The sequence below is a fragment of the Amia ocellicauda genome, chromosome 9 (assembly GCF_036373705.1).
Source record: "Amia ocellicauda isolate fAmiCal2 chromosome 9, fAmiCal2.hap1, whole genome shotgun sequence".
Classification (NCBI taxonomy): domain Eukaryota; kingdom Metazoa; phylum Chordata; class Actinopteri; order Amiiformes; family Amiidae; genus Amia; species Amia ocellicauda.
In genome coordinates this window covers 11,308,370-11,380,458 of record NC_089858.1, presented here as the reverse complement: position 1 = coordinate 11,380,458, position 72,089 = coordinate 11,308,370, and the positions used below count along the sequence as shown (strand labels likewise).

At 39.8% G+C, this 72,089-nt stretch overlaps 2 protein-coding genes across 3 annotated transcripts; one reads left to right on the top strand and one right to left on the bottom strand.

The window, feature by feature from the left end:
• Positions 1–23,416: 23,416 nt before the first annotated feature.
• Positions 23,417–47,702, bottom strand: LOC136758608 (rab-like protein 6). Its single transcript, XM_066713138.1, has 16 exons — positions 47,229–47,702; positions 45,913–46,540; positions 43,345–43,479; positions 41,865–41,912; positions 40,173–40,225; positions 39,711–39,802; positions 37,960–38,100; positions 37,354–37,459; positions 35,865–35,968; positions 34,950–35,362; positions 31,580–31,736; positions 30,506–30,709; positions 27,817–28,120; positions 27,449–27,632; positions 27,116–27,174; positions 23,417–26,869 (listed from the first exon to the last, which is right to left on the bottom strand). Exons 2-16 carry the CDS (start codon positions 46,040–46,042, stop codon positions 26,678–26,680), a joined length of 2,322 nt encoding a protein of 773 aa, XP_066569235.1. The 5' UTR covers positions 46,043–46,540; positions 47,229–47,702; the 3' UTR covers positions 23,417–26,677.
• Positions 47,703–49,291: 1,589 nt separating this feature from the next.
• On the top strand, positions 49,292–62,674 carry LOC136758606 (TNF receptor-associated factor 2). Of its 2 annotated transcripts, none has more exons than XM_066713137.1 (11): positions 49,292–49,341; positions 50,391–50,601; positions 50,975–51,053; positions 52,528–52,626; positions 53,583–53,744; positions 53,836–53,910; positions 55,653–55,727; positions 56,346–56,825; positions 56,940–57,117; positions 57,420–57,568; positions 57,789–62,674. In XM_066713137.1, exons 2-11 carry the CDS (start codon positions 50,414–50,416, stop codon positions 58,005–58,007), a joined length of 1,704 nt encoding a protein of 567 aa, XP_066569234.1. In that variant the 5' UTR covers positions 49,292–49,341; positions 50,391–50,413; the 3' UTR covers positions 58,008–62,674. The 2 variants fall into 2 exon arrangements, with proteins under 2 accessions (XP_066569234.1, XP_066569233.1); XM_066713136.1 differs by lacking the exon at positions 49,292–49,341 and adding an exon at positions 49,357–49,632.
• The last annotated feature ends 9,415 nt before the right edge of the window (positions 62,675–72,089 follow it).

Below are 72,089 nucleotides of genomic sequence, written 5' to 3'. Positions count from 1 at the left end.
TATTTGATATGCTTCTGCCTGCTCATTTAAATAACAGTTATTAAATTACAACTCCCACCTACAGACCCAGAGAGAAAGGCATCCGTGCAATTTGCCTAATTCAGCCTTCAGACAAATTATATTTTGGCACTTGATGTGAAATACAAATATATATTATGGCAAAGGAAGTCCGCTGCAGAAGGACAGGACATTACAGTAACACTCGAGATCAACAGGGTGATTTTGAAGCTTTTACAGCAAAATACGCTGCTCCTCATTTTCTGAAACTAATCAGAAATGATTCAAGGAATATATCCAAATAGAGACATCATACATGTGGATTTGAGACATTCAGTGCTTGCTGTTGTTTTGGAAGCTTGACTGGACAAAAAGGTGCGCAGACTAAAAGGGATAATTTGTACTAGCGTGAAAAGATTGTCCTGTTAATGTTCTGCTGCACTGCTGAGCTGCTAATGTTCAGATGTTGGTATTCTGTTCCTACCATTGCTAACATAGTGAGAATTATTTTTATATCGCATTTAGTATCCCAGATGCCTCTCTTTTGGTCTTGTTCAGCAGAAAGGCTGTCTTTTGCCGCACCCAGGTCAGCTATTAGTCTGCAAGTCTGCAAATTGGGCAGCCCTGCACATTCTCACAGATGACAAACCAGGCAGGGTCAGGCTGCTCCACAGCTTGAAACAGACCACTAATGGCAGGAAAGGTTGTACACGAAATGAGATCAGCTGGCCTGGCAGCCTCTCGCAGGCCGAGGCCACAGCACGGCACACGCAGCAGTGCCATGGCGTGCTACTTTGTATTCTTCGCTTTGTGACTGAAGGAAACAGACATCTGTAGTTTGCTAGCACCAGCTAGGCTTTCATAAGCTGCAGTGCATGCATAATGGCAGCTCAAGCATGGACTCCACACATATAATCTAATTTGAAAGAAAGGTAACATTTGAGCTGAAAGACAGGGGCGGGAGGGGTTGGGGTGTCTGATGCAATTTATCAGATCGTTAGGTTCTAGTACAGTGGTATTCTGCAGAACCTTTTCTGTCACCTGTGATATACGTATTTAATAATAGATGCAAAATCCCAACCTAAAGAGGCTGACAGAATTTAAAGAGACACCACTTTTCCCCCCCATTCCTTCAGAGAACAATGCAGAGGGACAGGAATGGTATACACATCCTAAGATGATACTTACCTCAGAGTAAGGCATCTGCCAAATTAATACATAAGAAATACTCAAGCTAATTTGACTAAAGTTATCTGCATTGTGCCACAGTTCTTCACATGCATATATATATATATATATATAATGAATGTGTTTGGCTAACCACTTCCTACAACAGGACTATCCAACAACCTTGAACCCTCAGCCCAGAGAGATGTGTGTCCTCTACTCCTTGATTAATTGCTAAATGGAAATACTCAACTTTGCAAGATGCTTGAGCTCAATTTAGTTATTTAATTTATGTAATGAAAGTCAGGGTGTCAGCACTCTCCTCAAATATTGCCTTAACATTTATTAAAGCAAGGTCAGTTTACAAAAAGGAAACTCAGAGCAGCACGTAGGCTGAACCATATAAACATTTAAAACATAAAGGACCAATACAGTTGTGCTTCATTATCTTAATACAATCAGAGATCAATACTGCTTTAAATAACACATTACTACTGACTTTAATGACCAACATCTGACAATTGGCCTGGGATGTGCAGACCTCTTATTCAAAGCAGCAGGGGCAGGTTCACTGATAACTCCTGGAAAGCTGTTTTTGTGTGAAGAAAGCAGCCGATTGAAGTGATAATCACAGACCAGCCGCTTCACCCCAGCTGGGTTAGTGGAGGATGAGGCGTCTCAGGCTCCACAAACACCCTCTGTGCTAAGAATTTTTGGCACAAGCAGTGTTCAGCATTTCTAAATTGATAATCAAACTAAACAAGGCCTGTCTGACACATCCAAGTCGCACTACACATTTTTCTTAGGGACAAACCTAGTGAAGACCTAGTAGAGTGTTTCATTAAGTCTCTCTCTCTCTTTCCCTCTCCCTCTCTTTCTCAGACACATATACAAAACTATGGTTAAGGGAGAAAAGTGCTGAAAACATTTAATTGTCTGCCCCTAGACCTGATCTCATCCAGTAGAGCAAAACCCTGGGATGAACTAGTGCAGCAAATAATAAAGACTCTGTAGAGAGTGACTTTACTCACTGTGCTAAATATCACACAGTGGGAAAGAAAGGCACAATTTTGATTTGGCCATCTATCAAAACAACTGAAGTAGTCATTTAGACCAAAGGTGGGTCTACCTGGCCTATATATGCACCATATCCTGTAAATACACAGTTGGATGTAAATGTGTTTGCAAATAATATGTATCTCTATCTGCTCGTCTTTGTGTCTGTGGAAACTATCACCAGTCCCAGTAGCAATATAAATCGGTCTTAATGTAATACCCAAGTAGAACATCTTCTAGTTTCTTGGAATTCAGACAGGAATTAATACCTGTCAGTTGCATATTAGCAGGTGTCTAAGGCTCTTCAGTGGGGAATGGAGAACAGAAAATCAATTCCTGCCTGCGCATTGTGGTCAGGTTGATAAGAGGCAGAAACGCAGTGTAAGAGGTTCAATCGATCTTATACAGGACTTCCCCAGACCTGGACAACTGAGCACGGCTTATCTGAGCTCTCTGTTGCCTTAGAATGGCTCATTGTGGCATTGTGCATTACCCATTGATGTAGAAATACACAAATCTCTGGTTTGTTGTTACTTACTAAATCTTGAACAAACATTGTAAAGTCATACATATATATTGTACTTAGAATGCAGTAAGAAAACTAAGAAAATATGCTAAAGATGTGTTCTTCACTGTAAAAATATGATTTGTTGTTTAGTTGAAGTTTTATGCATATCGCGGTATTTAAAGAGGAAAACAGTATTTGAAGAACAATATTTTCAAACTTCTTCATTACCTGTTGTATGACCTGTTGGACAGCTTGAATGGCTTTGCTGGCAAGTTTTAAGTCACAGTACTGCCATCACTCATTCTGGAGAACTGGCTTGCAAGTGCCTTGAAAGGCCTCTTTTGAATGAGAGCACTCCATACATAGAGTATGCTAGAGGCCCCCTCAAGCTATGGGTCCTCTTAAATAGCCTTGACGTGTAATCAAATGCAGCCTTCCTGATCTATAATTTACAAGATGCAGTGCTGCTTAGAGATGATTCACACTGAAGCAGTCTGGGAGAAGGAGAACTTAATGATGATACAAGATTTGATGGGTTTGATGTCAGGTTGAAACAATATCCTCACCCCCAGGTATTAGTACAGTATGGTCCTGGAAATAAAACACAACAAACTGCAGATAGGAACAGCAGACAAGAATGTGTGAGCTGTGTGAGCTGGAAGTAATCCAAATTAATCTGAATGGTCTAGTTCAAAATATTTAAAGATGTTATTGTCAATAATTCTAATATCTGTCATAAATACCAGTCTCAGTGGGATGATACAACCCTTCTCTCTTCATTTGACTCTCTGTGTTTTTCAGGCCCATAAAATGAAGTTCATCCTGAAGGCTGCTTTAGTTTGAACACAATGAGGGTAGTTTATATTTGAAAGCTAACAACCAAAGGAGACACTGTTTAAATGTGCTTTTGCTTGCTTTGTTGGTATGTCTGTTTTCCTAATCATATCTCTTGTCCTTTGCTGAAGTCATGCTGTTTTAAGTTCTAAATTACTCGATTGCCCAGAGATGGGGAACTTGTCACCTCTGCTGTGTGTGTAGGACATATTGACAGACAGATGCGTGTGACTGTGAACATTTCAGGCACTGTGGTGGAGGTAATAATTACAGAACCTCCTGTCAGTGACAGACACTGCAAGTCAAGTCCATCTCCAGCAGAGAATCAGCCTCCACACACTCAATCACGCTGTACCTACACAACAAGTGACTGTACCAAGATGTGTTGTGCTACACCCATGGACAAGTTCAGAAATGATTCAGCTGCCCAGCAACAGTGTGCCTTCAGCTGCGTCTGGAATTTTTCAAGATTAAGAGCTAAATGCATATGCTTTTTCAGATTAAATGTGAGCATGTGTCTATTGGTTTTTCTTTTTTAAATCCTTGCTTCAGCAATGATGCTGCTCTTTCTGCTGCTGTTTACTGAAGTCTGTACTGTCCTCAGCGGGTGAGCTGGCATTAACATGACTTACAATTCCTTACAGCCTGTGGAAGGATTTCTATTATTTGGCAGTATCAACATATATAATATTAAATACCAGGAAAACCATACTTCCAGGAAGAGCAAGTTTTGATAATCTCCAAGATCACAGGTATTTGGATACACTTATAAAAACTGCCCTTCAGAATGCACGTTTGGAAAACCATCCAATCACATTCAATAATATGGGGAACTGGACAGGCAAAAGTATTTCTTATGATATTGATAAGTTTTAAACTGGCCAAGGTAAACAGGTGTCTATTTTCATCCCTCAAAGGCCAACAATAAGAATAAAAGTTCAACGACAAGATCCCAGGCCAGTCTGTGGACATCCTGGGGAGCAAAAGGGGAGGGAGGCCTGTCAGACATCTTTATGACTCACTTAAATTATAATTTACATATCCTGCTCTGAGGAGCTCACAGGCATAACAGAGCACAGAGCATAATTAAGTTAAAAAGAAAAGAACCTCGTCAGAAAGCAGGATATACAGTACTGAATCAGCCTGAAGCAATGAATTAAAAATGATAGAGAGAGAGAAAAACTAAATACCTTATGGGTTCTTTAGGCCTGTATTACTTTTTTGGACTATATACTGAAAAGTCAGGTCACCGGTTATCTGTGTTAATCCTTCTCCGTGTGGAAGGAGTGGTTTCCATGTCCAGGGGATGGGTGAAATTGGGAGTCTCAGGCTCAGACCATGATAGCAGTTCCCCAGGTGGCATCTACTGCACATTCTAGTTCTGCTCAGTAGGTCATTGTATTAATGCTGAAATAAAGAGATAGACAATATGGAGAAAATGGCCCTGGTTCTACAAATCTGTTCTGGAGGTATGGGAGCAGCGCAGGAGGGCTGAGATTGATCGATCGCTGTGATTGAGAGTGGACCCACAGTGGAGTGAGGCACGGTGTGTCCACAGCCTGCAGGCCCATCTCTCCGCTGTTTCGGCTCTTCATAAAACAGCCAGAGAGGATTGATAAAAGGCCTTGTGTCTCCATAAAAATAATACCCCCCCAAGGCCTCATCAGCCCCGTCTCGGTCCATCAACTTGTGCAACGATCTTCTTTCTTTCTCTCTCACTAAGACAAGGAATATGCGTGTAAAACAGAAGCTGCAAGGTGCTCTGTTCATCATATCCCTCGAAGCCCAACTTTTGCCAGAACAAGGAGGGAGGGAGATATAATGACAAGGCTGCCTGGCACCATCTCAAAGGGACAGAACGAATCTGGCATGGATGGCGGCATGTGGTGCCAGCACGGTGTCTGGCCGGCAGACAGGAAAGGGATTTTCAGCTCTTCTTAACTCTGTCTTCAAATGAGCTACAGAAAAAATAGTCTCCTATTCAGAGATCCTTGAGGGTTTTGCAACTGGTAAAGAGTCTGCAGCCTCACCTGCCCGGTATATCTTACATGGGTAATGGCAACTGCCAGTGCTGAACACTGTTGAAAGTCTTCAGGGTGGTATTCCTAGTTTTACAGCAATATAGTTTGGTTTAATGCTATCAAGCTGTGCAGAAACAAGAACTAAACTTAAAAAGGCTTGAATACTAATGTTTAATGGGAATTATGTTTTTGATCTTCAGAAATGCATATTCCCCCTCTGTAATGTATTTCTCTTGCGTTATCCTTGTCATGCCAATTAAATTATACCTGTATATTACAGTAATCAATCTTACACTTGAAAATACCTACAGAATGTATAGTAAATATAGGAGGTACAGGTAACAAAGATATAAAATGCCTCAATATCATATTTTCTTTCAGATGTACACAAGAATAAAAATAATATTATTGATGTTCTATTTGATGCAGCCAATAAGGACATCCATGTAGAAAATGAATTTATGTTTTGGTTGTCAGAATCAGACTGTGCTGTGGGTAAACTTTAAACCTATTTCACATTACAATTATCTGCCTTTGCCTTGTATTCACTTGAAATAATTAAGAACCTGAAATTAATCACCATGGTAACAAAGCAATTGCCAGAAAAGCAGAATATGCTTTGAAGGCAAGAGCAAGAGGATGTTGACAGAGAAAACCTTGGACCCCAACAGAGATCAAATGAGCATTAAATAATAAATTAATCAGCAATGTGATGATTAGTTAAATATTAGTTTATAATGTGTAGTTTATAAAATATAAAACAGTTTGTTGGGTGACGCCAATACATTATTCAAGGAGTAAAAAAGTACTGTTGCAGCTGCTCACAGACCTGTGTAGGTGGCGGAGTCTTTTGTTTTGTAATAATACATGTATTTTAATATGCTTTGTTCCCTAAACTCCCACTGTGTGTGGAACTAGAAAAGCTGCCATAGATTTAGCAGATCTAGATATAGTGGGGTTTTCTTGTGCAGTTTCAGAGAGACTAAGTGTGTTGGAAGTCAACATACACAGTCACACAAATGGTGCATTGCAGGTATGTTGCAGCTAAAAAGCTTCAGGTACCACAAAAAATAAAAATGGAAAGAAATGTATATAATTGGCTCAATCTGTCTGCTTTGGAAAGAATCTTCTGAAGACAAAAGAAAAGAGAACAAGAAACTTTCAAATGGAAAAGCATTGCAAATGTTGGAGACTGGCTTGCTGGCTATAGCAACAGACGGCCAACCCCACTTCTCGTCTCAGGACATGCCAGTTTACGGAGGGACGGCCTGGGGAGATCCTTAATTAAAAAAATAATAAAACATGCTGGATTTTTGTTATTAATCTGACAATCATGTTTTTTGGTTTTGTGTTTTTACCCCAGATCTCATCTCATCCTAAACTTAATTTTGTGCTCAAGGACTTGTTTGTGAGTCATCTGTTTTAATGCATTGCATTCTACAGCGTCAGATGAGTGACATTTACTCTCTGTGAAGAAGAGAACTGGTCTATGTTCATGTTGTTTAAAAGAAGCGGAGCAATCAGGCAGTTGTGGCACACACACATTGTGCATCAGCTGCATGATGCCAGGATTGTGAAAGTCAGTTCCGTAGCCCAGGCAGTTGCATCCAAAAAGGGGAATTCTAATGGTATTGGCCTTTACTGTCTTGCCCAGATGCTTAGGAAACCACATTCCAGCGTCTATCACCCTCTCTGTTAATAAAGAGCACGGGTCATTGAAATGCACAACACAGCCAGTAATACCAGGGAGGCCGGCGATGAAGGTCACATGGGATTTCTGTTCCACCACGATTTGATTTCTCATTGCAGATAAAAGTGTCAAGATATTCCTGGGATGCTGTGCCGTAAATCATCCCAGCCGCTCTTCAGCCGGGAACTTAATACAATCAGATTCTTGCTCAGTCCTGTTTCCCACTGATGACATCTGACATTGCACACACTTAGTAGCATAATTGGTTTATGTAAATCACAGCAACAGGAAACACATTCTGTCTGTGGGTAGCTGTTCGTGGCAAAACTCTGTAGAGAATGTGCTGGTTATACAATTATATGATTAGTGTGTCTTCTTCTGCAAACACATCTACTGTGTCTAATGTACTTTGAACATGTTTACATTGACTCTGTGGAGTCTATGACTTTTATTATCTAGTATTCTGAACCTAACCCTAAACTTCACCCTATTCCTAATTCTTAACATAACTAATCATAGCCCTTCCTCTAATCTTCATTCCTAATCACAACGCTAACCCTAAACCTGACCTTCAATTTAACCCTAACCATAATATTAAGCTTAACGCAAACCTAACTCTTAAGTCACCTTAAACTTAACCCCACTTCTATATAAAACAATATGTTTTGCTATAAGTGACCTCTTCACTTTCCCGTTTTCAGCAACAGCCTGGAAAAGACATCTGATTTGCAGCTGCAAATATTATATCTAAAAAAAAGAACCTGCAATCCTGAAAGCAGCAAGATGTGAAACCAGCCACAGGAGAAACACAGACATGGTCTGACAAGAACAGGATAAAGTCCCTTACAAATTTTCTCTGATTGTGCTCCATTTCTGTTTCATTTCCCTGTGGAAAGGCAACAAGAGTGAAGTGTCCCCTAGCCCCCCTCCCCCCATCCATCCAATCCAATTGAAATAGACCTTTCTGTTTGTTCGCCCTTATCAATGTGCCTTTGCTTTCTAGGTGACCCAGTAATTAAATCTGGCACTGGTTCAAAGAGCCATTGCAAGTGCTCTTATATGAGTGCTGATAAGGCATATTCTCCAAAGCCAGAGGCTCTGTACCCATCAGTGCCAGGCCAGGCAACTCCCACCACGGCGCTCCGTCCACCGTTTGATTCCTGCCACAGACACGATAACACTGACACAGCTCAACTGACACACGGGGCCATTTACACATCAAAGGACCATGTTTCTTTCCAGCGTCTTCAAAGAGGAATATAAACCTCTCTTGTCTCTCTGTCTCTTTCTTTTGTAGATGCAACGGGACCAAGTACAAACAGGCAGAGATGGCAATGTATCTGTTCAGCCACACTGGGTTAGTGCCTAGTAGACTTCGAATACCATCTCTAATTAGAGGAAGAAAAGATCAAAGGCTTGCCTCTCCATGTTATTTCCATAGACTGGTGTAGTCCTGAGTGAGGTTAGGCCAAGACAGAGTGGGGACTTTTGCTGTGCAGTAACGGGGCCTTGTAGCCACAATACAGTGAATTAAGGAACCACTTCTACATTTAAAGCTTTAGATATTAAATTAATAAAGACATTACATAATTTTACAATTAATTCTGGGGCCATAGAGATGTATGTCCTGTATCTGTTTCTCCTGCCATAGCTCCCCTCGCTCCGGTGCCCCTTATTTCCTCCTTCTTTCCTATCATCTTGTCTGTCCTGCTTCAGCATTTTATCTCATAGTTTCTCTTCTGCGTTTGAGCAATTTTTCTCTGTCTACCCCTTTTTTTTCAGAAATCGATCGCTTTGGCAGTGAGCGAGCCCTGTGGTTTTATTCTATGTGTCAATCTCCAGTGGCTCATGAGGGGTTTCTCTGCCATTTATTTGTTCCTGTATAGAAATAAATGAATGAATAGCCTCTTAAACCCTGACGGATTAACCTATCAGATCATCGCTACATGATCCCACTGAGGGACGGTAGCCCTGCAGAGAGCTGACCGTACTGAGACAACGAGAGGATGGGAACAGGCTATAAAAAGAATAAGTGGGAATACAACAGGGAGTTGATTACACCATAAAACACACCCTGTATCACATTTCTAATGAAGTAAACAGTACAGGTTGGCATAATGGCTTTTTGCAATGGTCTTTAATGAACAGTCTATTCATAACATTATCATATTTGACTATCACTCCGTAGGATTTGTGTTAGTGAAGAAAGACCGTGAAGAATCCGATCCAATTGAGATTGCCTTAATTAATTTCCACGAGGTGTGTGTTTTCGGTTGCTGTTGATAACGGAAAGGACTCTTTTGGAGTTGTTACGTAACAGATTAATTGCAGATGCGAGTGCTGTCTTTGCTGGTAATTATCAAATTGAGCGAGAACAGGCAGGTTACATAACTGCTACCTTTCCTGCTTAGTGAATTGTAGATTCCCTCCAAAACATTTATTTGATTCCTAAGCACTGAGGTGAAAGAGATTTCCTCATAGGAACACAACAACCATAGGTCAATAAAATCAATAAAAACAAAATGGTTCCTTAAGTATACTCAAAGGTATAATCTGAATATTTACCATTGACTGTGTTCAATTTTCACCTAAGGAGGTATTCCAGAAGATTATCACTGTTATAATTTATCTAGTTCTTTGGCAGATGCCTTTATCCAAGCCTTTGCAAGGTTTGCATGCATAAGATACAATCAATAAACCATACTAGATTTATTATACTAATAACACAAGTGCTTATGCAAGGAGTAATGAGGATTACAAAGAATGAAGTGCAAAGCAATACAGAAACCAATGCACATGCAAAACATTTCAAAAGAGAGGGAGACAAGTGACTTTTCCAGGGTCTCTAATGAACTCCCAGGCCCCTTTCCCCACACTCATACTCTTACTCTTTTCTCTGCCTCTCCAAGGTAATTGAGCTTCACTTACACTCAAACACGTTAACCTCACATTCTTACACTCAGGAGAACTCCCTAAGGAGGACTGTGTGTAGAAGTTGATTGGAGATGACAGGAAACCCTCCTGCTTCAAAACAAAAAAGAGAAAGACTTTTTTAACTATTATTAATTTCTGCAGTTCACCCGAACTCAGTTGTTACCATGGCAATAGAGAGGGCAGTACCCAGGTGACTGACAGCTCAGTGGTCTCACTACTGGATGGTGACACAAAATAAAAGAAAGAATTATGTCAGACTTTTTTGCATAACCTACTGCGGAGGCTTAGTCAATCCACCATTTTCAATGTTAACCCCACCAATTTATACAATACTAATAATGAGTTGCTGGGAAATAGCATGTATAAAAAGCAAGATTGTAGATCTTACAGTTTAATGAAGGTCTGATCTCATTCTGAATAAGATTGTACTAGGTTATGCAATGACATTGAAAAATCTCAGTTGGGATATAGGGAAGGAATGCAATAATCTTCCATTTATTTACATTCTACTTATGGCCACTTTTCCAACCAATTTTAAAACCCCACAAGCTGTCAATGCACTCACCCATCCCTAATATCCATCCCTTTACTCAACACCTGGTTTCCTTTGTATCCATCTTCACTTTTCCTCTGTGTTCTAAGGGCAGCTGGTCTGGGCTGCAATCAAAGATTTTAAAATCAGAAGTAGGTTTATTGAACGCTTGCTGAACTTCCTACAACACCACACAGCTTCAACAAACTGAACAATTACAGACGTCTTTTTGCAGGCAAAGCACTACACATGTTTTTAAACTAAGTTGGGGAGGAGGAAAACCCCAATCTCATGCCTGACTTCCACCTTACCAAGCATGCATAGCCAACAACAAAGCACTTTCCCAGCATTCATTGCTCTGCATCCCTCCTCCACCCAAACCAGCGCATTTGTAGCAGCTTATTCCACCTACTGGGAGGGATTCAATGGCTTCATCTTCATGGTTAGGTCACTGTTCTCCTAGTCAAGTGAGTTTTGGCCAAAATAAACTCTAGTTACCTTCCACATACGAATATGCTGAAATTAGTATAGTGAAAATGTTTTTGGTGTGAAACATTATTGCAGGTACTCTATCAAACTGCGGCGTGTTTAGAAAATGTTTTCTCATATTTGCTCTCAGAGCATCATTTGAAGTTATAGATTACATCTTTCTAGTCTACAGAAAGGAAGCAATACGGCTTCTGTTATTTTATTGCATCAGGTCCTTGAGTTTTCTTACTGTAAAAAGAGCCTGCTATGAAATGAATGAATGATGGGTTTAATATAAAACTATGAAACGTGCCATAAAATAAACGCTTGCCTAAAACACACTCAGCATCGTCTTCACGTCTGCAGACTCGAAATTACTGGCAGCTTGTTTCTGATTACCATTGAAGCCCCACAGAGCTGGGCAGAAAGGCAAAGAGAAGAGCTGACAAGACATGTTCATCATAGCAGTTTGTATTTGTCTTTCTTTTATAAATAATATTTAAAGAGAATGTAACACATTTTTCAGCTATATTCAAATAAGTTATATCATAGCAAGTAATATTACTATTCTTCAATCAGTTCAGAAGCATATCCCTCAGATATGTTTGAGAGTAAAAACAGTGAGGGTATGTGGGTTGTAGTAACAATATTAAAGGCTTCTCTAGCTGTGTGTCTGTAAGACAGATCTCCAATTAATTTGGATCTTACTGGTCCCAGTGGGGCTCTCATCATAGCTGGATAACAGCAGCCAATCAGTCTCTTTGCTGGCAGCCTTCATTATGTCATACTGCGTGACCAATGTGGAGCCATAAATATTGTGATGAAAATCAATTCCTTTTTCTCTTTTCACCTTGTGTTCTGGTCACACTATATTAGTTCTCTCTAATATAATACATTCAGAATATTTTACAGTCTCCAATTTAAATGATTATAATTTTTTATTTTAATAGTTATATGTTATAATACCTGTTATAAAGTATGTTATTTGATATATTATAACATGTTATAGCAAAAACAAATTGTATAATACTTGTATAATTGTATAATGTCTAATGTCATATAACCAGTAATAACATATATTATTAATACAATACTAATTGTTTATAGTAATTTATAATGGATACCACTTTCTTTTTAATTATGGTGACAATAACTAAAAACCTTTAAATATTCTATTCCCTAAACTGTAGTTCTATAGTGATTCTGAAACTGGTAAGGACTTCTGGGATTTCCTAAGCTGGCTGTATAGCTTATGTCAGTCTGCTGCCAAAGATTCAGTCCAATGGCAATTCTCCCTTCATTAGGACATACTATATTATACATTCCAGTAAATGAATTAGCTTGGCTCCCTGCCACATGTGTTGTTCAGAATTTAGGGCCAGACAGTTGGAGGAGTTGGGGGTGGGAGTGAGTGGGGATGCACTTGTTTGGGAGTCTGATTGTGTAATGAGATAACCATTTTTTTAATTATGCATTTCTTGCACTTGACTTGCTGTGTGGAAGATACGGCACATTCACAGTTATTGCCTTTGATATCAAACATTTCGGGAGTTGACAATTCTGATTCAGCTCTCACTTCCCTATAAAGTGATTCACGTCCCACCATTGTGTTAAAATGTTAAATGTTAAATGTTAAAATCCTGTTAACACATCTTAATACTTGTCTTTTTTATTGACGCAGAAAAGCAGAGTTAAATATAACAAATCTATAGCAAATACATTCCAACTACATTCCAATATGATTTATTTTGTCCCATGTATTTTGTAATCGGCAGGCATTATATAATATCCACCACAAAATTATTAAACATAATTAATAATGGTAATTCGATTATTAATTATTATTAGAATTGTTAGCAAATGCAGCATTCACAGGTAAAGACTGTCTAGTTAAGCATGTGGAAGGTTTATCTGCTCCAGCACTCCATAATCTCTGGTAATTCATTCTCTCGTCTCTTTAGGGACCTGTATAATATATGGGCCATGTGTGTCTGTTCTGTAAAAATCCACTCAATTACTGTTCTAAATAAAATGTGTACAAGACATCCCCCTTACCCCAGCTCATCGAAGACAACCTGTATACAAAACATGCCTTCTGCTTCCCACAAGGATTTATTTAAATTCACTTAAGGATATAAAACAGATTCATGTTTTGCTTTATTTTTATTGTATTTTATTTATTTTAATTTAAAAAAATGGCTGTGTTTCAGGCTTATTGTACAGTAGTGGAAAGTACATTACAATTGCTGCACAGTAATGCGGACGTCTGTGGGAGCGTGGGCCGGGCTGCCTCCTGCACACCCACCATCTTTAGTACAATAGAAGAGTTTACCATTCCCATGAGAAAATATTATCTCAAAATTCAAGTCAGAAATCCTCATAACAGCAGCAGCACAGGCAGTCTTCCTGATCTGCCCCCCCCCCACCCAGCCTTCTTCCTCCGCGATCAGGGCGGCTAGCCGTTCTAATTGTGGCCAACTGTGATGGCTGGAATGACTAACAATTTTCAATTCCAAATGGGAGAAGAGAGCAGAAGAGAAGACAGGAAACATAACAGACCCTTCTAAATATGAATATCTCAATTAAACACCCTACAATTCTTCTGTCAATGTTTTTTCAAATTATTCTTCTCATCCTCCGCACACGTCACTGATCATCTGGAGACGCTGCTTGCCCCGGCGTGTCTAATCACGCACTCCCCCTGCTTGTCCGTCCTTGATAGGCAAGTGCCACAGCCATCTGCTGCCCTTCTGAACGGGCACTGCACTACTTCTTTGAAAGCACAGTCATCACATCAGTGTGAACAAACTCGGGCGCTTTGAAGGAGACATAAACAGAATGCATTTGGGGGGGAAAGCTCAATCAGAAGCAATGCCACTGTTCTTCCCCCCGGTATTTGTTTTCTAAATGATGCTCTTTAAGTGAGCTTTTAAGCCATCAAGCTAGTCGAGCTGTGTTTAAAATTCCAATTTCTATGAAACACATTGCTCATTTTATTCTTGAGATCTTACTCCCTCAAAGCAGTCAAGAACGCATCCTCATCAAGTGAGAGATAGTGACCCCTGGAGAAATTTAGCATTTCAGTGCTTTTAGTTTTTTTGACGTCAAACACACAAATGTAAATTTTGTAGCAAACTAAACTAAGCTTATGAAGTCTGCACATCTCTCTCAGCACTCTGTAGAGCTCTGAATTCGAAGCACTGCAGGACCACTCTTCAGCAGCACCGAGAAAATGAAGGGATGGGATCATCAATTTGCATAGCTCACTTTTCAGTCAGAATAGCACCAAAGACAAAGGTCAACAACCTACAGTTATCAAGAGAAATGTTTAGTTAAATCCAAGATTCTCTCGGGTTAGTACACCATCTGATTTCAAGACAGACAATTTACGAAAACATTACCATTGCATTTCTGTTGGATACCACAGATCATGCATGACTTCCAACTCATAACATTGCTAGATTGTGCACTATACTCCCATACAGCGCAACCCTTTCGGCCTAATTACTGAGGCCGGTAATGCTTACTGAAGCATCTCTGAGCATTTAAAAACAAATTGAACTAAAAAGCAAATGTGAATTTGTGCAAACACTGTGCAATATCACATTATGGAGGGAAAATAAATCTGAACATGGGCTAGGATCCGAACACAGAAGATAACGAGACTGATGCTTTGGAATATGAGGAAATAAAGAAATGCCCTCAGTGCAAAGGCTCAGTGAGCTCTGCCAGCTGTTTGAAATCACAGAGAGGAATTATGCAACTCAGGACACACTTGTAACAAGCTGAGAGATGACTGTACCGCAAGGGATATTAAAATTGTATATGCTTGTATAAGCCTGTTAATATTTCATCTAAAAAAACAATCTTTCCATTTTAACATTGCCTCCAAATGAAGGTCACTGTATGTGAGATACATTCTAGATAGAAAAGATGAATCAAGTACAGTGAGGGAAAAAAGTATTTGATCCCCTGCTGATTTTGTACGTTTGCCCACTGACAAAGAAATGATCAGTCTATCATTTTAATGGTAGGTGTATTTTAACAGTGAGAGACAGAATTTCAAAACGCATTTAAAAAAAGTTATAAATTGATTTGCATGTTAATGAGGGAAATAAGTATTTGATCCTCTATCAATCAACAAGATTTCTGGCTCCCAGGTGTCTTTTATACAGGTAACGAGCTGAGATTAGGAGCACTCTCTTAAAGGGACTGCTCCTAATCTCAGCTCGTTACCTGTATAAAAGACACCTGTCCACAGAAGCAATCAATCAATCAATCAGATTCCAAACTCTCCACAATGGCCAAGACCAAAGAGCTGTCCAAGGATCTTGTTAATGATCTCTAGGCAGCTGGGACCATAGTCACCAAGAAAACAATTGGTAACACACTACGCCGTGAAGGACTGAAATCCTGCAGCGTCCGCAAGGTCCCCCTGCTTAAGAAAGCACATGTACAGGCCCGTCTGAAGTTTGCCAATGAACATCTGAATGATACAGAGGAGAACTGGGTGAAAGTGTTGTGGTCAGATGAGACCAAAATCGAGCTCTTTGGCATCAACTCAACTCGCCGTGTTTGGAGGAGGAGGAATGACCCTAAGAACACCATCCCCACCGTCAAACATGAAGGTGGAAACATTATGCTTTGGGGGTGTTTTTCTGCTAAGGGGACAGGACAACTGCACCGCATCAAAGGGACGATGGACGGGACCATGTACCATGAAATCTTGGGTGAGAACCTCCTTCCCTCAGCCAGGGCATTGAAAATGGGTCGTGGATGGGTATTCCAGCATGACAATGACCCAAAACACACAGCCAAGGCAACAAAGGAGTGGCTCAAGAAGAAGCACATTAAGGTCCTGGAGTGGCCTAGCCAGTCTCCAGACCTTAATCCCATAGAAAATCTGTGGAGGGAGCTGAAGGTTCGAGTTGCCAAACGTCAGCCTCAAAACCTTAATGACTTGGAGAGGATCTGCAAAGAGGAGTGGGACAAAATCCCTCCTGAGATGTGTGTAAACTACAAGAAACATCTGACCTCTGTGATTGCCAACAAGGGTTTTGCCACCAAGTACTAAGTCGAAGGGGTCAAATACTTATTTCACTCATTAACATGCAAATCAATTTATAACTGTTTTGAGATGCGTTTTTCTGGATTTTTTTGTTGTTATTCTGTCTCTCACTGTTAAAATACATCTACCATTAAAATTATAGACTGATAATTTCTTTGTCAGTGGGTAAACGTACAAAATCAGCAGGGGATCAAATACTTTTTTCCCTCACTGTACACACAAAAAAATAAAACAAAAATATTGATGTCATGTTGCTGTGGTTGAATGTAATCATTGTATAATAATGCAATCAAAAACGTCATTCTGCTGGGGGTGTTGTCTAAGAGACTAACGTGTCTAGTAGGTACCAAGTGCATGTACTGACTTTTATGTTTATTGGCACATGTAGTGCACCCATTAGAGTCACCATTCGGGAATCTTTCGGGGTTCAGCCAAATACTATTTGGAAGCAGTGCTACAGTAATGGCTGATGTATTTCTTGGTAACAACAACGATCACTGGCTAATGCTCAATCATGGTTTGCGATGCTTGCTGGGATTTGTTGATTCATAATTGGTATTGATACGAGCTACAATTGTCTGTTGAAAATCGTAACAGCAAAATAGTCTGATTGACCAATTTTTGATCAAATCATGGTACTGATATACACTAGGATTGGACAAGTCTACCCAGACTGAAGCACTCTCAGATTGCTTCGCCAACCATTATGACACTCTGTGAAGAACATCGACATAATACTACACACCGCTGCATTTTAACACTGCGTCTGAATACTACAACCAGTACACACAGATCCAGTACTGGAGATTCCTGCTGTACTGTATTGCAGTTTTCCGGGCCACTGTTGGGAGATGAGAGTGAGAGATGCAGTTACATTTGCGATTTATTCAAGAAGTAAATATTCCATTCATAGACATTCATTTATTTATATCTGTCATATAATTATTTCAGTTTCAGTTTCAAAAAAGCATTGCCGATTGAAGTTGTGGTTTGAAGCACAGATATTTTGGATAACAGTCTGGAGAGCTAGCTCTGGAGCTCACCAGGGTATTCCGACTTTTTCAAACATGAATTCTGGCAGGGCAAGATCTAGCTTTGATGGTGAAGTAAAACAGCTTCCAAAACATTTGTTAGATTGTATATACCTACATGTTGCTCCAACTGCTTGTGTAACGTGGTCATTTTAATTTTCACTGTCAACCTGCTGAAGAGTATTTAAAGTTATGAGGTATCGGGCCACTGCACTTGCAAGATGAGTGCGTTCATGCAGATGGCGAGTCCTGAGGCTACTGTCTGTTTGAAGACTGTTGGAGCTGCGGGAGTAGCTTTTCTCCAGCAGCTTCCAGTGACGTCAACTAGACTGCAACCATAATGGAACCTGACACCTTGAGAGTGACTGCTACAGACACAACTTCAAAAACACAAAATGCCAGTTTGCTCTCTGTGAAAAACAAAATTTGGATTACTTAAGGTAAACCTATGTGATATTGTATAATTATATGTATTTACAAAAACCTTGGTGGTTGCTGTTTAATTTGTATTGTTATTTGGTTACAGACTGTCCTATGCTGTGACAATCGGGCCTATATTCCTTGTGATGCAATGTCAGCATTTTATACACTGACCAGCCATAACATTATGACCACTGAGAGGTGAAGTGAATAACACTGATAATCTCGTTATCATGGCTCCTGTCAGTGGGTGGTACAGTGAGGGAAAAAAGTATTTGATCCCCTGCTGATTTTGTACGTTTGCCCACTGACAAAGAAATGATCAGTCTATAATTTTAATGGTAGGTGTATTTTAACAGTGAGAGACAGAATAACAACAAAAAAATCCAGAAAAACGCATTTCAAAAAAGTTATAAATTGATTTGCATGTTAATGAGGGAAATAAGTATTTGACCCCTTCGACTTAGTACTTGGTGGCAAAACCTTTGTTGGCAATCACAGAGGTCAGATGTTTCTTGTAGTTGGCCACCAGGTTTGCACACATCTCAGGAGGGATTTTGTCCCACTCCTCTTTGCAGATCCTCTCCAAGTCATTAAGGTTTCGAGGCTGACATTTGGCAGCTCGAACCTTCAGCTCCCTCCACAGATTTTCTATGGGATTAAGGTCTGGAGACTGGCTAGGCCACTCCAGGACCTTAATGTGCTTCTTCTTGAGCCACTCCTTTGTTGCCTTGGCTTTGTGTTTTGGGTCATTGTCATGCTGGAATATCCATCCACGACCCATTTTCAATGCCCTGGCTGAGGGAAGGAGGTTCTCACCCAAGATTTCATGGTACATGGCCCCGTCCATCGTCCCTTTGATGCGGTGCAGTTGTCCTGTCCCCTTAGCAGAAAAACACCCCCAAAGCATAATGTTTCCACCTTCATGTTTGACGGTGGGGATGGTGTTCTTAGGGTCATTCCTCCTCCTCCTCCAAACACGGCAAGTTGAGTTGATGCCAAAGAGCTCGATTTTGGTCTCATCTGACAACACTTTCACTTTCTCCTCTGAATCATTCGGATGTTCATTGGCAAACTTCAGACGGGCCTGTACATGTGCTTTCTTGAGCAGGGGGACCTTGCGGGCGCTGCAGGATTTCAGTCCTTCACGGTGTAGTGTGTTACCAATTGTTTTCTTGGTGACTATGGTCCCAGCTGCCTTGAGATCATTAACAAGATACTCCCATGTAGTTCTGGCTGATTCCTCACCGTTCTCATGATCATTGAAACTCCACGAGGTGAGATCTTGCATGGAGTCCCAGACCGAGGGAGACTGACAGTTATTTTGTGTTTCTTCCAACTGTTGTCATCTTCTCAACAAGCTGCTTGGCGATGGTCTTGTAGCCCATTCCAGCCTTGTGTAGGTCTACAATCTTGTCCCTGACATCCTTGGACAGCTCTTTGGTCTTGGCCATGGTGGAGAGTTTGGAATCTGATTGATTGATTGCTTCTGTGGACAGGTGTCTTTTATACAGGTAACGAGCTGAGATTAGGAGCACTCCCTTTCAGAGAGTTATCTGTATAAAAGACACCTGGGAGCCAGAAATCTTGCTGATTGATAGGGGATCAAATACTTATTTCCCTCATTAACATGCAAATCAATTTATAACTTTTTTGAAATGCATTTTTCTGGATATTTTTGTTGTTATTCTGTCTCTCACTGTTAAAATACACCTACCATTAAAATTATAGACTGATCATTTCTTTGTCAGTGGGCAAACGTACAAAATCAGCAGGGGATCAAATACTTTTTTCCCCTCACTGTATATATTAGGCAGCAAATGAACATTTTGTCCACAAAGTTGATGTGTTATAAACAGGAAAAATGGGCAAGCGTAAGGATCTGAGCGACTCTGACAAGGGCCAAATTGTGATGGCTAGACAACTGGGTCAGAGCATCTCCAAAACTGCAGCTCTTGTGGGGTGTTCCCGGTCTGCAGTGGTCAGTACCTATCAAAAGTGATCCAAGGAAGGAAAAGCGGTGAACAGGCGACAGGGTCATGGGCGGTCAAGGCTCATTGATGCACGTGGGGAGCAAAGGCTGGCCCGTGTGGTCCGATCCAACAGAGGAGCTACTGAAGCTCAAATTGCTGAAAAAGTGAATGCTGGTTCTGATAGAAAGGTGTCAGAACACACAGTGGATCCCAGTTTGTTGCGTATGGGGCTGCGTAGCCGCAGACCAGTCAGGGTGCCCATGCTGACCCCTGTCCACTGCCGAAAGCACCTACAACTGGACCACGGAGCAATGGAGGAAGGTGGCCTGGTCTGATGAATCACGAGTTCAAGGTGTTGACTTGGCCTCCATATTCCCCTGATCTCAATCCAATCGAGCATCTGTGGGATGTGCTGGACAAACAAGTCCGATCCATGGAGGCCCCACCTCGCAACTTACAGGACTTAAAGGATCTGCTGCTAACATCTTGGTGCCAGATACCACAGCACACCTTCAGAGGTCTAGTGGAGTCCATGCCTCGACGGGTCAGGGTTTTTTGGCGGCAAGATGGGGACCTACACAATACTATGCACAATACTAATATACATTGGTGTATATGTAATTGAAGCCCTGGCCTCTGAACTCTTTTACCACAACAGGATACATATCTGTAGTGTTTCATACTTTCTTAATTTAAATGAAATTCTGTGATGTTTTTGTGGATGTACAATAGACAAACCAGTGCAGCTTTGGTAAGGAACAGTTTATAAGTGATGCATTTACACAAAAAAAACTAAAAAATATAATTATTTTAACTTAGCTGCCAGTGATAAGTACTCACCTTATACTTTACATATACATTACAACAACAAGAAAAATATCTCTATCACATACCTCTTGTGACCTACAAACCTTAAGAATATTCAGGTCACAGAGATAAATGGCACTGCCAGGAGCTTTTTACTGTATTAGTTTCTCTTGTAACTACACGTCACATTGAATACCTGTGTGAACTATGATGCACGGCAAGGCTACCAGCCTGATACTGCCTCCTGCTGCACTGGGACATTGGGAGATGTCACCGAGACTTCACCTTTGACCGGTAGAAACTTGAGCTTATTGGGACATCAACCCACAGCTCAACATTCCTCCTGGGATCCAGCACAGTGATTCCATTGCAGCGGTCTTTTCGTGTTAGCTCAGGAAAATACAATGTCAGTACAGGGTTCAAAACTATCTAGAAACTAGTGTAAATGTTTGCATTGGAATTTTAAAATAGTCTTGATGAAGGCTGTAAATCAATATTTTTCCTTTGTACAGTCTAATCCAAGGAAGGTAGCTGGAGGGCAATTGTGCCATTAATTAGTGGTGGGGCAAAGGGATTCATTGCAATTAAATATTGGTAGCAATTAGGAAGAGTTCGTCGGAACGTCTCCACAGACCATAGCTGATAATGAACATTACAATATGTCACAGGGTTTAAGTTAGGAGATGTGAATATTAGGAATATTACACAAACCGCTTTTTCTTTTAAAGAAACCTGACCACGCTAAGGCATGACTGCAAATCTTAAAACAATACAATTAAAATATGTAGAATAACCAGCTGAGTGCAGAACTATGATTTGTTAATCTGGTATTGTAGTCTAATCTGTGACCTTGCTTACAACAATAGTACCCTGGATTGTGCAGTCTTGGATTAAGGAATTATCTGCTTCAGACTTCCATGCTGCTTGAAATTTAATGATGTAGCCGATTCCCTTTTTTGCCATAGTGGTTTTCGTCCCTAACTCTAACCCACACATCTCAGATGCTTTGCCCCTGAGTGCAGTTTGACTAGTCTGGTACATTTAAACCTGGATTGACATGGATTGTGATCTCAGCTACAATTAAACTACTACTGAAGTATAATGCTCGATTAACTTGGGTTAGTGGCTCATCCAGGCGGAGATGAATATAGAAAACTGTGAGTGCATTTGGGTTAATATGTATATATGTGTGTGTCTATATATATACAGCTCTGGAAAAAATTAAGAGACTACTGCAACCGGTTTCTCTGGTTTTACTAATTATAGGTATGTGTTGAACACATGAACATTGAACATTTTTGTTTTATTCTATAAACTACTGACAACATTTCTCCCAAATTCCAAATAAAAATATGAATGGAATGGCTGCCATACATGTAGAGATGCTGATTTAAGAAAAATTTGCAGTGGTCTCAATTTTTTCCAGAGCTGTATATATATAATTTTGTATTTCATATTTCGTTCAATAATGAACTTTGGTGCCTGTGGCGTATCTTGAGAGAGGTAACGAGTGAGAGGGAGTGAATAGAGGTGGACTGTTACATAGAAATGGGCACAATGTTAAAAGTAATCTGGGAAGCACTACAGTGTAATCAAACTGGTTTCATCCAAGATGAAATTAGGCCATTTCCTCAGGCTGCATTATTGTAATTACTCACATTTACCGACTTAAAAAAGCACACCTGATTCCAACAATGTAGGCTGGTTTGTAATGAGTATTTTGTTGGAGTAACACAGACCGGACAGTATGCCCGGTAAGGATTGCAAAAAGGGTGTTACGACAGTTGGAAAAGTGTCCCAAGGATAAACAGGATCTTCTGTACAGAAATCAAATGGAGAAACATGACCGGTCACTTGTGTGCTGTGATACACTGGTATCCCTGCTGACAGGATGCCACTCTGAATTACTCTATGTGCGTAAAATAAAATGATAGTGCTTTTTGTTTTGTTTCTCAAGGTGAATTTTAGTGAACCAGGGCAGGAAAGGACAGCATAAAAATGCATCTATCTTCAATATAGTTGTTATTACTTAGATATTGCTGTACAATTCAAAGTTGGTGAAACATTCAACTTCCACTGAGATCTAGCTGTGCATTTTCTAACGCTGTTGGGATGAAAGGCAGAAATAATCCCAGACAACCATGATGAGGGCAAACAAAAAAGGGACTCCTTTCACAGAGCCTTATTTATCTTCCCACATATGCTTCACTTATAATGAAACCGTGCACTTCCATTTTGAGGAACTGCCATATCCATGCAGTCTGCTCCGGCACGCGGCCAGAAATGGTTTTGGGTGAGACAAACCTCTTGAGAGTTATTGCTGCAGAACTACAGTTAATGGGGCTGAATGGACAAGATTACAAGATGACAAGATTTTTTTTTTTTTTTAATGTAGGGTGCATCATATCTAAAAATGCTGTGCTTTAAGCATTTTCCTCTATAAAGAAACACTATTTGCCCATGCTAATTTCATATATACAAAAGCAGACTGCTTTACCCTTTAACTAAAACAACTGAAAGCATCCCAAATCCAGTTAATCAATATTCTTATGCCCTCTGGCGGCAGAATTGAGCAATGATTATTTTTTTCTTCTCCTTTTTGCTTACACTCATTACTCCGAAATACGTTTCTGTGCAAACATTTTAGAAAGTTTGCATGTTCAAAATTTTACATCCATCTTCTACAGGCGAAGCTGAAGTCCCTTTTAGTTCTTGTTGTCTCAAGACATCTCAGAAAGTAGAATTTCACAGACAGTGTTATAGTAATTGTTAAATTGAGAATATTCAGCTCAGACTTCAAATCTTCTCCGGCTGAGACATTAGCACTCACGCACTATGAGTCAAGTAAAAAGCAAAGTAATAACGATTTCTTGACAGGCGTATGTGTCAGGGATCACCTGAGACAAGAGCTAAGAAGAAAATATTTTTGCATTTATTAGACAATTTGAACACAAGTTCACATACAGTGTGCAGATGGAAGCATTTCATGAGAAAACAAAAGTAACAGTTCAATACCTTTTCCTCTTTCCTAACCTCATTCTGTACAAAGATTCTGCTTGCATCATTTTTTAAAGGAGTTACATGAAATTGATTATTATCCCATAATTATTCAGTCAATACAAGTGTATAAAGTAGCACATATGAATGCATAGCCCAAGAGTGCTGGGAAAAATGTGATGGTTTTCAAAAAAGGAAATGAATGGTGTACATGGAATACCTACGGATCTTCAACACAGTGCAAAATTGCATCGACTGCATCACTAAAAATCTAATTTAAAATATCAATATGAAATTGATCAAATCAAAAACAAAACAAAAAAACATGAAAATCAAAGTTTAGCACAGGGGAGTAAGATGATCATTACATATGATATTAGACACGGCATACTACGAATCCTGAGCCGCAGCACCAGGTAGTGGCTGCAACACTTCCTGAAGGCCATGCACATTGGTCTTATGGCTAGTTTAAATATATGCTGCTCCTAACCAGAGTTCACATAGTCCACAGTCATCCCCTAACGTGCATCAGTATACATTTTCATCTTTCAATCTGCTAAAGATTTGTCAAGAAGCACACTCGATCACTGAAGATTAAACCAACACATGATCCACAATAGAGCCGGATATTAGTCACGGCCCTCCCACCGCTCCCTCTCTATTCACTTCATGCTTCGCTTCTCTCTCTGCTGCTGGTGCGAAGAGCAGAGCTGAAAACTGGGGGATTCCAAAATTAAAACCACCAAAGAAACCAAAAACAATGGAATTGCCCTAGGCTTCTGCACCTCGGACAAAAAAGGGATACCAGGGCTATTGAGTTCCCATTGTACTTTTTTTTTTTTACGGTGTCTAGAAACATTTGGCTTGAAGCAGGTGACAGCAATCAAACGGCACTGGACCAACTGCCATTACCATTACAGACTGACAGGACAGATTTCCTTCTATGCGTCTCCAGTGCAACGAAGCAAACAGCCCGTTAGGATACGGAGAACATTGCAGCATCACAGGTGCACGCTGGGAAATTCCTCAGCAGTTATGGGCACTGTGGCTCAGCACTCAGGCACTGGAGAGAAATGCTTTTGGTCTCCTTTGCCTTAACGCAGATGTGCACTACTCTTGACCTGGAGAGCAGAAGCCCATCAGGTTTTATGGTTTAAAATGATTACAATCAACTGCTTGAGTTAGGTAGTGACGATCTCTTGTGGACTGAAAATCTGACGAAGCTGGTCTCCACGATCCAGCTTTCCTTCAGAGCAGGCAGCCAAACTGCTCATTGAGTACTAATAAATGCAGATTTTTCAGCAAATCCTCATTTTGTTCAGTGAATGCCAATAGCCTTAGAGGTAAGCAGTAATTTAGGCATGGCAAATAAAGGAAAACAGTTTGATTTCAATGTAAACAAGCCCTGAATCCCTAACTTGCTGGCAAGACCACGAGGAGAGCAAATACAGGAATCTGTCAGCCCTTGCGTTTGACCCAAAATACTCAATCTACATTTTCAAAGTGAAATAGCATGAAAACTCCACAAGAGAAACCAAAAAATACAAACACATTCATGTAGAAAAAATGATTAAAAAAGACGAAAGGAAAAAACAGTCACAATGCAAGGAAAAGTACATAATAATGAGGTACCTATTGTTTCAGGAGTGCCTTTAGATAAACAATCCAACATGTCTTGGTCTCTGGAATAAATGGGTGAATACATTTTTAAGCAAATGCATTTCATGGGAAGGTTCTGTAGATTAGGTATACTCCATAACATTAAATAAAAGTGCTTGACATTTCAGCAGCTCTGAACAAGATGTATACCTTAAAGGAAAAGCATGCCTTGCAAGTATTTTATAATTAGGTCATAAAAAAAAAAAGTCCCATTCAATAAACCCATTTAATTAAAATTAAAGAAAAAAGAAAAAATGCTGCCCCCCACTGGAAGTCATACTGATAATTTAATCCTGTAGTTTGACTGTAGATGTGAAGACTATCATTCTGGATTATTTGTGATAGGAGCCAAATCAAGGCTGGTGTTTCTCTTTAAAAGTCTAACACAAGACATTGTCCCACCCTGCCAGTACAATGATCCCATGAGTCTGAACATCAGCTCGTTGAAGTTGGACAGAAGGCACAATTACCAGCAAATATCTTACTCGTAATTCAGCCCCCTATGCTTCTTAATTAGTGTTAATTACACATAGAGTCTAGACTAATGCTCAGTTTCTACTGCTTTACAGTAAGAACACTTGAAATGCAATGGGAGAGGTTGGTCTGCAGTGGTATTTCCTCACCAGTTTTGAGTAGCAGTTGTGGAACATTTTAGCATCAGACTTCCCTTAAGGCATTCGTTAAAAATTAAATGTGCATCTATTTATCAAAAAACAACAAAAAGTCAGGCCTAAGCAACCTTCTCCCACAAAATCACCTCATTTTTTGAAATCACGTTTGTTTAGTCAGTATTTTTATGTGTTTTGTACCAGTAAGTACTGTTTACTGAACGTGTTACTCAATGTTCTCTTAAAAGCATCTCTTTGACAGAAAACTAAAAAAAAGAAATGCTTGTGAATTTTCAAAAACATTATTTTACACTTTACAGCAATTGAACATCCCCCCCACCCGACCCGAATGCAGTACATTTTAAAAATGGGAAAACATCATCAACTCGTCTGAAATCCAGTTGATTATCTACATTGACAGATGAATAAGTCCACCACCAACTCACAGGGGCATGCTTTCGAGCAATTTCTAATACATCAGAAACCGAGGGGGGAAAAAAAAGGTTTAGGAGGAGGACAAGTTAAAAAACAAACAAAAATTCACTATGGAAATAATGCGTAATGTCAGAAACCTGTGGAGAATGGTGTGCAGAGCCAGACAGGTATTGTGAAGAAGATTGCAGCTTGGTCCTCCTGTAGCACCCACATCGGGACACCGACTGCGTTAAAATGACGAGCATCCATTTGTTTGTCCCCCCTCATCATTCTCAGGGGAGGGGAGGACAGTACACCATTGTGTGTGGTGAAATGGAAATAAAACGGGGCATTCAGAGTCACAATATAAAACCCAGACAGGTGTAGTGGAGCCGGCATCTCCACCGCGCTGTTCACGAGACACTCAGACTGCCCGTCCGGTGAGCCTGCCTCAGCTGGAAACCCACACCCACCTCCACATTGACTGGCCCGCCTACAGTTCCTCATAGTCTCCTCCCCCGCTCTTTGCGGACCCCCCGCCTCCCGCCAGGAATGCCTCCAGGTCGTCCATGTCCTCAGCTTTCTTGTTCCGGGTTTTCTTCTTCTTCTTGTCATCTCCTGTCGCTGCCTCCTCTCTCTCCTTTTTCTTGTGTTTGTGCCGCTTCTTGCTGCTTTTCTCTTCCTCCTGTAAGTGGGGAAATAAAAATTATATATATACACACACAATTACTGCCTTTTCTTGACCCCTCCTCTGCACTGCCTCAGTCAGCAAAACATTTTATTGGTCCATAGGTGTGATTCTGTCTAAACATGTATGGTTTCCCCCTTGTTCACTCACATCACTTGTCTGTCTGGTACATAAATAATATTGGGGATTCTTCACCTCCTTAAATGAGTATCAGCTTTCTACAGCACCTCGGACAAAGCTTACCTCTTTGGTTTTCTTCTTCTTTTTCTTCTTGTCCTTTGAGGAATGTTTGCTTTCTTTATCTGCGGGAGCCAAACAGATATTAAAGCCACACAAAAAGGAGCAATTTAGAGGAACAGAGTTTGTGAAAATGCAAACATAAATTGAGGGCGAGTCACGATTTGCACATCCAAGAAAAGACGCCTCAGTTAATGCTGAACTCGTGTGGGTGGAATGTATTCATCTTATTTTAGACATCCTTACAATTTTGTGAACTTTGAAGCTGTCATATACATTTCAAAAACATAAAATGGGAGGCCTCCACGAGCTGTGCAGCTGTGGGATTGTCAAGCTTGCCTTCTGCATCCTCGCTGCTGTCCTTGCTCTTGGGCGTACTCTCCTCGATCCCCAGGCCAAACAGGTCCGTGTCGTTCTTGGGTTTGAAGGTGAGGACAGTTGGCTTGAGCGGCTCAGAGACCTTCGAGGGGGTGAACTCGTCTTCAGACAGGTCTGAGACATCCTCCCGGACTGGAAAGATGTCCTGCAGGGAGACGCAGAGTGTAAGAGTTCAATAAGATCCACTAATTTACAGAAATTATTTGGTGCACAGGACGGTTAATATCCCTATGGAAAGCCTCACTGATTTCCAAACGACAAGTTAAACATTTGTACTTGTCTCTACATATATGCAAAACAACTGCCACACCTACTCCCCAAATTCCTACCTTCTTAATCTGGTTGTCTGACTCCTCGCTATCGAAGTCGGGGTCATCCATGATGAAAGAGAGCATCTGCTTGGCGACCGGTCCCTCAGGGTCTGTGTCTGAGGACTCGGCCTCCATGGCACCACCCTTTTTTTTGTGGGGGTGCCGTGCAGGCTGCGCAGGAGACAGAGATGGAGCAGAAGTGGCTGGTGCAAGTGATGCAGAATCTGTCTTCAGACTGCTGGCTGTCTCGGGGGCCTGGGAGGCAGCTCTCTTATCCATTGCTTTGGTCTTAGCTGGCAATTTGGAAGAATTTGCAGAAGACCTAAATCACAAAGACACACGTGTGCAAAACCAAAAGGTTGCAGTACATGCATACTAATGTAACCACTTGTCATTTGAGAAAGAAAATCAAATCACTGAATTAGAATTAGAATGTGTGCACCATTGATGAATTGTTGAATATTTTATTTAAGTTTAGTTGAAACAAATGGATTATAGTACAAAAATCCTAACTTGATACAAAGTTTCAAGGGATGAAGGTGTTATTTGCAAGAGGTGTGACTATTTAATATGGCACTTCAGGGACTAGGGTGATTCTCATGAAACCAACCTTGAAAAATGTGCGTGATGATTTGAATATAAAAAACATTAAACTAAATGGTAAAACCTTAATCCAAGAGATATACATGTATTCTGTCTTGCACACAAAGATATTACAACTTTTAAATGGCCTCCTCATCACCGCAATGTATTCTCATTACCGATATATTGCGGTAATGATAAAAAGCATATCTCAGTATTTTAACTTGAACTGGTTGTTTTATCTGTAATATTAATGGATAATATTATTCATATTAATGTATTACGTTGTTGCCCAGGTTGACAGGTAATGAGAAAATATTACAGATTAACAATTACATTGTTATGATACTCAGGGGTGGATCCAATCATTTCAAAAGTTATGCCTTTTCTAAGCCGTTTACAGCGTAGCGTTGCAGTGATAGGAAAATGTATAGTGTTCCTTGAAATGATAAACCATGTTTTTTTTTTTAATGGGTGAGGATGCACAATTTTCAACTGATGCCCCTCCTAGAAATATGCGTTTTCATTGGAAATAAATTGTTTCTGCTGCTGATGTAGGAGTTTCTAGGTGAATTCAAGTCTTTCATTTTGACGGCTAAATTAATCAAGAACATTTCCATAAATTAGTTTGAGGTCCTTATTTATGTACAGGTGAGCAAGCCCATTAAGTCTATTCACTGTGGAGCGCAAAGATGTTTTGAGTAGATTTAGCGCACTGAATGATGGCTCCCCTGTTGCTGTCGTAACTGGCATAGTTGCAAAAATCCGTTAAAGAGTACTCAGAACTGGGTAGGTACTGGGACCGACAGCATCTAGGACCCGCTTTGGTCACATATCAACTGGCTGCCGTGCCCAATACCTCCAATTTGAAATTCCTGACCCGTGAATCTCAGGGTCTCAATCTGATGTATTACAGAGGAAAGTTTGAAAAAAAATCATAGATTCTGCTCCAGTTTATCAGTCAAATTGAAGTAAAGACATTAATGGAGATGGTTTAGCCACTCCGGCCTCAGAACTTAGGGATAGTCATTTTAAAAGTCATTTTATCACCTATGGATATTATGTTTCCTTTGATATGAAACACAGAATACAGTTTCTTTCACTTTCCTATACAATGGTCTTTTCGGTTTCTTTTTTGGTCATTATAGTAGTACTATTAATTTCAGGGCTGACTTTAATAGTACTCTAGTCAAGATTTTGGATTGGCAACCCCAAATACCAGATTTAAGTAAAGCCGTGGAATGTGATTTATTATTAGAGTAAATGGTACTGAGGAGGGTCTAGGGGTCTTCAGCTACACATACATCAATTATCATGTTTATATTAATTTAAAAGTAGACAATATTAGGCATAAAATAAAGTAATATTGTTTTATCTCAAACCCCTGGATGGATGTCGGCATAGGTGACAGCCTGTATCTTCTATGCCTGGAGCCAACTCTGATTAACTTAAATTCAAGAAACATTTCTAGTGCTTTATGCTTTGATATTGATGCTGCAACACATCTATAACATTAAACATGATATCAAATACTTTTGCTCTTTACACACTCGGTTACAACTACTCAGTTAATCTCATTACCGAAATATTCACTCATTATTGCAACCTGCTTATCATTACCAAAATATTAAGTAATTTAATTATTACCTTAACTGCACCTTCAATTATGCTTTCCATAATATAGACCAACACTATGAGTTAAACTGTTGTAGGAACTTAATTTAATGTGGTAAGGTAAGTAATTAAACATGAATTATCCCAAATGTTATGATTGCATTCTTGAGGTATATTTCGGTAATCAGAAAATCTTGAAAATAAAATATATTAATAAAGTATTTTATTTTGTCCATTACTATAGCTACTTTTTATCACAGCATTAAAAAAAAAAAAAGTAAAAAAAAAATGTCCCACTCTTGTGCTTGTGCTTACAAAATAAGCACTACAATATATAAAAATAAGTAAATAGTCTCTTTGAAATCAACAGACCCTAGATCCTACTAAGCACTAAGCATACTCCAAATAAAATGTGTTGGTCAATATCACTTTAAAACAAACTCAAAGCAGATCACTCTGAAATGAGAATTGTGTGAGAATCACCCGCCTACTCAATGGAGTCCTTACGTACCATTTAGTGTCTGGCTCGCTGTCAAGGTCCTCATCCATCATCACAGAGATTGTAAGCCCCCCCTCCCCCTCGTCACTGGACAGGGTGATGTTCTTGCTGGGAATGGCGGCGCGGGGGAGAGGTTTTAGGGGAACCTTGTCATCAGGATCCAGATCATCCTGGAATCCTGCCACCATGGGATTGCCCCCTAGGCCTTCTCCGTCACTGAGGGGGACAAAAAAAACAATCTCTTAAAGGCCCCCGTGGCACACACAGGAGGATGATCATTTTACAATTAAGTTTTCCTGTCTCTCAATTTCAAATTAAGCTATGCTCCTGCGATGTTCCAGTGGATAGAGATGGACAAAGATCACCCAATCAGGGTCATAACCCCGGAGATAAACTCAAGAAACCTGCTGCCACACACTTATGTCGAGGTGGCCATTTTCTTTAACTCGTTACACAAGAATTGCTGAATCTGTCTGCAGAGAGCCAGGCTTTGCAGTCATTAGAATGATGGCAGGAATGCAGCACATGCAGTTTGAAGACTATATTTCCACATGCTGTCTTACAGAAGTGCCAATCTGGCACACAGCCAGCAGTGACAACATGTCCCACTTTCCCATCACGGCACTCCGAGGATCATTACCCCTGGAGTAAAGGAACAAAGGCCCTGGAAGGTGGATTCTCCTATTTATCATTCATCTTGACTTGCTCTTAACATCCTCATTAAAGAGAAGTCGCAATTCTACTGAGCTAGAATTGGAAAGCTCCGAGACACATTTATCATTAATGTGCTCGAGCTGCAAAAAAAATAAGCCCCCTTTATTAAGATTTCCCAGTTGAAGTGACAGATGAAAAGTCAAATTTAAAATGACACCAATAAATGGCACAGCTTGGCAAAAAAAATATATATATATAAGCGGGAAATTTATTGCAGGACAAGGAGACAAGCAAATGCTGGAGGTGTAAAGGTTGAACACATAACCGTTATTCCTTGATCTGCAGCGTATGCGTATGTTTTTGTTAATGTAATCTGTTTAATTACTTTTATTCTGCTGGCTAAACCACCAATGCCCCCCCACTGTAATTTACCTGTCACTATCCACAGTTGTCTTGGGCTTTGGCTTCATCTTTGTCTTCGGAAAAGCGCCGTCCTCCAGGAAGCTGCGGTCCAACCCCTCGTCCGGCACAAAGTCGTCCACGCTCTGCACCTTCACGGGGCGCTCAGTAGCGGCGGGGGCTGTGGAGTCTGAGGACATGAACATCACGCAAGCATCAGAGTCCACTGCCCTCGTGGGACTACAACCCCAAAGCCCCGGCGGGAGGGGCAGGTGCGACACCCAGAAAAGATAATCTGGAGATGTGCAGCACTTCAAGAGGATTATTCTCTTTCGTCACTGGCTGAAGGTTTGACCGTAAAAGCAAACACACATCTGCTTATATGGATTTTTACAGACTTCCATGATTAATCTACACTCACCTAAAGGATTATTAGGAACACCATACTAATACTGTGTTTGACCCCCTTTCGCCTTCAGAACTGCCTTAATTCTACGTGGCATTGATTCAACAAGGTGCTGAAAGCATTCTTTAGAAATGTTGGCCCATATTGATAGGATAGCATCTTGCAGTTGATGGAGATTTGTGGGATGCACATCCAGGGCACGAAGCTCCCGTTCCACCACATCCCAAAGATGCTCTATTGGGTTGAGATCTGGTGACTGTGGGGGCCAGTTTAGTACAGTGAACTCATTGTCATGTTCAAGAAACCAATTTGAAATGATTCGACCTTTGTGACATGGTGCATTATCCTGCTGGAAGTAGCCATCAGAGGATGGGTACATGGTGGTCATAAAGGGATGGACATGGTCAGAAACAATGCTCAGGTAGGCCGTGGCATTTAAACGATGCCCAATTGGCACTAAGGGGCCTAAAGTGTGCCAAGAAAACATCCCCCACACCATTACACCACCACCACCAGCCTGCACAGTAGTAACAAGGCATGATGGATCCATGTTCTCATTCTGTTTACGCCAAATTCTGACTCTACCATCTGAATGTCTCAACAGAAATCGAGACTCATCAGACCAGGCAACATTTTTCCGGTCTTCAACTGTCCAATTTTGGTGAGCTTGTGCAAATTGTAGCCTCTTTTTCCTATTTGTAGTGGAGATGAGTGGTACCCGGTGGGGTCTTCTGCTGTTGTAGCCCATCCGCCTCAAGGTTGTACGTGTTGTGGCTTCACAAATGCTTTGCTGCATACCTCGGTTGTAACGAGTGGTTATTTCAGTCAAAGTTGCTCTTCTATCAGCTTGAATCAGTCGGCCCATTCTCCTCTGACCTCTAGCATCAACAAGGCATTTTCGCCCACAGGACTGCCGCATACTGGATGTTTTTCCCTTTTCACACCATTCTTTGTAAACCCTACAAATGGTTGTGCGTGAAAATCCCAGTAACTGAGCAGATTGTGAAATACTCAGACCGGCCCGTCTGGCACCAACAACCATGCCACGCTCAAAATTGCTTAAATCACCTTTCTTTCCCATTCAGACATTCAGTTTGGAGTTCAGGAGATTGTCTTGACCAGGACCACACCCCTAAATGCATTGAAGCAACTGCCATGTGATTGGTTGATTAGATAATTGCATTAATGAGAAATTGAACAGGTGTTCCTAATAATCCTTTAGGTGAGTGCACATGTGTAGGTATTGTAGAAAGAAAGAAAAGGTAGAAAGGTAAAAGGAAAAAGAAAATTACTTCTGGTGCATTTAAACTCTGAGCCCCCAGTACAAATCATACATCTATACATTGTCACCTTACACTGGGATTTGGAACATCAACACAAGGCATTTAATTTCTTGTTGGTCTCTATGATTTCAAGCACAAAACTCCAATTCTCCAGTGTACCTTGCTGAAATGCATTGTATTGGTATTATTATATCAAGACAAAAGCTTTATTGCTTCAGGTCTGTACATTCAGCCTGGAGCTGCTGCCGTTTGATATATCTGAATGCAAGACATCACCTGGCCACCTGCTGCCCAACTGCAAAACTGCTGCATCCTCTTACTGGCTACTGCACCCAGGAAATCTCTGCACACCTTTTGTAGACTAAACGGCTGTTGATTTTGCTGTAAATTATGCATGAGTGTTGCTCCTTACAATACACGCAAGAGGGCCTTCTCCCCACACTTTGAATGCGATGGTGCGTGCAATAGACTTCAGCAGAGAGGCGCAGCAGACCACTTTATATTTATTAATGTAGTGATTGAACAGGATGAAGAATAATAATTCTGTGGCTTCAGAAAGAAGAAAGGAGGATTAGGACAGGAAGGCGGAGGAGTGAGATACAAGGAGAATGCAGGGGAGCAGGGGAATGAGATGCCCAACTAGCTTTCCATCTAAAAAAAAATACAAAATAAGATAAACAAAAATAACTATTAATCTCTTCCGCTGACCCAACTCTGAAACAGCAGCACATTTCAAAGAAAATCAATGTGGCGCTCTCTGTGCAGGTGATAGACTGCGCCTCCGCAGCAGACTCTGCAATGCAGCAAAGAGACACGGCCGAAGAGCGAGGAGGGTTGCATTGCAGTCTGTCCTCTTGCATAACCACACACCCCCAGAGCGAGCACATTTCCCAATGTCAACAGTTTATTGCTGCCATTACAGCGATTACACTCCCACTCTGCGCCAATCAATATTCACAGCTTGCCGTCGTTCTGGGCTCAGCGCTTGTAAAGCTTCAGAAAAGACATTCACTCGCAGGTACCATCCCAGTCATGCCAATTCAATTACCTCGTGGAAATTAAAAGATATTTCCTTCATACCACCACTTCTAATTAAAAATAATGTTTTTTTACTTTTAATTATTGCTGTATGAGATAAGCCTAATATTTAACTGCCATTTCAGGGCCCACTGCCTTTGTTGTTAATTAGATTTTGGGTGTTGCGACAAGTGAACTTTCCTTCTTTGTCATAATGACCTAAAGTTACATTTAAACAGCCTGCCTTCAATTAATTTAGTCCCTTAGAGAACGTTTCCAAAAAGTGGTAAGTTTATGTTAAATCCCAGATTTATTTTCACTTTGACTTACCAAGGAAATCAAGTGCTTTGTTAAGCTGCATTACCTGCCTTATACCTTGATAACTTAAGGTCTGGAGATCCTAATGGCTGCTAAGCAAGTGTATGCAATTAATTACATAGAATGTAGAGTTGGTGAAGTTTACTTGTATTCACCTCCAGACTGCATCGCAATTGGCCATCTTTATTTGTCTATCCATGAACCATACGCCAAAGAAAACATGGATTGCTGCTACTTACAGGAAGTACTTTTTGGCACTATGCGGAGAAAAGAGTCAAGACTTCAGTGGTACCCATATGAAGTGAGTGGAAGTACAGTGGGTTGTCATCCATCCATCCATCCATCCATCCATCCAGCACAGTTTAATCTCCCAACTCACCTGGTTTACTGGCAGGAACCTCAGGGGTGGAGGATGACCCAAAGAGCCTGGACATGATGCTGCGTTTCTGGGGAAGGGGTGCCATGGTGGGCGTGGCCACAGGCGTGGGGGGTGTTGGCGAGGGAGAGGGGGCCGGGGGCTCTTGGGCGAACAGTGGGGGGGGGGGGTTGGTTTCAGGCGCAGGCTGTGCCACCGCTGCAGTTAGGGGTTGGGGGGGAGGGGAGGGCGAGGGGGCTGGGGAGTGCAGTATCTGAGAGGGAGGGGGTGGCTGGGGGGTCCCGGGGCTGGAGCTGCCTGTAGAGGCACCACTGGGTGGGACAATGGGTGACTGGGACCCCGAAGAGGGGCTCTGGCCATTTGTTGGCACTGGGGAACCGTATCCTCGACTGCGGGCCTCCATCATCTCCAGAAAACTAGAATGTCAAGAGACAAAGATATTCTCAATACTCACATAAGTGCAAACGATTCACAAAATACAGAAGTCAATGTCATTGCCTAAATAAAATCCTTCCTGTATAAACCTTTTCAGTAAAATTATCCTGTGTTTTTTCAATGCTTTTATTTCTGAAAATATTAACATTTTCTTTCCAGTTCTCTTCTATTTACTGAGTGTCCCTGGCAGGCATACTCTGCTCGACTGTAAACCTTTCCTTTGACACTCGCTGTGGGTTGTGCTCATGTGTCCCTGCAGGTGGAGTTCAGCTGCTTCCATTTTTCACATGAATTTAAAAATCACTCAGCATGTGTGTGTGTGTCGGTGCATAATCTGAGCATCTCCATGCTCGTGAGTATGTACCTGCAAAGGCATTCATCTGTGCTTCTGCATGGTTATCTGTGTGTCAGTCTGTCTATACATTGTGTGTGTGTGTGTGTGTATCAGTATGTATGTGCGAGTGTGTGGGGGGTGTGACGTACATGTCGTAGTTCTGGTCCTCGGTCTCCTGCTGCACCGTGAGCTCCTCCAGAGTGGCGTCGATGTCCAGCTGATTGGTCTCCAGCTGCCGCAACAGCGTCTCTCTCTGTGGGGTGACAGGGCAGCACAGCTCAGATGGGGAAGCTCACCCAAGGGTGGGGAGGGAGGGAGAGCGCTAACTGATCTGGTGCCGAAGGATCCCATATCAGGACACCTCTCCGCTCCGCCTCCCTCACTGCCATCAATAATAGAGCCAGTCCCGAAGGACAGCGGATTGAACTGGTTCAGGTATCGCCCAGACAAACAGCTGATGGAGGTAAACACTGGCATTGTGTACCTCACTGGAGCCACAGAGCTACATGGTACATGGTAAAGTACATGGTGTAACACTGAGTTGAAGGTGTTTTGCTCAAGGCAACAGGGAAGCACGAGAGACACTTACAGAGGGGGTGGAAAAAGTAAAAATGGGTATAGCTAATTTGGAGGTTTACTTATGTCAACACAAACACAGACAAAGCTGCAGACTGATACAATTGAACATTGCATAGCCGATGAACCCCGTTTGCTAGGTTTTATTTGCTTTACACCAATGAATGAATTGATCTGGGAGTCAGATTTCAAAGCAGAGAAGGGTGGTGGACAGGAGTCTGTCCGCACATGTCTCTGCTTTCGTCCTTCATTCTAAAATATATTAAGAAAACACAAATAACTTATTTTAAGACATTGGCCCACGACTCATTTTTCAAAGCATGCCTATGATGTACATAGTACAGTACAGTTTAAGGCAAAAGGGACAGGATGCCCTTTGTGGCATCGTGAGGTTCCTACTGCTCTGGCCTGTAACCAAATGCAGGCGGCCACAGGTCATGTAATCCAGATGCATTGCATGGAAAGGGATCCGAGAGCAAGGAAGATAAAGGGCGGCCCGAGCAGTTAAAAATTCATGAGGACTAGTTCAGAATAGGAAGACTGCAAACATCAAAGACCCGGGCCCTGCCCTACCAGACAAACATTAGCCCTCTACCTCCTGCAATGAACGAGTGATAAATAAGTTGGGTGCATGTAAAAAGGCTCAACAAAAATACTAAAATCAAAAGGCATTGTACTAAGTAATTATGAAAGCCCCTCTTATACATAATTTAGTGTGACAGTGTAAACAGAAACAGACTAAATTTTTAATTTAGTTTCTTAGGCATGACCAGAAGGGAAGGAGTGGAGGTGTATTCCGGGAGTAATATATTAGAGAGAGAGAGAGAGAGAGAAAAAACAACAACTTCAAGGCAAAATAAATAAAACGCATTTTAAAGCAGCTAAAACGGGATAGATCATGAATAAACTGGCACAAATAAACCTTGCTCCGAGCACCATTCATAACCCGAGTATTGCAAGGCAGAATTTCAAGAACTTTAAGCTTTAGCTTTGTTGCTTAGTTTGACTATTATATATTAAAGAAGGTTGTTTAATTAAATGACATCATAGACAAGCACTGACCTGTAGCTGCAGAAAGGGTATGTTGAAAAATCGGTGCAGGTATTTCAAACCAAAACCGTTCTTCATGGAAGATTCAGCGTAGTGGATATAGGATGAGCCTAAAGGTCTGGAGGAAAAATAAATACTATAAGAATAAAATATATGGGTTTCTGCCATTACCTTGGGATACATTGCGAATTGGATATTCCAACCTTTGAGATGCACCATATGTAAGAACTGATCAAATATACATACGTATATTTCCATTACAGTGCTGAGAATCAAACCCCCCAGCTTTATAAAAGTATCAGGCGTATGACTAATTCATCTTTTGCCTGTAAAGTTAATTTAGAGATTCTACAATTAGCTTTCTGCTCTTCTCAGAAACAGTTCTCCCCAAGCCAGACAACAAGAGGGGCATGCTCTCTTCTGTAGCACTTATACTAGGCATAGGAGTTAATTGTAACACTAACAAACAAACAAACAAACAAACAAAAAAAGAGACGTGCTTTTTAAAAAATGCCAGCAATGTGGGAAAAATGCCAACATCACCTGCTGGATTAAAACAATTAACCCCCCAAAGAGATCTGAGAATACGGAGCGGTGTTGGTGGGCTGGGGGCTGTACCTGTTCAGGCCGGTGATGAAGTCTCGAATGTCGTCGGGCAGAATGACCCGGTGCTCCCCCATATCTCTGTGGTTGCCCAACACGCACACTGGGACATGAGTGGGCACTTTGGGAAGCTCCCTCAGGATGTAGTTAAAGGTCCTGGAAGAAGGGAGAGGGAGAGGTGTCAGTGTTGCTTCTTTTCACTTGTAATAAAACAGATTGGTTATTTTTACTTATTTACACACCCTTTCTTTCCAAAAGATTCTGTGAGCCATTTTATTTCAGAAGAGCTTTCTCCTGGTGCCAGGACCTGTTTTCAGTATAATTAAAGTAAGTGGATTCTGTATTGTGTACTCTTAACATCCATCTTTGTTTAAGCAGCAGTTAATTGCTGATACTTTGCAAGTGACTATGACAATATGATCAGTGAGCATGAAAACATTAAATAAATAAATAAATAAATAAATAAATAAATAAATAAAACAAAGCCCTGGGATATTACTCACACAAGTCTGTTCGATACTAATCACTTAGGCAGAAGTAAATGGAATTAGATCAGCTAGGTTCATCAAAAAGATTAATTGGAAATGGGCTTTGTGCAGTTTCTTGTCTAGCTTTTTTTTTTTTTTTTTTTTTTATCACCAAACACTGTCGCCCGTTGTTTGTATCAGGTTAAAGCACAACAATTAAATTCACAGCTTTAATTCCAGTGAATTCAATCCTTCTGCATCAAGTCAGATTGCATTACAGAGTCAAATAACTGAGAACACAGCCTTCACAAGCAAAGTACAGCCCGGGAAGAAAGAGGCATTCAGACGGGTTGGTTCCACTCTGTACCAACAGAGAAATAATGTATCCAGATAGTATCAAAATATTCAACTCCTACGGCTTATTGATTTACTTTGAATACATTGCATTGACAGCACGAGCAACAAAACATATACAGTGGAGAACACCATTAGAATCATAGCAATCCTGTTTCAATTCTTAACACATACTATTAAAACTGCTTTAGAATGTGACATTAAAATGCATCTTACCCAACGAGATAAGGATATTATTAGTAAGATCTTGCAGCAAGCAGTTATAGTTATAGAAACTATCCATTGGCAATACATAATCATCAACAGGTCTGCATATCATTATTATTAAAGCAAAGGATGCTACTAATGCATTGAGTTTTGTCATGCAACACCGTTGACTCTAAACCAATCAGGAAATCAAGGTTAGCATAGTACTGCAAATCACCAATCTGGCCTTGAAACTTAAATCAGCAGAGCAGATTGAAAACATCCAATCAACAATTGAGTTACTCCAGGCTAAACTGGGTCTCTCTGCTGGATCAAACGGTAATGGCCCCTCTGTAGAGGATCCACTGCACAGAGATCGATGGTAGCAGTCTACGGTTTGATAATCACCAACAGTGACTGGGATTCTCAGAGGGGTGGAACAAAGCTAACCCAAATACTAAGATTGGTAGGGTTCCAAATCAAGTATGGTTCTCTCTTTCTGCGGCATAAAAGCAAACTTTGTGAGCAGCCTATGATGCTACAGTGGTATTAATGGGAGAAGTGCCTAGCCTCTACCTCTATCCTAATGCTTGGTTTACTCTGTGGGCTTGCATTATGGAAGGAAATGTATGGCCTGACAGGAAATGTTGTAGGTTACAGTGCATGTTGTCTTCTCCAGCATGCTGGTGGAACTGCAGCAGAAAACGATCCAATACAAATGAGACAAACAAGTTGAAGAGGCTGCAGTGTTGCTCTTACCACTGTTTGGTAATGTCAAACATCATTATCACTCCGTTGCAGTTCTTGTAAACGTCCAGAAACTCGGCATCCAGTGCCATCTCGTTATCGGTCTGCAAGGGGAAAAAAGATAATGACGAAATAGATTCAAATAATACAAGAGTGCATCTACTTAATTCCTCCTGTGACTACTGTTGTGAAGAATACCACAAAGTCATATAGGAAATGTATATAACTGCTAGCAATGTCAAATTTCTCCTACAAACATGTGGGAGGAAATGCCACTGCTGTACTTGCAAGAAAAATTGAAATAATGCTTGGTAGTTCATTTTTGTTTTTTTTATTTTACACATAAAATTCTATACAATACCAGAAAAATGTCTGTCGTGTCAAATTAATAAATACCAACCAACTGTAGTTTGAAAAAGAAAACACAAACAAAAATACAAATACAAAACAGTATATCTGCGGTCTTAGAATTACCTCTTGTGGTTCATTTTCCAGTTTCAAACTTTCACCTCTCTTTTTACTTTTGCCTGCAATAATAAGGGGAAAATAACATCAGAATTAGGAAGTGATATAAAGCACACCCAAACAAACACAAATTAAACAACTCGCTCCTTTCCAATCCTTGTCACTACACAATGTCAGCCTATAGAACGCCACAATAAGGTTTTTGAAGCAAGCTTTAAGAACACAGAGTCCACACTACCAACTGAACCTCAAAGAAAAAACGAGTAAATAGGTCAGCCAGCATAACCTGCTCGGTGGTGGAGCATTTAGATGACCTGATTAAGTTTACTGTCTGGGATGTGAAATTTATTCAGGTGGTGTGCATGTACAGAGCACTGCCCTGCATTTAAATAAGAAAGCATTTTTAGCTGCAAGGTGCTTAGAAATACATTTTTGCTGCAGTAAAAGGAGTTCACTGTGCATGCTCTCCCATCAGGGGGGGGGGGGGGGGGGGAAAGATGACGAACGCTCTCCTTCTCTGGAAGAGAAGGAGACAAGCTTTTTGTTAAACTGGAGTGCTTCTCATTTGTAAAACTAGTTTTTCATTTCATATTTGTAATCACCTTGCATGCCTTTACAATGAATGCCAAAACCTCAACACAAACGCAACAATGAGGTCAAAAATCATATTTGGTCTACTTTATTTACCATACCCGAATTGCATTTTACAAACAAACATTTTATTTTTGACCATTAGATAGGTGTATAAGGTATCACCCAGTGGAACAATTACTAAACAGGCAGATATGTGCTACTGTGTCTGAATGTTCATAACTGCATTCAAAATTATGTGGGTTTGATACAGGTCAATCAAGCCCATTCTTTAACAGAGAAGCAGCTGCATTGCACAGCACACCTTTGAAACTTTGAATAATGAATGACCTCCAAGACTGCTGATCACACGCCACTCCTACTGAAGGCCCGCCTATTTTTCCATTCAGATAGCACAGCAGCACACGGATACAGAAACTCACCGAAGACAAGCAGCTCAAAGGCTAACCTCTACAAGCTAAGACGGCTCTCACCTAAACCTTCAGGAAGAGGGAATTTTTGGCCTGAAGTGTCGCGGAAGAAGAGTAAGAAAAACAAAATTAATAACGATGATGGTTTAAACCAAAAAAAAAGAGGAAACAAGACCAAACGGAATAAGAAACTTGACCAAGACAAATGCAATGAAAACAAAAAACTACACTTTCAGTTATACATGTCAATGCCTTACCTGTAGTTTCATTTTTAAAACGTGTACCTGCAAAGTTACCAGAGGTTGCACAATGCTGCACATACACAGGTGTTATGGGTAATGACTCCACAACTGAGGTATTTAAGGTCAAAGGTCACGTGCTTACTCTTTCTGTCAACAACACACCTAATAAACACACATGGACTGTTAATAACTGCTTAAAGTTTCTACACACCAAGCAATTGTCTTCACACTTGAGCTGCTAATTTCACAAACTCACAGCAATCAAGTAAGAGAAGCAAAACAATAAAATAAATGTAAAACATTATCTATGTTAGATTGGACCATGATCTGCAAGCATGTAAATACTGTCAGATATTTTCTGGCCATCTTACACGCATCCTCTCCCACACCAGGATTGCCCCAGAGGACAATCTTAGGATGAGTGTAAAAAATAAAATGTTTCCATTCATCACACTCACCTTTGTCCACAACATCCCACACTTCCACTTTCACCACATCGTCGGTTGCTGTGGAGAGAATTTGAAAAGACATTTAAAGAATCCAACACATGTTGAAAGATCAGAACCTGCATTCAAATAAGAATGCTTGTTAAATGGAAACAAAAGATGAAAAAGTAGGCAGGTGTGAAAGTATTTTCCCAGTTAGCGGAAAGGCATTCTCTGATCTTATAATCTGCTGACTTCAGAATGTCACATGGCCTGGAGACTTCTGGGTTGTGGAATGTTAAGTACAGGCTCGCATTCTCTCTGACCCACAGTCTCACACTACAGCACAGCAGCCCAGGGAAACACAGGATGCATTATCTCAAGCTTAAGAAATTTAAATAATGTTTACTGATTCACACTCATCTTCCCTGAAGCATCACATACACTCTGTATATCACACACTGAAATACTTGTGTGTGTGCCCCCCCGATAGGAGTCCGTGAACCAGAACAGGAATAAAGCAAAATGTCACAGATTCAATAAATTGTTCAATTAAGTCAGTTAACAAAATGAATACTACCACCACTAACAACAACAACAACAACAACAACAAGAAAACAATGACAAACTAATTAAGAGAACTAGATGAATTTTCGACTTCTGCGCTTTTCACAGCAGGTCATTTAGAAACAGCATGAGAGAGCATCTATCTTAGTACACGGATAGCTGTCTTTGCCCTTGAGAGCTCTTCATTAACCAAAGTGAGATTATTTATACTCAGAATGCTCCACTTGGCAGACTTCACAGGGAGTGAAGGCAAACTTGGGCAACTTCAAAGGTGCACGGTTTAAATGTGTCTCTTTCAGGCACTGGTCACAATTTGGAAAACAACCAACCTTTTTTCCGATGTCATTATGAAGTTATTGCTGCTTCTACAATGTCAAAGAACCCCCCCCCCTTTGAGCACAGAGAAAACAATATAAATCTGCCACATCTGATGTAACACAAATTAACTTTGTGCTGCTGTCTGCCATAAATGGAAGTGAATTTGCGTTGAAATGGAAAGGTGGTTGCTGCAGCATGCCAAGACTTTTATGTAGATTGCCTTTAATGAATATAGCAACAAGACCAATGATTTTGTTCCCTCCCGTCAGCAAACAGAAAGCATAAGCCACAGGGGGAATTAACACTAAATCTATGCAAAGCTTTCTCCTTGATCTGACAGCAGTTACATACCAAGATTAGCCCATGTTGAAGTTTGTCATGGCCTTTAAAAGATGACATTCACATTAAAATAATTTTCAAAATGATTTATATCTTCTCTGCTACCTATCGCAAACCACGAAAGAACATGCTTTCCAACTATGCTTTTAAGCACGTCAGAAGCTTACACACTGAGGAACAGGGACACATAATATGATATTTGTCTTCTAGGCCCCCTGAATGCTCATTCATGTGTATACAGCATGATTGAAGGGCTCTATGCTCTTCTAAACAGTGCAGGTTCTCTTACTTTTGTAGTTCCAATGGATGCTGGTGACCTGGATCTCCTGAGTGGGGATATATTCTTCCAAGAACTTTTTCCCCTGGAGTCGGTGCCACAGTGTGCTCTTCCCTGTGTTTCTGTCTCCCCGGATCACAATCTTCACTGTGAAAAGATGAAAAGACACCACGGTTGATTAGAGATCAAAACCAGGGAAGTAAAACCCATAACAGAGGAATGGAGACTTTGTTTCGGGGTGGCAGAGGGGTAGACTGTCCAAATTCCATGGCCTCTTCCCCATCAAGGACAAAGCATGTAGGATTGACGATAATGACATCATCATATAGCGCCCCTTGCACAAATTCATCCTGGTCCTGCTAATTATAAACCAAAGTACGGTCTGTACAGTACCACAATTATACAAACTTTTGCTCAAGCTGAATAGTGCAAAGCAGGGCACCGTGACTCACCGATATACAAAAACTGAAATAAACAGCAAGCAAGAAACTTTTTCTTTCACAACAGAAGAATTCACTGAATCTCAAAAGTACTCTAAATATAACACTCATATTAATACTGTAATGTCTAGAGCGAAAGATCTACTGCAGTGTTGTCTGGGCTGTTTCTTAAAAAAAATCTAATCCCAATTCCCACAGCACTGAATTTCATTTTGTCTGACAGGATCTTACAGATGCAGTATTAGGCACAATAATGCAAATACATTTAAAAATAAATAAAGGCTGTCACTGAGAGAAGAAAAACATCCAGTGTAATGAGTGGAAATGCTCCAGAAAGCAAGACATTTGCTTTTGCATGCAATTCTCAATTACACACTTTACTTAAAAGCTAGAGCAAGACTATTGTGCTCAGGGGCATCATTCAAGCAACAAGAACAGAAAGAAAAACACAATAGGAATGTCTTGATCTGCAACCTTTTACAGCTGCTCTTTAAAATACTGATTTCTAGTCCTATTAATGGCAATGATGCAATCACAAAACTCCCAAAGTCAGCAGTGTGCATGCCAGTCACCTTGAACAAGGTCTGTTGCTCAACACCTCTCTACTGCTAAAAACATTTTTTATTTTTTATTCAAAGAGTGAAATTACCAGTGTGTTATGTGAAAATTAAATAAGATACATTAAGGATATTCCTGCAAACAAATATAGTACATAACGTTAAAAAGTTAACTGTTAAACTGGTACTGATATCCTAAACCTAGTAGAATGTTTGTCATGGTACATCATGACTTTGAAATTAATTTGATCTGGAAAATGTAAAACTGCACCAAAACACACCCCATGCTTGATTTACTATGCTTTGAACAAAGTGAACAAGTAGGACTTAATGAGTTAAGATGTGTGCATGAACACCTTAACCAGTATTTGTAGTTGCTGGCCCGGAGTGGTGTGATATCATATGGAATTGATTCCTTCGAGGTAAAAAAAAAAAAGAAGAAAAGTTTCTTCATGTGCCAAGCTGAGTGCATGTGTACCTATGTGTTTAAAGCCCATTAGCAAAAGCTGGCACTTGAAAAAACACCATGCAAAACAATATGAAAAACCTTGAGCCTGTCCCCCCTGGACGAGGTGATCATATGATAGCCACTGCATTATTTATACTCTCTATGTGGACCAACACCACAAGGGCTTCCAATAACAAGGTGACTTAATGAGGAGCATCTGATGCAAAACACAGGAACCATGTTTTCTGATAAAGAGCAGACATTTGGTACTATTTCTTCAAAAGTAGACAAATTAGTGTGTGTGTACCTAATGTAACAGAGTTGAGACTAGTAAGTGTGGATATTTTTAAAAGGGGGAGTGTCTAGAGGTTGAAAGGAAAACAAAAAAGTCAACAATCCTGACGGGAACTGAATGAAAAATTTGGTGATTGGCATAGAACACAAAAGTACTGGCTTTACATCTATGCAAATCGTATGCATGAGTATCTGGATTGTTTTGGATGTTAACAAGACACCTCTGCCCTGCATGCTGTAACCTGCAAAAACAATAACACTGAATTATTATAGCCCAACAGCTCTATTTTAGTATGTGTATAGCATTCTGTGCCAACCCGATATTTTCATCTGAAGTTCCATATTATCTAGTTTCCTTTTTAAGTGGATGAAAATGAAAATAAAAAAATACCACCTATCTAATTTCTAGAGATTTATGAACACTAACATAAATGTAAATATACAGTTGCAATGGAATGCAATTACTTATTCCTACACTTATTTCTCTTAACATGATTGTGTCAAAGAATACATGGGAAACAGTAAGATATTACCAATTCAAAATACTCACACTAAAGAGTTTTGTGAGTGATTTTCATTTTGAAGAGAGTGAATGGGTGCAGAGTTTTTCTTGCAGCTGAAGGGTCACTTTTTTTCCATTATTCTATTCTACACAGTGACTGCACTTGCTAAAACATTGACACCAGCGATAACTTCCAAAGAGCGTCTTGGAGTGTTGATGATGGCATCTAAGATTTGGGTCACTGACTCGGCTTCTGTCTGAATCTTGTCACAATACTTAAGTTTTAATTCGTGCAAAGGATTGTATTTGTCACATAACAAAAAACGCAATTTCACTTACTGTTATACTGAACCCCCTTAGCGAACCTCCTCTGCAGACTCTGGTTCATCGACTGTAGGCCAGCAGGGATGTTCTTGTCTCTGACCTGCCCCGGCTCCGAGCCCACAAGCTTCTTCAAAGCCGAGAACATCTTGTTGAAAACCTTACAGGATCTCCTTCAGGTGAAATAGTAGCTAGCAATATCCAATTGTGCTGCTCGCTATGGTCAGTATCGGTTGAAAACCAAGTGAAAGTCAGGTGTTGGTTGCAAAAGTCTCTTGCCCATGTGCAAGAATATCTGGAGCGAGTCTGATCTCTATTAATTCAGAATGATATTAAATTGTACAAACCTATTGAGTCCTGCTCATTCCATACACTTAAAAATTAGCGGGAGCTGTGTCCACTTTAAAAAGATAAGGCTGTGGTGGTAAATGTTTTTTTCCCCCCTTCTTGTTAAGCGAGTTGTTTGTTTTTGAGGCATCTGCTATAGTCACATATTTTTTAGCTTCTTGGTTTAAATACAGCTGCACAGATGGCAATATTAAACCACAGTAGGTAAATCTAAATGCCCTGCAGAAGACGTCTCAGTTTAAGGCAGACTGAACTGTCCACATCAATGGTGCTCTGATATCTTCGGTATAGGGACCATCTACAAAAAACAAACACAAAAAGGATGCTGTCGTTTAAGAGGCACGAAAAACTGTCCTGGGAAAGGGGTTTTAAACAGCATGAATGTCTAGTAGAAATGCAATTGTAAAGCTAAGTTTGGAATTGACATGTATTAATCATATCTGCCTACTTATAGGTCTAGGGTGACAATTGAAGGATCATCAATAAACTGTTTTTGCCCAAACAGACACAGTGAATTACCTGGAAGAAATCATGTAGGTATGGGTATGTAAACTCTATACTTCACATACATTGGAGATTTCCACTGTCATGCAAAATGCGGTTTATTTGAAACGTATATTTTTTTAAAATGTGCATTAAATATAATAAAACATTAAATAGAAATGTGCGTGTGTGTACACATACAGTGGTACATTATTTTTTTAAAATAGGTTACCATATGTGTTGCATGCTACAACGGAGTAGATTGTCCACAATGATATTGCATTTGTAATTAAATTCTATTACATCATTAAACTACCTAATTTAACAACACCACCAATTCGTCTTATTCATGTAATACTTTGACTTTCTCTGAGCTGTCAAATCTCTGTACATCCTATTGAGCAAACACTGAAACAGTAATTAAAACGCCCCCGCCGTATTCCTACATCAAGGAAGATTTTTTTTATGCAATGCAGTGTGGATTTAAAATAAAATGCACATACCGTGTTTGATATTAGATATTCAACCTCAACATTTAATGTCCTTTGATTTCGGTCCAGTTTCCTCGCATCAACCGTTTTTATTATCAATATATTTTTGTTCTGCTCTATCCTCCTACAGGAGACTTAGTTGCGGTATTTTTTAGTCAAACCCTCACTTGTTTTCTTACACGGCTGCTCTTTCCTACTCCAGATGTTGTATCCTAGCCAGGTTTTCATTCAATCTACTCGGTGTCTTTTTTTTTTTTGTAAAGACGTCTAGCTTCTATTGAGAGAAAAATGTATTTTCCAAGTAGTATATCCCTCTATAGACCGGGCTCTGTTTCCTGGTCGTCAACGGTTTGTATCGATTGGGTCACACATCCGTCAAGTCAACAGGGGATTTTATTTTGATCTAGACCCCTTTCCTCTCCATCTTGTTGATATGCAATCGGAGCATCACTCTTCTGCAGCAGCCATCTTTCTCGCTTCCTCCCTCGGGCAACTCCACAGAGAGACCAAGAAGGACCACGTGGTTCGCTTCGGAGTCGCAGTATCTGTGGCGCCCCTAGCGGCCCGCCGAGGAATAGCCAACAGATTCTCACACTTTCGGATACTAATGTATTTTATTAATATTATTTATTGATGTATGTCTTTATTTATTGGCAGAAGCCCTTATCCAGGGCGACTTACAGCGTACAAGAGCAATACAAACGTGCAATAATACATTAAAGAAGTTACAAGTCAAGCATAATACAATTACAGATGAAAAATTGCAGAAGTGTATAGGTACAATATACAGTGAGTAAAAAGTCCTACATCCTACTTCTGATAGGTATCAAGTGAGGACATGATGCAGTGGGGTCATAGGTATGAGCTAATGGGAAGGAGGCATAGGAGGAATCACGAATAAACAGGAGTTCTAGCAATGTATGAGTAACCAGCATAATGAAACATAGTTATACAAAGTGCAAAATTAAAGAAGTGCTAAACAGCTCAAGAGAATAAGCTGCTAAATTACAAGTACAGTCTGAACACATGTGTCTTGAGTACCAGAAGGAGGTCAGGGACTCTGCTGTCCTGACTTCAGTGGGAAGGTTTGCCACCGCTTAGGGGCCAGGGATGAAAAAGAGCAGATAACAAAGTTAGTCTTCTTTAAAACCCCAAAGCACTGACATCAATCCACCAGGTATCTATCTATGTATCTATAATCACCAGCAGTGTTGACTATGACAATATGTTTCCATATTTTGATATATAATAGCACCTCATTTCCATATTACTCCAGAAAAGCTTCTGATCTGATCAGCCATACATCTATGTAATAGTCTTCTTTTGTCATTGTTTTTTCATCCCAGGATTCATATCCATAGCATTCTTTAGTACATCTCTGATCTTTTCTTCTTTTCAATGTGTCCGGCCTATTTTAAAATCGCCTTACACTATATCATACATATTTGTCTCAGATCTATGTATTTGTTTTTCAATATTTGTTATTTAAAGCATGCATATTTTCATGTTATATTAATATGTATTATAGAAATGTTTTTTTTTTGTCTGCTTTTCTAAAGAAATTCTGCAACTCAAAATCTAATTTGAGTAGCAAAACCTAGGTTTTATATAGCAATTTGCACCTGTACTTTTAAATGAGGTTATCGTTTTCTTGATGGACATTGATTGGTGTTGACCGATGTGTATTCAATTTAAATCATTCTTTTCTGTACACTACGGTTCAACCTCCTTTCCTGTCTGTGTGTGATCCCCCACTTTTTAACATGAATGTCCATTACAACCAACCATAATCTTACATAAAATGAACACGTCTCTTATTCAATCTCTCTGTCGAATAACGTAGATTTTCTTAAAGCAGCTGTCCAACGCTGGAGATCCATACATGGTGTTTTCACTCTCCAGACAGCTACCATAAACTGCTCACGCTCGTGTAGTGCAGATGTCCGCAGTTCTGCGCAGATCTGCAGAATCCGCCGATCCCATTGGCGAAGCAGCGCAGATGCGCGCAAAGCTGCGGACATCTGCACCAGCCGAATGCGCCCAACACTGTGCAGGCTCGCAGTCGCGCACGCAGGTCCGCCTCGACCTCCCCGGTGTTGTCTCACAGATGACGCGCTTATAACGGGTAAGTCCGTTTCTTTACGCCTGCTTTCCACTGATGGTTGTTTTGCTAAATGCTACTATATACGACCATATGAGCAAGGGGCGGGGCTTTCGTATCACACACACACAAAGTCGACACTGGAGATGCAAACCTCCGAAAAACATTGCTGCGTCCAAGACAAGGAAGTGAGCGAGAGAGCTTTGTGCAAGACCCTGCTGGGAAACCGTGACTCCCTGACACAAGTCAACACCAGGGAAATCCCCCACACCAGCAAGGATGTGGCCGTGCAGTCCGGGGAGTGTCGCACCTTCTGTATGTTCAATATTTATGCCTTTTCTTTTTTTAATGTTTGAATCATGCCTTTTTTCTGCGTCTTGGTGTGTGACGCGCATGCGTAGCCGTAATTTTTCGCTTATATCTCCTGTGGTTCCCTTGATACCAGCAGCACTTTAAACCGAAAGCAAATAAAAAAAAAAAAAAACCTCCCATGTAGGCCTCGTTTGTGTCTCTTCCAGTTTATGCCTGGACACACACATTCAGGGTGATACACTGTTGGAAAACCTTGCTATATTTGAATACGTATCGTATGTATACTGCCGTTTATGTGGGTTGTGTTTTGCCAAATGACACAAACACGGCGATTTTAAGGGATCTTTTGTTTGTTGAGAGGCCATATATTAATGTAGATGTACCCTGGCATGGTTAAATCCCCTTTGGACTAATTGATGTAAAATTGTATGCATTTTTGAATATTTATGTCCAATGATAGCTAAAATGATACATATATGAGTTATGCAGAAATGCGTGTTGATATTGTTCTGATTTAGTAGCTTTGCGAACATAATACCAGAAACTTCCGCTTCCATGAATAAACCGTGATTCCTTGTGACCGTGCATCAGGGTGTACGTTTGACGCCAGTACTGTGTTCAAGTTGGTGACTCTGTAATCCCACTGGTGCTTTTAGAAAATGTACAGTCATGCTGTTGCAATAAAGTGCAACATGCAATCGGCTTTTTTTCCTCCTCTTCCAGATTGTTCTGTTATTGTATTTCTCTCTGCTCTGGTTCAGGTCAGGTTTTTATAAGGGGGATCATGGCTACGCAGGACCCATCACCACCCTCGTCTCTGGAAAGCAACAAACCTGGATTCCCCAAAAAGATTTTGGCCAACAAGCTGGAAGAGAAACACCTGTGTAACAGCTGCCAGAATCTGCTGAGGAGACCCTTTCAGGCTCGGTGTGGACATCGGTTTTGCTCATATTGCTATAACAGAGCAGTTAGGTGAGTGAAACCTGTGCTTATAATATATAGAAAGAGAGAGACTGGTTTATTTTAATGCATTTATTTATTAATGCTGTTAGTACTACAGCTGTCTTTCTGTGCCTGTATTCTTAAGTCTCATCAACTGATTTACAGTTTTACACATTCTAAATATTGTTTTTAAACTTATATTTAAATGCATATTAAAAATGAAATGGGTTTTAACTTATTTTTGTTTGTCATTGGATTAGACTCAATAACTGATAAGGAGGTTTTTTAACAGGCTATGTGTGCTTAAATCTTTTATGTAATCTGTTTATTATTACTGTGTTTTATTATTTCCGTGTATGTGAATGTAAACTAATAACATAATTCTAATGTTCTTGTGTTTCAGCTCTGGACCTCAAAAGTGTGGTGCTTGTATAAAAGAAGAAATATTTGAAGAGCCAACCTCTATTTTAGCACAAGGCTGTGTGAGTGCCTTTCATACATCCATTTGTGTGCATTTATACATCCAGAAATCCAGTGTGTCTTAACTTTTATATTGAATTGACAAAAGAAAGATGTCAGTAATCCAGGGAGCAGAGGGGAAAAAAACAGCAATTTTGTTCTCTCCCTTACTCAGGCTGTACAGTACTGTAGAGTTTCCAAATTTCTGGACTGTATGTGTGTGTGTGTGTGTGTGTGTACAATACATATAGAGTCTACATACAAGTCTACACCCCCCTTCCAAATGTTCACTCTTTGTTGCCTTATAACCTGGAAGTATGCATTAAAATGTTTTTTTTTTATCGTTTATTTACACATCTTCCAAGTGAAAAAAAGATAGTTGAAAATTATTTAAAAACGGAAACGTACAAAGGAGTACGTCAAGGAGATACAATCTTTCTAAAGCTCTTCATGGCAACTCTTGGAAGAAGTATTCAAGACTTGGGACTGGGAAGAAAGATGAATCAAGTTAAATGGAGCTTATTTGAACAACTTACAATTTTCAGATGACATCATCATATTTGCAAAAACAGCCAAAGACTTTCAGATGCAAGCAAGAAAACTGCACTTAAAATTAACCTGAGTATAACAAAAGTCAGATTTAACAGCTTTAAGTCCTAGAAAATTGAAGAAGATCAATGTATACTTGAAGTCAAAAGTTGAACAACAAATCAGTGTTGATGGAGATTTTATGGTAGAAATTTAAATAAGAAAAAGGAAATCTGTGGAATGGAATCTACCCATTTGCCTGAAGATAAATATTTGATCAATACATATTAACAGAGCTCACTTATGGCTGTGAAACCTGGTCACTAAATGCAAAAATGATGCAGAAACTGCGGTCAACACTAAGAAGCATGGAAATATGTATGCTTGGAATAACAAGAAGAGGCAGAAAATAACGAAGAAGCCATGGAAGGAGTGAAAGTGTTAAAATGGCCATGGGGTGGACAAATTACAGGAATAACAGATCAAAGATGGACAAGGAAGGTTCTGAATGGATACCAAGAAATGAAAAAAGACCCAGAAGACAAACACATAAAAGATGGGAAGATCATACACTTTGCAAGCGTGACATGGAAAATAGGAGCCATAGATCGAAGCAAGTGGAAACATCTAAGAGAGGCCTTCATCGATATGGGATATATAACTATACAAGGAAAATGGTTCTGAGAGGCAGAAGTGGTGAAAAACTGTGATTTGTAATTGCACAGCAATATCTGATAGAAGTCACGTAGTCAGACTGAATAAAGAGAGTGGAGAAAGTGAGGGTAGCAACAACAATTAGGTCCAACCTTCCTACAGTGTCTTTTATCTGTGGGAGGAATGAAGTTCCCAGACTTTACTCACATGAGAACCCATAGCCAAAATGAATGGAGAGGAACTGTAGGCTGTTGTCATTACCTTGACCAATTGTATGTATGAAAACTTATTTTGTCTTGTTTTGCCCCATCAAAGGCATTCCCGGACAATGCTGCGCGTAGAGAGGTGGAGGCCCTGCCTGCCGTTTGTCCAAGTGATGGATGCACCTGGACAGGCACTATTAAAGAATATGAGGTTTGGCAGATTTACTCACTCTTCTGCATTCATGTGAAATTCAGCCTTTAGCTTCCACAGGAACATTTGGAGATGTTATTCTGCTCTGTTAGAAAATTAATTTGCAAATAGTTTGTTGCTTTTCTTCTGTAGAGAATGCATTGTGTGTGTGACATCAGCCATTTCTATTGAATACACCCGTTTTCCTACACAGGCCCGGACTCTAAGATAACTGACACGTTGGGATTTAGGTACTGTTTTGATTGGACTTATCGAATAACCTAATTTCATTAAGAATTAAAGCGAAAGCAATATTATTGTAAAACTAGGGAAAAAACAACTTGTGACACAAGCAGTGGCGCAAGCATAGCAGAAATCTGCATCAATGGATTTTCAGCTTCTGCTTCTTGGTAGTATACAGCTTAGTTCAGAAGTGCAAGGTGTCAGGAGATTATTGAATAAGGATTATTGATTTGTATATCCAATTTGGGTGGAGATTGGATGACCTGAACTCAAATAATCACATTCTGGTTGATTTTACATGTACACTGATGTATGCGTTTTATTTAAAAAGTCAAGAATTAAAAGGTTTTTGTACTATGTATCCTTGAAGCAATTCTGGACAGCTTCACAGCATGACACACAGATGTAACCTTTCAAGGTTATGAACAATTTAATACACACAGACCAGTTAAGTACATGCCTGCAGTCATTAATGTGCCAGAATTAACTTGACAAAGGAGAACGGACACCAGCTGGTATCCGGAATATTCCAAACCGCATTCGCCCTGAAAGCTGCAGTACATTGCATGGGCTACATTGAGGCTATTTTGTAATGTACAGGACAAAGGCTGTCAAAACAGAGGGTTGAATTTTAGGTAATTCTCAATTCTCAAGCTATATTCTCAAGCTATTTGGCAGCTATATTATTTCTTCAGTAAAGGTAACAATTCTCATTGTGTCCTCCATTTTCACAGACTAACCATGAGGGGAAGTGTGAATTCATGATCATTCCTTGTCCGTCATGCGGAGAAGCCATAAGATTTAATGAACAGGAACGTCATAATGAACGAGAATGTCCTGAAAGAACTTTGAATTGCAAGTACTGCAAAGAACCATTTCATTTTAAAAACATTAAGGTAAGTTAATCTGTAATCCAGTTTAGTTGTTGTTTTTATTTTAATATTAATCAAAGTTAGAAAAGCAAAACGTGATTCACATATTTTACAGGCCCATGATGAGATTTGCCCTAAGTACCCTATGATCTGCGAAGGTTGTGCAAAGAAAAAAATTCCAAGAGAAAAGGCAAGTCATTTTTTTTGTTAAACAAGGACATCCCACCTTTTGTGTTACATGACAGTAGTTTTAGCTTAAAGTGACTGAAGACTTCAGAGCCTCAAACAGGATTTGTTTAACATTTTTGGAAAAACTGAAGGGAATTTAATGCCAACTTGTTCAGTGTAATTGTACCAATTATTTTTTAAGGAAAACCTTTAACTTTGGGGGGAAAAAACAAAACCTGAATCTCTTAATTTGATTGTTTTTCCTAAGACAATGGTGTGCAGCTCATTATCATTTTCCAAGTGTAAACAAGAGGGCAACAATTGTGTTTGTGGGGAAGTAACTTGCATGAAACAGCAGTCACAGAGTTGTCCCCAAGGAAAGTTACAGTGCTTCACCAACATCTATCTTCTCACACCATCAAATTAGATCTAAAGCTATAATCTTAAATACTGAAAATGAGGAAGGTGTTTTGGCTCAACACTGTTTGCCACAAAAATAAGTGTCTGGGAACGAATTGGCTTTCCTATGGACCGAACCCTCCCATCTTCCTGAACAACCCAGGAGCATCTAGTTCTGACTTCCTGGGGGGCACCCTGAGTCATGCACAGTAGCTTTGGGGGGCCAATGTGAGGAAAGAATATCATATTTCTGTTATTCATGTTTCCTACTGAATGCACCTGGCTAGAAATAAGCAGTAGCCTTTCAACCAGCTTTTGACTTTATTTTCTGCTTCTGAAGACTGGCGGCTGGGGATCTGTTCTATTCCCTTAAGGAGAGTAGTGCCTAGGGAGTATGGCAACAAGACGTGATCAAATTCTCGTTTTTATGACTACTGCCTCCCAGCTGTCTTTTAAAGTTAGAATTTCTCTAATTTAATTAAAAGAGAACACAAGAATGAGAACAAGGTACCGGATTGTTCTTGTTTTTGACAATGTATATCTGCCAGGGTTTTGTATGTAGAACTAGATTTTAATTGATCTTTTTTGAGAATTAAATTTGTCCAACTTTTTTTCCTCCCTTTTTTTTCCCCCCTCCCCCCCATCAACTGGGAGAAGTCTGTTTTTAGTTTCAGCTCATAGATGAGATCAACGTGAGAGTGGGAAGGGCTGAGGATTGATAAGATACCTCATCGTATTAGTAGATCCTCTTTTTTTTTTTTCCCTTTTCCCCCCCCCCTCCCCACTCAACTAGTTTTGAGGATTTTCCTGACGTGGGCATTTCAGCCTAGTAATTTCTGCCTAAGCCTACTAGAAGCTAACCTGAAGAATTTGTTCTCGGCACATGAGGAGAGCCAGTGTAAGTTAGTCTTTTCTTTTGGTACTTTCCACCTCATCTGATCCCAGGAGGTAACTGAAGGATACATGAATAGTATGAGACCTAAGACCGACTACGTCTAGACACTAGAACTCAGAGCTTTGACCAGAGTTCTGTCCCTCAGTTTGCGCCACATTTCAGAGCTGAAGATTCATCTGGATAGAATGGGTAAAGGTTTACCACCTTCCAGAGGCCATTTAACAAACCTGCATGTGTCAGGTCTCCAAAACTCAGCCGGACTTCACTCAATTCGTGATGGTTAACAAGGGGTCTAGACGAGTAAATTCTAGTACTGCCTCGCTGAAATTCAATTGCAAAAAAAACCGAGGGTCATTCTCACTCTCAATTAATGGTTGTTGGGCACACTGCAGCTTTCTAACGCAGGAAGTTCATTGGTCATTTGTTACAGTCCTTTGGCTGTTACAATATTTCTGTTTCTTTCATTGCAGTATGTGGACCATATTAAGTTCTGTAGTAAATTTAGAGCTCCTTGCAGATTTCATGTTGTTGGGTGTAATACGTCAGTAAGTAGCTTTTTATTTTTATTTAAATTACCATAGTGGAACATTACATTATTTAATGCATTATCCATGTTTTCATATTATTTCTAAAATGTATAGCCATTGTAAACATTCATACCACAATTTTTTTCTGTTAATTTATTTGATGTATTGTCAATTGGTAGCTTTGAATATGTAATGGTTAAGTTATGCTTTCACTGATTCAGAAATCAGTACCCCTGATAGTATACCTTTTCAGAACAAATAGATGTCAAAACAGTTTGTACTCAATGTATTGCCATGCTTGTGTGTTCTGTGTAATCAATATTTAAACAAACAGGTGATTATAAATCTATTAAAACGAGTGTCATTCAATAAACATGCTGCATCTGTACTAAAATATTGCAATTGTGCTTAAATGAAAAAGGATCAACTTTATAATCACCTGGTGCATGAAAACCACAGGTGAGAGAGAGTTCAATTATCAATTAAGTGCATATTCACTTACAAGGTGAGGGACTGTGAATGGACAGGTTTCTAATAGAACCACAGCTAATTTTTTGCTGTTGATATTCCGGTGTGTTTTTGTGTTCTCCTGAAGCTGTGTCTCTGTGTGAAAATGTGTATTTTATTGTATTGAAGGTGGAAAAGGAGAAGGTGCTTGACCATGAGCGAGCATGTTCATATGAACACTTAAACTTGCTGTTGCACTACATCATGGGCATCAAGGTGAACTTGGAGGGGATACAGCCCCAGAGTCTGGAGCACGCCAGCCTGAAGATCCACGAACTGCACCAGTCCATGCGGGAACTGGAGGTCAAGATGGGTCAGCTGAATGTGGTGCCTCCCGTGCAGGGAGCCTGCGCCCCCGTAGCCATGGCCACCTCCTTCACCCCGCTGCCGACCACTGCGGCGGCCGCTCTGGAGCTGCAGCTGCACAGCGAGAAGACTAAGGTGGCCGAACTGGGCCGGCGCTGCCAGGATCTGGAGCTGAAGGTGGGCACTTTCGAGAACATTGTGTGTGTGCTGAACCGAGAGGTGGAGCGCTCGTCCACCACCCTGGAGGCTTACAACCGCCAACATCGTCTGGACCAGGAGAAGATAGAAACCCTCAGCAACAAGGTATGGTAGAGTCCCCTCCTCCTACAACCAGGGAAACTAAGTACTCAACTGTTGATGGCCTTCTCTTCCTGACAGGCCTCTACGTTTTCATTATTTCCCATGTCTGTGTTTCAGGTGCGTCAGCTGGAGAGGACTGCGGGGCTGAAGGACTTGACCATCGCGGAGATGGAGGGGAGACTGCGGGAGCTGTCAGCCGCCACCTACGATGGTGTCTTTATCTGGAGGATCTCGGAGTTCAGCAAGAAGAGGCAGGATGCCATCGCAGGACGAGCCCCAGCCATGTTCTCTCCAGGTTAGCTCTTGCTGATCCCTTCTCGATTGAGCGATAATAAAAGCATGGTAACTGCCTCGTTAATAGTGACTAGTGTTATGACTGCAACTTGTATTTTTGTATTGCTGATTAGGCATATAATTATGATTGTCATACCTGATCACTAATACAATTGATTTAGTAATTCAACCAACTGTTGCTTTAAATGTTTGTAACTTGTTATGGGAACAAATTGAGGGGATAGTGTCACAGATTTTCATTTTCTTAATCAAATGAATTGGAACAAATATATTTTTCTAACATGAACTTGAATTGCTTTACAGCATTTTACACCAGCAAGTACGGATACAAGATGTGTCTGCGGATTTACCTGAACGGGGATGGGACAGGCCGTGGCAGCCACCTCTCCCTGTTTTTTGTTGTGATGAGGGGACAGAGTGATGCCCTGTTGAAATGGCCTTTTAACCAGAAGGTATGTCATTTGGACGAATGAGAAATATTGTAATGACATGATCAATTTTATGTTTCAAGGCGTGGGTGAATGAATGGTTTACACTTATTTATTTTTCCAAATGGAAAGCGCATCCCTGTTATGGTAAATGCTTTGTCAGTGTGGCCCCATTCCAGGGCCCCCTCATGGTCTTTGGGATACCAGCTCTTCATGCATGTAATCAGTTCCCTGGTTTATTCAGGTGACCTTGATGCTACTAGACCAGAATAACCGGGAGCACATCATTGACGCCTTCCGCCCCGACGTCACGTCGTCCTCATTCCAGCGTCCAGTGAGCGAGATGAATATTGCCAGTGGCTGCCCGCTCTTCTGCCCGCTTTCCAAGCTGGACTCCAAGAACTCCTACATCCGTGATGACACCATCTTCATCAAAGCCATCGTGGATCTCACTGGGCTGTAGCCAGTCTGTATATCAGGCCTGGGCCCTTTTCAAGCAGTATAAGTCTTTGGTTTTCGTACCTCGTTACCTCTCGTTGGTCGAAAGCTTCTTCTTTTTTTTTTTTTTTTACTGCCAATTGCAAGGCATTTATCAAGGTGCCAGTAAGCATGATGTGATGCCTTGAATAAGATCCTGCAATGACAGAACATTTCACTGCATTTTTGTCTGTGCTTAAAGGTTTCAGTAGACAGTAATATTGTCATATAACATGAGGCACTGCGTCTGTAAGATTTTAGGAATTTGTGGAAGCAAGTAGTTGTGGGTGACAAATGTGGAAATAGAAAATGGCCGAATCCTAACCAGTTTTTTTTTTTTTTTTTTTTTTAATATATGAAGTTAATTGGCAAATATTGATATATTATTAGGCTCTGTGTTTCTGTCTTAAAGAAACACACAATGATTTGGAAAGCAGTATAAACTTCTTCCCACCTTTGGTCATGTTGTTTGAGTTTAGTCATGTCTGCTGTTTCTGGGAATACATAACATCACACAGTTGGTGTGGTTGGCTGGTTTCATGGTGTGATGGCTGTTTGCTTGTTCATAATGTCAGTTTTATTAATATACTAATTAATTATGTAGCTGTATGGGTGTGGTAATTAAAAGTGGGACACATGCCTTTGAAATGTAAAAGGTGCATTGTGCGTGCCACTCTTTATATACCAGGTCCTGAATATTATCTGTAATTCTCTGTAGTGGTGGACATTGCCTAAAATTCAGCAGAATATTTCATTTGGAAATGGGTTGTGTGTATTTTTTTAAGGTTTTCCTTGTAATGTTAGTTTGCATGCTGAATCTGTGGAAGATCCATTCAAGTTAGCGACATATCAAGGCCATTTCTTAAAAAAAAAAAAAGTTAACAAAAAAATAGAAAACAGATTGGCTTTTATATGAAATGATCGGTTTAAGTCGCACTCGATAAATCCAGTTGAGAAACAGTCATATTTCTCCACAACTGTTTGGATGGGATAGATTGCTTTCCAAATTTTAGGACAGAATTATGTGATTCACACCTCTTTGCTTCCTTTTACTTCCTGATATGTGGCAAGAATGCGTTAAAAAAGTGTATTTTGATGTGGGGGATTCTCTGCCGCAAGCTGTTTAAATTGTTTGTAGGCTGCGAGAAGTAAAGGTTTAGGACTCGTTGGACAGAAGGTGTGAGAGAAAACTGATGGCGTCTCCAGTCTTTTGAACTGTTGACAGGAAAGATGAAGGCCAGTTGGATGGATAGTGTTGAATGTTTGGAAAGTAGGTTTGGACTGCCCATGTTAATGAATCCATTAAGCATGATAAAGCCTGATCTATTAGAAAAATCTCTTTGCTCCTGCTCTGCTGTTTTCCTGATACTGCTCCTGTGCGTGTATCCGTGTACCTGTGGTAGTGCATTCTTCTCTGGGGCTTAGTGCTGTGTTCTCTGGAAAGCAAATCAGACTTATTAGCATTTGTCTGCAGCTGAGAGTTTTGTTTTTGTATTTTTTGGGACATCAAAGTAAAGTGGCATTGGCGGGTGGGGTTATTATAATTATATACTGCAGATTGTTTTGTTTAACTCACTTTGTTTTCCAGTCATTAATGGGTTTGGGTTTGATTTTCACTGTGTACATATGTAGCCTATATATTATATTTTTTTGTCTTCTTCTAATGTAGAGTAGTATAATGGTCATTTTAGCGCACATCTCAAGCCGTAATGTACATCAATGGAGAGAGTTTGTACCATCACAGTGCCGTTCTGCAGCAAACTCTTACTGTTTTTCAACGTATTTTGACTTCCACTGAGACCTCTCTGTGCATGGGAGGTCTCAAATTGTATTAAGTTAAATACAGTGTACTGTTGGTTTACGTGATGGACCAATAACAAACACAATTTATCTGTATACCTTTTTATACATAGTTTTGTTCTCAATAATAGAGAGCAAGTACTAATAAAATATATGTAATGTACCTATATAAGGTATTCTATATTTAAATATGTATTATTTTGTATTATTAAAATATGAGAGCAACTTTGCATATAATTTATTCACAGCAGAATTATTGTCAACTAATTATTGCTGTATCTATTCAGCTATATTATTAAATATTTATTAGATGATATTTACTTTGGAGTCAAGATGGTTGAAAACATGATGGAGCTGCCGTGGGGATTCAGAGAGATTTTTCTAATAGCTCCTACAAATTCGGACATTGTTTAACAGAGAGAAAGCAGAACGCTTTCCTTTTCCAGTTCAGTGCACCCAGGAAGTTTGAAGAGTGTTCTGCTTGCGTATGAATAAGACATTGTCTTGGTCAGCATGTTGCCCATTTGCTAGATTGTCATTTCAAACCCAGGACTTTATAGTGCCGTTCCACAGTATTGATGCCACAAGCCTCTGGCAAACAGAAGGCTGCTGCAGATCAGTTTTATCGTCAGTTAGCATTAAATAAGGGTTTTCATTGTTTCTGAAACGAGGTAAAAATCCATTTATTCTCACAATGTTTGTAATAATTTTTTGCCCAAAGGAGAAAATATGCTAACTTGATATTAATAATTATATTCATTGTTTCAATTGATATTTAATTGTATTGCAGCTCTTAACTTATATAATCCTTTTTTAACCAAAAATGTTTTTTAGCAGCATATGAGTTGCTGAGCCAGACACTCTTGATCTGTATGTTGAACAACAAAAGTTAGTTTGACTGTAAACTTTATATAGTCATTTTGCACTGCCTTGTCAGGTCATCTGCAGTTCATATGTACATATTTTTGTATTTTTACTCTAATCTTGTCTCTCTACAATGACAATTTAGGAGCATAGCATGTATTACTTACATTTAAACTTACTTTAACTGTGTGTACTTGCACACTTACATCTGCTGACATATATATTAGTGAATGGGAGTTATCCCCAGTTGTCTCTGAGTGCTTTATTTGATAAACTAAGTGGTCCTGTTCTGCAAATTCAATTTTCTGGTCTGGTTCACAGTCACTCATATGCTCAACTTTGTTTGCCTATGCTGTGTCTTGCACTGCATATCTTGATTGTAGTTAAAGAATAATATCTAAATGTTTCAGTAGCGGAACTGGACAGCTGTTGAGATGCAGCGTTTGTTTTTTTGATTTCTGATGTGAAATTAAAAGTGAAATTGTGAAATAAAAAAAATAAGGAAATGTTCAAAATAGTTATTGAACTTTGTATAACTGCAGTTTGTTGGCTTGTAGCAATTTGAAAGCTCTCACATCCATATAGTTCTAGGATGTATTTATATGCCAATGGTGTGCAGTAGGTGTTTACTAAAATGTGTATTGTTCTTTAGACACAGATGATGATGATGGTGTAAATAATGTTGGGTTGTGTAGGTAGATGTTGTATGAAAAAGGCCTGGGAGATGTGCTTTGTCTTTGGTCATTTTCTATCCTCTTTTTGTGAAGTCAGTTACTGCAATTTAAAAGTAGAACTGATGTGACATGAGGAATTTGTACTATAGACTTCATATGAAACACAGGGTAACTATAAACTTCTCTCATGCATATCATTCTTCATAACTCCTGAACTGTAATACACACATATGCACAGTTATGCTTGACATCTTCCCAGTTTAATCCACTGGGGGGAGCCTTTTGGTTTTCAGATGTGGCAGTTTCCCTGCAGCCATTTCACTTCACTGTGACTTGAGAAGAAGTGATTGCAACAAATTCTGTCCCAGCTCTTGTCTTCCAGGCAACTCTTTTCATCACACTTGCCATCATTTGCCATACGTTTTCACCCAATAAAGATTTCAAATCAATAGTTACCTCTCTCGGAGCCCTGTGCTTTGCGTAACCCTTCCCTATAATCAATATGATTGCAAGAGCGCATGAGGTATTTTTGTAGTTGCCCTGTACTCTATATATGTGGAGTAAATTGTAGTAGGCCTATGTACAATTCGGAAATGAATTGCAGTCGGACCTAGATATTCAAGGCTGCACTACTGGGACAAGGTAGTTTCTCCTCTATATTCTTCTTCAGAGAAAGATGAACACCGCTCCTTTTTTTTTTTAAAGGAAACTTCAGTGAGTGTGCGCTTGGATCTGAAGAGGGGTATATATATAAATAATATCAAAATGATTTCCATGAGAACAAAAGTTACTTTAATTTGCTAGTATTCACTTTTAGAATCGCATTCAGCCAAATTATTGAATCGTCCCCATTTCAACTAGGCTAAATGTTTTCTGTGCTCCCTTGTGCATTAATTCAACAGTTTTTTGCAATTAGGTTTTAATGGGTTTGTATTGCAGCCCTATTTTCAGATGCATCAGATTGTTTTTAGTTAAAAAAAAAAAAAACTTGGTTAAAGCTTAATTTAATTTAATGTTGCATCTTCTCTTTGAAAAGCATTTCTCTGTAGCTATTTCATGAAAATGCATTTAAACACTGCACAGTAATTACAAGGTTTGACTGTCATTCATGATCTGTTAGTAAAATGACTAAACAATATATTGTGCTAAAGGGTAGACGTGATTAAATATAAATTGTGCTTAAAAGTGGAAAAGTTTGTATGATCAAGAAAGTAATTGTAGTGCCATGTGGTCCTATGCCTGTTTGTTGAGGATATACACATGGGATTAAGGGTTTCTTGAAGAGTTTGGCATTCAATAAATCATTATTAATACATCTAAACATTCCTCTTTATTTGCACGATTCCAGAGTATTTGTCATGGATTGGTTCATTATCCTGTGCAGCCCTGCCAATTTTCAGCCTGCATCTCCAAAACCCTTTTCCACCACTCTTGCCTGTCCGTGGCATAAGCATTCGTCTTCAGAATAAACATCGCTATCGGGCCACTCTACTAGTCACTGCAGTATTTGGTGTCGGCTCTGTTTTTTTGTTTTGATTTGTTGTATCACGTACATATTACCTTTTTTTTTTTTTTTTTTCAAACCTGGTGAAAATGGCGAGACTCTATATAAATCTACCTTCCTTTGATATAATCTGTCGAGGCCGAGCCGGGTGGCGGTTGTGCCTCTAATTTAGGACACTTTCCCAGTCCCCAGGGCGTCTTTTATCTGCCTGAGCGAGGATGGGAGGAAAATAAAGAGTGGAACAGTAACCGCAGTGTTCTGTTGAAGGGGTTAGAAATGCGCACCATCTATACTTGGCCCTTCATTAAACTGACCCTTCCTTTAGGGGCTCGGCCACCCAGAGAGTCGGACAGTCATTTACTGCCCAGGCGACCTTGGGCTGTATGCCACGCCTCATTTTTCATTGGCCTTTTGTTTTATAACTGCTCTGTGTGGTATGGGGACTTTAAATAGCATATCTATAGCTATATACACACAATTGCTGCAGCAGTACACACTTTTTTTGATTTTTTTATTCGCTGTTCACTCCACACAGGTTTTACCATTTAATTTACAGTTTGTAGAACCATTTAATTAATACATAATAGGTGTCCCTAGCTTCATATGCAAACTGTACGGAGGCTAGATGGATATATACATAATATGTCCGCTAGGTGTCAGTGTGAGGCAGACTTTTGCCCAAAGATGGATGCATCTGCTTGAGGTTTATTGAAAAAACAGCTGGAGAAGATTAACGACACCAGCATGCAATGGAATCGGACCAGAGCACTTTTTACGTGACAGTCACCGATGGCAAACCACAACACACTGGCGCCATTCTGTGCTTCCCTTTATTCTTTTTTTTTCTCTCCCCTTTAAATATTTTCCCCAATATATATTTTTCTTGTATTGATGTCGAAATGTGAAAGCGTTGTCACATTCCCCCAGTCCAAAAGAAATAAAATAAATCTTTTAAATGTTTCCTTTCGCAAGATGTCTTTCACAGAAATCATTAGAGCGAAATTGGTTTTGATCTGATGATTTTTTTATTTTATTTTTAGAGTGTGTCTGATTCCCTGAAGGATGGAGGAGGCCGACAAAGCACTTTTAAAACCTTTTCTGTGACATACACAAGACACCCTTTTCTGATTCACCCTAAACGCCACAAGACACAGACAGCAGCTCATCTTTACACAACAGTTTAACAGTAGCTTGCAGAAAGGAGATTGAGCTCATGTGAGAAACATAATAAACAATAAAATCCGAATTGCTTCAGTTTTACCTTTTACGACGTACTGGGCTAGCCATAGTCACCAGAACTACATTCAGAACTCCCATATGGACCGGTTGATCCTGTGTAAGGGAGGGCTACTTCAGTGACACCCGTGAAACAGTGACTTTGACTAAGTGGCTCTGGACTCTGGTCTCTTCAGCTATCTGGAAATTCAAAGCATTAGTGATCAAGCACAAAAACATAGGGGGTGAAAACGGGCAGCCATTTGAATGATGATAGCAGGGCTTAATGTTACAAAGAACATTGGCATAACTAGTCACCATATAGAGGCCACCACTACATTGGTATCCGTTAGCAGGTATAGAGCTCTTTCTTTATCAACCTGTGATCTTCTATACTATAAACCCACATCACATTTGAGAGCAATTTGCTTAGGGCTCTCCTGTCTTTATGTAGGGTTGTGTATGTACTAATGACAGGACAGTTCCGTATCATTTACAAACTTCAGTGGGAGAAATCAGCAGGTCTCTTTAAGAAGAGCCTTGCAGAATCTCTGTTGAAACGTTTTATTAAAATGGAGAATTAACAACAACAAAGATTAAAGATACTGGACCCAGATTAAGCACTGTGAAATATTACCTCATATCTCTTCCATGAAAAAATTGGTATTGCATTCCAGTCCTGCATCGTATTACTGTTATAGTACGCTGTAAATCATACAAAAGAATTTATGTAGGGAAATGACATAAGATGCTTGATGATTATGGAGCGTATCAGAGAAATTGATTTATTGTGTTGTTTCATAACAGAAAGCAAAAGGCAAAAGTGAAAATGTCAAAAACTCAAAATTAATAAATAAAGTCTTGGCAAGGAAGGTTATATTGAAAATAAACAGGACTAATTACCCAGCCAGATAATGTTAGAATTAATATCTAAAAATGGCACACATAATTCTCTAGTCAAAGTCTAGCATTCTATGAAATATCATATAGTGGGGTAAAATCAGGGAATTTGTATATTAGTCACATGGTGCTTTAGGACAATACATTCACTGTATTTTTAGAATAATAGGTTAAATCCCCCCAAACAGGTGCTCACAATGTAAGTAATATGGTGCAGACCCCCTCGTGTTTTGATCTGTATGTGGGAAATGTAGCTCTTCATAAATGTAACCTCTGTCTAACACACAACATCTGGTATGTCATCTATCAGTAGAGGGAGGTTTGTCTGATTATATTTGGTAATACACTGTGTATATATTTTTCTAATGAATACTAAGTGAGGGAAGAGAGGTGCATTGACCGATAGTGTGTGTCATAGCAGAACACCATACAAATGTCTTGAGAAAAGAAAAACACTGAAACGTAAGAGAACAGCACAATATTTGTTTAAGTCACTTGTGCAGGATATCCAAGTTAAGCTTGTCAATTTATTGTCAGTGAGTTTTCTCCTTAGGGTAGACTGGTAGGCCTTGAATTGCTCCAGACAGGCAAGGTTAAATGGATTCAGGGATTAAGCCACTCATTCTGCTATATGTGATTTTTCCTTTAAAATAGGCAGTTTCCCTGTATTAGAAGTTATCTTTATGTATGCATTTGTGAGAAGAGAGCTTTGGAGTTTATGTTTACTTAATATAAGTGGACAATTCCATGGAAAAGTGGTGTTCTTGCTAAACGTCTATGTTTTCATTCACATTGTTTTCCTGTCGATATTCAGAGCAATTTGTCATCTACTTGGTAAATCCTGGGAATGTTTTCTTTCAACAGTTGGTTTTATCATTACTGTTTGTACCAGATCTTTGAAATATCTCCCAGCAAGACAAGGTGGAAGTGAAATTCATACAGAATTTGATTTTATTAATATAACATATTTAAAGATGGTGCAGATTTCCATTGTCCTAATGACAAAGCAGCCATTAACATACATCTATTCACATATACTACATAATATTTAACTGATTACACAGAACCCAGTGGACTGGGGGAATTTTGTTCTCAGTACAGATTACTTTTATTACATACATACATACATATACACTCACCTAAAGGATTATTAGGAACACCTGTTCAATTTCTCATTAATGCAATTATCTAACCAACCAATCACATGGCAGTTGCTTCAATGCATTTAGGGGTGTGGTCCTGGTCAAGACAATCTCCTGAACTCCAAACTGAATGTCTGAATGGGAAAGAAAGGTGATTTAAGCAATTTTGAGCGTGGCATGGTTGTTGGTGCCAGACGGGCCGGTCTGAGTATTTCACAATCTGCTCAGTTACTGGGATTTTCACGCACAACCATTTCTAGGGTTTACAAAGAATGGTGTGAAAAAGGAAAAACATCCAGTATGCGGCAGTCCTGTGGGCGAAAATGCCTTGTTGATGCTAGAGGTCAGAGGAGAATGGGCCGACTGATTCAAGCTGATAGAAGAGCAACTTTGACTGAAATAACCACTCGTTACAACCGAGGTATGCAGCAAAGCATTTGTGAAGCCACAACACGTACAACCTTGAGGCGGATGGGCTACAACAGCAGAAGACCCCACCGGGTACCACTCATCTCCACTACAAATAGGAAAAAGAGGCTACAATTTGCACAAGCTCACCAAATTTGGACAGTTGAAGCAGTTGACAGTTGTTGCCTTGTCTGATGAGTCTCGATTTCTGTTGAGACATTCAGATGGTAGAGTCAGAATTTGGCGTAAACAGAATGAGAACATGGATCCATCATGCCTTGTTACCACTGTGCAGGCTGGTGGTGGTGGTGTAATGGTGTGGGGGATGTTTTCTTGGCACACTTTAGGCCCCTTAGTGCCAATTGGGCATTGTTTAAATGCCACGGCCTACCTGAGCATTGTTTCTGACCATGTCCATCCCTTTATGACCACCATGTACCCATCCTCTGATGGCTACTTCCAGCAGGATAATGCACCATGTCACAAAGGTCGAATCATTTCAAATTGGTTTCTTGAACATGACAATGAGTTCACTGTACTAAACTGGCCCCCACAGTCACCAGATCTCAACCCAATAGAGCATCTTTGGGATGTGGTGGAACGGGAGCTTCGTGCCCTGGATGTGCATCCCACAAATCTCCATCAACTGCAAGATGCTATCCTATCAATATGGGCCAACATTTCTAAAGAATGCTTTCAGCACCTTGTTGAATCAATGCCACGTAGAATTAAGGCAGTTCTGAAGGCGAAAGGGGGTCAAACACAGTATTAGTATGGTGTTCCTAATAATCCTTTAGGTGAGTGTATATATATATATATATATATATATATATATAAAGTTATTCATATATTCAGAGAAATTTAGGAATATTTCATACATTTTGCATTTGAGTGCATGATTTATCAAGATTGTGTTACATCAACTAAGGAGTTGAAAATATCCTAATTGAGAGAAAGGACCCCATGCTATGGGTTGTTCTGTTAGGGGTTTTGAAATAAAAATCAATATATCTCAAAATCAAATGCTTTGCAGCTGTGGCAGAAACACAGGGAAATAATTATTGCTGATAAAATAACAGGACAGTCTCCTTTTCAAGGCTGGAGAAACCCTTCTGTCTGTATTATTAGAGTTTTGCTCCACTACTACATTTTCCCAACTGGAACAATACATCTGGATTGCTTTTTGAGAAAATTTAAAAAGAGAACTATTGCTTGGCTTGGCTTCCCCAGCATAACTTTAACATACTGTATATGTGACTATGTGTTAGATTTCATGAAAAAAATGTTGGAGAGGCTATCAAAGAAAACACCCAGTAAATCTAACTTTCTGTTCTTTTACTATGTATCTGATTACCAAACAGATTGGATAAGATTTGTGCACAGCATCCATTTTGTCATGTTAAATTATTGATACCCCTTTTGATTCCTTGCAAGCAGAAGATTACATTACTCCTGTTAACTAAGGGTCCTAGATTTGTATGATGGCATTTCTTTTTAAAAAGAAACTAAACAAAAAAAACTATAGGACCACAAAATATATGAATATGTATGTATTTATTCATTCATTTGGTCTCAAGGATGAACAGAAAGCCTATAGCAAATCGACAGAAAGTAATAACAAGCAATTATATTTGCAGCAGATTAAAATGTATAAACAAAACAGTTGGACTAAGACAATATTTGTGATTACAGTGGTGTTTTTAAAGTTTATTTCTTCTCGCCATACAAATTTCTAAATTATACTCACAGTCCAGGAATTTTAAATTACAGCTCAAATGGTAAGAAACCAAAAGAAACAGTTATATAGCAAGCAGCACTGGTTTTATGTGAACTACAGAGAATAGAATTATTGGCCACAAATGTAGTAAACTCAGACTGTTATATGACATTTCCAGAACAATCTTATATTGCAGTCTGGGATAATATCTACATCATATCTCACTGTTATTACACCAGAACTCATTGTACCTTTTCTTGGAGCTATGAGCATACTTTTAAAATGATTAAAGTTCAGAAGCACTTAAACGGGCAAGAACTTACCCCTCACAATATCAGTATATCAGTATCATAGGATGACTGATATAAAAAATATCATACAAATTAAACACACTTATTCATCTGTGTCATGCATGTATTAGTTATAAAACCATCGGTACTAGATGATCAAGTTTTGAATTGAGCTTCTAAGCGAAAGTCTTCTCAACACAATAAGAATCATTTTCTTCTGAGGCATAGTTTTGGTAATCAGCAGATGTTAAATAATGTATAGCCTTAAGGTGTGTGTGCCTCAGAAAATCAGACACATTAAGAGTCTTCACTGAGAGACGTAGCGTCAGTAAGAGATGTAGCTGATTATGTGCTCTCTTGTTTATGAGTAACTGCTGTGCAGAATACATTGCGTATTGTATAGCAAGATTTAAATTGGAGGGTTCAAAACCATTCAAGGTTGTACATCAGCACTTGTCTCAGAAATTATTTAAGTGCTTGTCAGTTTACTTGTCGTTAGTTTCTAAGCTTTAGTCCTCCCTCATTATACATCCAAGTCTTTGACAGGCATTAAAACTGGCAATAAGGCAGTATATAAAAGTGTCTCTGAGGAATTTAGTACTCATCACAAATCTAAAATATAAAGTGTATATGGTATACCCTCATAGTTTATCAAATAAACTACGTCACAGCATTCATTATTTGTATGATTTATAATGATGTAATTATAAAGACACTTTTTAGTACACATTTTATTACTCAGCATTTAAATTTCAGGGCCTAGACAGGGTATAAATGTCTGACAATTTCCACATGGCTAACTGTGAAATACTTTATCTAAAGTAAAGCAACAGCTTGGCTTTGTGTCCTGCTTTGCATTGCCAGGTAATACATTATATCACCTTGGATAATGGACAACATTAAAATAATGTAACTCTATGTGTCTGAAAATAATATGAATAATAAAGACATAGACCTGTAGCATATTCTTCATCAGTGTTCTTCTTTTTTTTTTTCTTCCTAATTCCAAACCTGCTTGCCAATTGGTGAGCACACAATTACAAAAACAACGTTTTTTTTACCCCCCACTTAATGGAAATTTTTCTCATGTATTTACTTGTTTGACAGTAAACCTTTTCCAGGAAACACTTGATAAACCCCAGAAACACAATCATGATAAAACACAACAATACATTTGAAAAGCTTTCTTCTCAGGCCACGGCCACAGGGTATAGACAACAGCTGAGCACATGCACATACATGTCACACAACCTCATAGGTCAGACTATTCCAAGCAGTTTACACTACACTATTTTAGTGAACCAAAAAGAATAAGCATACTAGCCCTGGAGATGTAAATAAACTGTGGTAAATAGATCCTGTGGTATTACTAGACACATGCTTATGTCATTTCTCCTATTCCCATTTCTGCTGCTCTGCTGTGTAACATAGGCCTATTTGTCTCGGGGAGCTAAGGGAGCTGGTTGTGTTTCCGATTGCCTGCAATAACTGATTTTCCATCTTGCAGACATGCTCCCTTTGCTCTGATGGCATTTTCTTCAGATGAAACATACACCCCCCCCCCCCCAAATATGGTGAGAATTATTGGGATAATTTTTCGGGAAATTATCTCACGCTGACCATCACCCCAGACGTCCCGTTTCCATGTCACGCTTGGGTTTCCCCTAAGCCGTTTTTTAACAGAGTGGCAGCCGACTACGAGAACAAAGCCTAGTGTTTCTGCTGCAGGAGCACAAAGAGGTCCTCTCTGGCACAACCTCCAGCGTTATGAGAAAGAAAACAAGTGCATTCCCACAGGGATAAAAAAAACCTAAATGGATTTATTTCACAGGAAGAGGTATACATTCCAGAATGTGCTCTATGGATGTTGAAGTGCAAAAGCCAAACATCTTTATATATATATTTACATTAAAAAAAAACAGAGAGGTAGATAGTTTTCTCCATCTGTCTCCATGTTCTTTATTTTGACAGGCAGTTATTACATAAAGTGAAGACAAACAGCTTTGGCACGTTCTGTGTACATGTAAAGAGAAACTGAAAAACACTGAAAACAAACGTATTTTGTCACAAAGCAACTGGAACCATTTTGGTGATTTGTGCCTGCGTTCTAAGGTGCGTAAGGAGATGAGGAGAGTAATGCTGGGACTTTCAGGCTGACTTGAGTATGAAAAGCCAATGAAGAAGAATATATTGCTTAGTGTCCTGAAATGTTCGTCCAAAAGTGGTCTTGCCCTGTTGCTGAAATGTAATCCTTCACACTGTTTTCCAGGTTTTGAAAACATCCATTTGTCAAGCTACTCTTTTCCTCTATTGGGAATCTTAATTGGGGCCCCTGACTGATTCATAAATTATACTTTCATGATGTTATTGTAAGCCCAAACTTTTATGCAAGAGACCACTTTGGCATTGCAAGTGCAAGATTAATTAAAACACACCGATTTGGAGGTTTCTTTTTTTTTTTTTGCAGGGACGCTGAGAGCACGCTCCGGTCAAACCATGACTTTTAAAACTCTTCCCAGAAGTTTAGCACCTGCAACTGGGGAAATCTAATACAAAAATAAAATGCAAAGGGGAAGTTACCCTTTTGCAGCTGGTCAAAGCTGAGAGACGGGAAGGGAGGATTTGTATAAAACAATCAAACTGTCAAATCTATTATTTAACAAGTGATAGAAGAACATTTGAACCATCTTCCTTGTCTGGCTCCTTGAAACAGAAAGGAAATCCAGTGGGGCTTTATTTTTTTTAAGAAGCCAGGGAGGCATCTTTAAATACCCCCAAAACATCTTGCAATACTGTAAATATATTTCTGCTATTTTTAGTCCTTTTTATTACACACCAGATATAAATTCTGGCTGAATTTTTATAAGAGCTAAAAGTCATTACAAAAATCTCATTATTAACTGTACAAATAGGCAAGATTACGATTAAGATATAGTCTCAGCCTACTTGTAAGCCTAATAGGCTGATCATTTAATCATTCAATAATGATCTGCCTTGGCTACTGTGACGCAAGACAAGATTTCTATGTGGGCTGCCAGAGAAAAAAGACCATTGTTATGTGCCATGGTTTTTTGGTGTAGGAATCTCTGAACTAGGCAATTGCCGCATTGAATTCCTCTTGAGTTAAAACAGGGTATCCGTTGAGTGGGAGGCATGGTTCTGGCATGCAGTTTGATTTAGTGAACTGGGTTTCACAGAACAAGTCCGCATTGTGAGCTGTTGGGCAGGAGACACCTGTGATGAAAGACGCCCACAGTTGTTGAATTACTAATGCACCAAATATGGAAGGCTTTGTTGTCTTTCTTCCTAATTTGATTTTGTTCAAAGAGTTTCCTAGACTTGTATGTTTGTTTTTTTGAGGTGGTGGCTAATTTGCGGAGGAGCCCTAACAGACAACAGCTGTTGGAACACAGACGTTGGGTTTGCATTTCTTGCTTTTAATTATATTAAATCATTAAAACTGATAACCTGGAAAATGTTACAAAACCAGGCACCGAGACCGTAATGGAGGGGATGGAAAGACAGCGTAATATCATCCTGTGGTAACTGGATTG

Coding starts and splice junctions, on each gene's coding strand:
- LOC136758608 (XM_066713138.1), bottom strand. CDS start 46,042: ATGTTCTCGGCTTTGAAGAAGCTTGTGGGCTCGGAGCCGGGGCAGGTC. Junction 30,710..31,579: donor ACAACTGTGGATAGTGACAG/GTAAATTACAGT, acceptor TGTCCCCCTCAG/TGACGGAGAAGGCCTAGGGG. Junction 27,175..27,448: donor CAGCAGCGAGGATGCAGAAG/GCAAGCTTGACA, acceptor TGGCTCCCGCAG/ATAAAGAAAGCAAACATTCC.
- LOC136758606 (XM_066713136.1), top strand. CDS start 49,464: ATGCAAACCTCCGAAAAACATTGCTGCGTCCAAGACAAGGAAGTGAGC. Junction 50,602..50,974: donor TGCTATAACAGAGCAGTTAG/GTGAGTGAAACC, acceptor CTTGTGTTTCAG/CTCTGGACCTCAAAAGTGTG. Junction 56,826..56,939: donor TAGAAACCCTCAGCAACAAG/GTATGGTAGAGT, acceptor TCTGTGTTTCAG/GTGCGTCAGCTGGAGAGGAC.